Source organism: Salvia hispanica, chromosome 1, assembly GCF_023119035.1.
Source record: "Salvia hispanica cultivar TCC Black 2014 chromosome 1, UniMelb_Shisp_WGS_1.0, whole genome shotgun sequence".
NCBI classification, from domain to species: domain Eukaryota; kingdom Viridiplantae; phylum Streptophyta; class Magnoliopsida; order Lamiales; family Lamiaceae; genus Salvia; species Salvia hispanica.
In genome coordinates, this window is record NC_062965.1 from 51,189,668 (window position 1) to 51,261,756 (window position 72,089).

The following is a 72,089-nucleotide window of genomic DNA, read 5'->3' on the forward strand; positions in this document are numbered from 1 at the left end:
AAGAACTCGAATATGTATTAAAAACTCAAAATTTAATCAAACGAGTCTTAACTTGGATATGGACCGATTTCAACTCGAAGAAGCACCACAAAATGTCTTAATATTTGTTAGTCTTAACAAGTTTGACTTTTCAAACTTTCAACGCAAAAACCCTAAATTCGACTCGGTCATAATTTCATTCCTCCATTAAATTCACGTTTCCTAAGTCATAAATTAAGGAATTAAATTTTTGGCTCTAAAATTAGGGTTCGAAAAATCGGGTGTTACAATTACGATGCATTCTTGCTCAAGTGGATCACGACCAAATTCTTACCCAAGGAGACGAAGACAACGATAAGAAATTGGTTGGACTATTGGAAGAGAAGTCGAAGGATAGGAAATGTTTAATTGTGTTGGATGATGTATGGAAATAAGATGCGCGAGTTATGGATAACTTGCCCAAGATAATGTCCAAATCTTGCTAACAAGCAGGCAAATTTTAGAAGAATATTACGAAACTGGGTATACACTACCCCGTTGAATGATGAAGAAAGTAAGAAATTACTTGGCGAAAAGGTGTTCGGTGAAGAGGGTTTCCTTCTCACCTTGATGAACTAGGAGAGAAGATTGCCAAAAAATGTGAAGGTCTTCTAATAGTCACAATTGCGAGCTCCTATATAATGAAGAAACAACCACAAAAAATTGGACTGAGGTAGCTTGAAAACAACATAATTTGGTATTCGTGGATGCATATAATCAAATAGAGGTACTTTTCCCAAGCTATGACTACTTACCTCAATTTTTGCGGATGTTATTTCTGTATATGGGAGCTTACCCTCCATATACTGATTTTCAACCACCTATCATTTTAAACCTGTTGAAAACTGAGGGGTTTCTTGAGCCTTTTGGTAAAAAAGCGTGGGATGATTTTATGGATATGAAAACTTTGGATGATGTTTTGATCAAATGCATGGCAAACCTTGCTGACCCGTACCACCTTGTTCTACTTGATATCAGAGTAGATTCTTGGTTTTCAAAGCAAATGTTTCGTGTGCATTCTTGCTGGCAGCACTTTTATAAGAAAGAAGCAACTAGGATTAAGTTTTTGCATGTTTTACAAAGCTACGATGATGATGTGAAAGATCAATGTCGGTTGTGTGCCCATTCCAACTCCTTATTTTCCATCAAAGATTTGTGTGAAAAACTAAAAAAATGATTGTGCATCCAATGTACGTTCTCTCCTTTGTCTTGGTCCTTACCACAAATATGCGATGCCAATACACGCAATGGATTTCAAGTTGCTCAAGGTGGTGGATGTTGGAAGTGTCCGATTTTATCATTTCCCACTTGAAATTTTCAAACAAATTTGTCTAAAGTACCTTTCCCTAACCTACAACAAAGAGATCCCTGTTTTTATCTACAAACTTTTTCACCTTCAATACTTGATTATCAATCAACATTTGAACATTAAGAAACTTGGAGCTTTGTCATGTATGCCGGTGGAAGTGTGGGACATGCAAGAACTGCAACATATTGAGATGTGGGGAAAAGACCTACCGACCCCTGAATCTGATGTTGCATTGGATAGACTTTACACTCTTAATGGTGTGAGTGATAAGAGTTGCACAAAAGAAATTCTCAAGAGAATCCCAAATTTAAGGAAATTACGAATTGTGGTAGAATTGCATCCTTATGATGAAGATGATAATAGAAACCCATTGTGTAACTTGGGTTTTATATCAGAGGAACTTCAGAATTTGAAAATACTTTCATATATTGTGATGTATCCTGATATTAAGAGTGAGTTCATGGTTCCTCTATCATGTTCCCATCAAGTTTGAGAAGGTTGAATTTGAAAAAACCACGCATTTGTCATTCGTCTTTTCCGAGAGTTCATACACATCCAGTATTACTCATACCTAATTAACAACGTATTGGACACCGATTATTTCATCGAAGCTCTATTGTCGGAAAAATATTGAAAAATCTCACAAGTTCGGGGGACTCTAAAAACTCAAAAAATCGAGGGATCGGAAAAACAAATATCGTGAAAGATTGTGTATTTACCAACAAATTGTCTTGTTTTAGCGAAAATGATGTCGTTTTAAAGATTGTTGTTTTGCCTCATTGACACCTCCGACGATTACGTGAGCCTTAATTGGAGAAGAATGAGTTTTGAAGGAGCTATCATGAACAATAAAAATTAATGTATTTTTGTTTAAAAAGAAAATTTAAATAAAAATAAAATGCTAAAGTTATCCTCTAATATAATAAAACGGACACTAATGTTGAAAATATCTTTAAAAGAACCATATAACAAATATTCTCCGTGATACATTTTGTTCTTTCAATTAAAAATTATTATATCCGACAATGCTGACTGTCTACTTTAATAATTGAGCAGGTATGGTTATATTTAAATTATACTGGCAGACAATGGAAGTATTTCTCTTTACCTTTCTCGTAATGCCATTAACAGCTGGCTAATATTAGTTGTTAATTAACAATGCTGATCGTCGTCTTCAATAATTGAGCAGGTTGGTTATATTTAAATTATACGGAACACTAATAGCCAATATTCTTCCAGTCCAAAGAAGATGATCTCTTCCTTAAGTCGAGAAAGAATAAAGTAAACCTAAAGGTGTTATAATTTTTAGTAATGAATCATCTTAGTTGACAAACCGAAATGAAAAATGGATCATATTCAATAATACGAAAGGGAATAGCTTCTAGACAAAGGGAATAGCTCCTAGACAAATGATACTCCATTTCTTTTACATTTCTCATATTGTCATTAAATATGTAGGGATGTTCATTATTTTAATAATGTAACAATTCTACTATTTACATTTTAGGAATGTGATCAAATGAAAATTCTAAATATTGTACAAAGTCAATGATTGATGTTGTGTTGATATAGTGTTGAATCTGTGTTGACATTAAAATTTTGAAATTTTATCTTGTGTTGATATTGTATTAAAAGCGTGTTGAGGAGTTTGAGTTTGTACAATATATAATAAGTTTGCATTTTATCACTACCCTTTACTTTTATTATAAAATTAAGAGGTATTACTCGGTAAAATAAAAAACTTCGGCGAAATTCGATAGTATTTACTTAGGTTTTGTTTGAATTTCACACAAAATTAGATATTTTTTTCCAAGTCATGGGAAATTCACTACAAGCGATAAATTCATTATTTCTGATACCAACCTTTAAGTTCATGTAAAAATAACAAAATTATAGACCAGATATTATGGAACAATAATAGGCTTCTCACACAAATATTTTTTGTAAACAGTATTTATTTCATATACTTTCTCAATCCATAAAAAAAATTATTTGTGGATGACACAAATTTTATAGATGCAACTATTTTTTTTGAATATACAAAATGACAAATGACACCGAGGGAGTTTAATTTTCTTCGTTATGTTAAATCTGAGTATACAAATATTTTATATGGGCGTGGTATCGTTAATCGATACACTACACGTGATTACCATTTTCACTCTTACATGCAATTACCAAAATCCCACCACCACCTTCCGCCGTTGCCTACTCCTTTCCTTCGGCTTCGCAAACTTCAAATATTTCAATTGGGTGATGGCGGCTTACGGTGCTGCGATTTCTCTCAGGGATACCATTCAGACTATTCTACAATCGTCTCGCATCACGCTGGCTCCTCCTCTCCACAAATCTTACAACCCGCCTACGATGCCATGGTTGACTTGCAGAAAGCTCTGCTAAAATTGGACGAGACGAGCTGCAGCAAGATCAGGACGAAGGTGAATGCTTTGGACGAACGAATCAAAGAGGCCGTGTGGGAATTCGAGGATTTACTCGAATCTCATGTGTATCAACAGATTCTTCCACAACTCGAAGGTCACTATTCATTCTCAGTAGATCTGCTGAGTCTCCGACAGAGTGTTGATTGCTTCATCCAGAGGGTGGCTGTGATGGAGGCGGAGTTCGATACGGAACTGCTCAATATGCCTGAAGAAGAAGGTGAACCTCTTTCCTCAAGAATTGATTTTCATGGAATCGACTCAAACATGGTTGGATTATCCCAAGAATTTGAGAACTTAAGGGATTATCTTCTTCATAAAATGGAAGGAAGTACTTTGAAATAACGGGGATGGCAGGGTTGGAAAGACAACATTTGCTAAGAAATTATTTGACGATCCATCACTTAAGAGTCATTTCGAGCTTCGAGTATGGGTTAAAGTGGGCAGAAAATGTGAATGTAATGAAATATTACGATGCATTCTAGCTCAAGTGGATCGCGACCAAAAGCTTACCCAAGGAGACGAAGACGGCGATAAGAAATTAGTTGGACTCTTGGAAGAGAGGTTGAAGGATAAGAAATGTTTCATTGTGTTGGATGATGTATGGAAATGGGACGCGCAAGTTATGGATAACTTGTCACAAGATAATGTCCGAATCTTGATAACAAGCAGGAAAATTTAGAAGAATGCCAAATCGGGTGTACACTACGCTTGTTGAACGAAGAAGAAAGTAAGAAATTACTTGGCAAGAAGGTGTTCGGTGAAGATGGTTTTCCTCCTCACCTTGATGAATTAGGAGAGAAGATTGCCAAAAAGTGTGAAGGTCTTCCACTTATGATAGTCATAGTTGCAGAGTTCCTATCTAAAGAAGAAACAACCAAAGAATATTGGACTGAGGTAACTGAAAGACAACATAATTCAGTATTCGTGGATGCATATGATAATATCGCAGAGGTACTTTTCCCAAGCTATGACTACTTACCTCAAAAATTGAAGATGTTATTTCTGTATTTGGGAGCTTACCCTGCATATACTAATATTCACCCGCACATCATCTTAAACCAGTTGAGTACTGAGGGGTTTCTTGAATCTTTTGGTAAACAAATTTTGGGTGATATTTTGGATGGAGAAACTTTTGATTATCTTTGCGCGAATGTCTGGCACACCTTGCTTCCGGTACCACCTCATTTTACTCAATCTCACTTTACATTCTTGGTTTTCAAAGCAAATGTGTCGTGTGCATTCTTGTTGGCAGCACTTTTGTAAGAAAGAAGCAACTCGGATTAAGTTTTTGCATGTTTTACAAAGCTATGATGATGTTGTGAAAGATCAACGTCGGTTGTGTGCCCATTGCATCTCTTTATTTTCCTTCGAAGAAGTGTGGAAAATATAAAAAATGATTGTGCATCCAATGTGCGTTCTCTCCTTTGTGTTGGTCCTTACCACGAATATGCTATGCCAATACATGTAATGGATTTCAAGTTGCTCAAGGTACTAGAAACTGGAAGTGTCCGATTTTATCATTTCCCTTGAAATATTCAAACTAATTTGTCTAAAGTACCTTTGCCTAACCTGCAACAAAGATATCCCGGTTTCTATATCCAACCTTTTTCACCTTCAATTCTTGATTATCTATCCACATATGAAAATTAAAAAACATGGAGCTCTGTCATGTATGCCAGTGGAAGTATGGGACATGCAAGAACTACGATATGTTAACGTGTGGGAAAAGACCTACGGCCCTGATTCTTCTATTGCTGCATTGGATAGACTTTTCGGTCTTTATGGTGTGAGTGCAAAGAGTTGCACAAGAGAAATTCTCAAGAGAATCCCTTATTTAAAGACTTTAGAGATTGTGGTAGAATTGCATCCTTCTGACGAAGATGATGATAGAAACACATTGAGTAACTTGGGTTATATATCAGAGGAACTCAGGTATCTGGAAATGATTCATTATATTGTGACATATCCTGATATTAAGCGTGAGTTTATGGTTCCTCTTTCAATGTTCCCATCAAGTCTGAGAAGGTTGGATTTGAGAGGCTTGGGGTGTCCATGGAAGCACATGAATGACATTGGTTCGATGCTACCAAATCTTGTGCATCTCGCTTTAAATGGCTATGCCTTTCGAGGCCCGAGTGGAATATAGAATCAGGGAGTTTTTGAAACTTGAGGGAGTTGAAATTGAGGACACTGATTTGGTGCGATGGAGAGCTCAGCGAGGAAGTCTCCTAAGCCTTAACCTCCTAAGCATTCGTCATTGCTACAAATTACAACAACTCAATTGGACGCGTGATCCCTCAATGGTTGCCACTGCAATTGAGTTAGTTGAGTGCAATCCCTTAGCCGTCGCTTCTGCCATGCAATTAAAGCCTGAATATATGTTTCAAATTCGTTCTCACTCTTCTTTTTGATATCAAGGTTAATAGGTTAGTCTTCCTATTCCCTTTAATTTTCACAAAACCACATGAATTCACTTATTTCATAACTTAAAATGCTTGTGCTTGTAAGTGTTCTGGTTATATTGTATTGCAGATGTGTGTTTTAGGTTGTTGGTTGCTTTTGTTCTTACTAGTTCATCTATTAATGAGATTCTGATCTCTCAAATGGGAGAGGTTTAAATTCACGTAACATGTTTTGAATATTTATAACGATCACATGTTATATTAATTTAGTAGTATCATTTTTTAGGAAATGTGAGGGCAAAAGTTGCCAGATAGCAAGGTATGATTTATTTCAATTGTATTAGTATCAGCATGTTTTTTCTTAAGATAAGCATATTGATTTGTTGGATTTTGTTGAGGTTTATAAAACCCAAATAAAATTACTGTAACCGACACTTCTGTGAGTTAATTTGTGTGAAAAATACTAAAGACAACCGTGGTAAAGTTTCATAGAAATTAGGAAACAATATGTGATAAATAAGTAGGAAAATATATTTGATTATGTTTTAGCATGTTGGTTTGCATGTTGTAGAAAACTCACTACAAGAGCAATGTTACTCCCTGCGACCACAATTATGTGTCTCACATTTCCTTTTTTCGTCCGTCTACAATTAAGTGTCTCATTTACTTTTTACTACTTTTGGTAATGGACCACACATTTCATTAACTCGTCTCACTCACATTTCATTATAAAACTAGCTTAAGTGTTCACATTAATTATGTAGGAGTTTATTCACTTCTAATTCAAAAAATGGTTGACATACTAGAGAAAGAGTGATAAGCTTATTTGTGTCACCTATTTTCGATCAAATTCAATAGATAAAATGGAACTTATCCGCATGTAAAGATGCTTTTGTTGCAGGGCCTAAGTTAAACAATGAAGGGATTTCCAATTGTGATTGAGACAAAGTTACTTATCTTAGAGCGCGTTACCTGCTCACATGTGCCGCGCGCGTGGTTACTGTTCTGCGGTTGGGAGGAAGTATTTAATAAGAAACTGTATCACAAACAAAGATATTCGAAAGGAGGACCGATGACAATGCCCAACTAACCGTAGATGTCAGGATAACATTAAGCTTTGCCTTGTTATACTTATTTAGGATTGTTGGTTGTTAGTACTGATCAAATGTGTGTGCTAATCAATTCTGCCTATTTGTTGGCTTATTTGTATTGCAATTTGCTTCCTTATCTATGCTATACTTTTTTGCTTTTTCCTCATAATAATAGTATAAAGCTCAAGAAATTTAAGTGGAATGTTATATAATGAGACTTGATGCTAAAATCTAGAGTCTTTGCCTCATCTCAATGAACATCAATAACAAATAAAGATGAAATGTGATCAACACCCAATGATGGTACTGATGTCTGGGAAATCAATCCTCAACTTCTGAAATTCAAGTCCAAAGCAGCTACATGATTATATGATGATTTGTAAGTTTTATTAATGCCATTTTTAAAGCTCAGAGGCTTGCATTTGAGCGTTCAATTCACTCTAGAAGCTCTATGTTCAGATACTGTGGTACTTACCGTAGTCTGGAATGTCACAATAATCCTTTTTTTTCTAGGCAATTGATTAATAGATATTTCCTAAAAAATAAGTAAATAGCAACTGGTTTTCACTTATACACTTTTTATTCCTAGGCAATTAATGGAATATTAATTAGTGAAATCTCAATGTTTTATTGATTTACGTACTGACGTGTATATTTAAATGGGTCAAGTAATAATACCCAATCACATTAATTAATAAAAACAAAATAGTAAAAAGTATTTTGAAATTAGTTTAAGTTATAACCAATCACCCACAATTACACAAAATTAAACTGAGATTGTAAATGGTAAAAAAAAAGTTAAAGTTTGTTTTTACAATGATAGAAGTGATCTTCCAAATTCCAAAGTAAGATTTATGTAATAATTCGATCTAATGTGTAGATTTTGGTACTTCTGTCAAGATATATTTCATTTATAAATACTTATCAAGTGAAGCTAGCATATCTCATCCAATTAATAATGCCTAGTCTTCCTCAATATATTCGATCTCATCTTTCCTTTTCAACTTTGGCATATATATTTAGGTATAATTCTTCGACATGTAGTGTATCTTGTGGAAAGTACAAGAATAGAGCTCTAGACATCATTATAAATGTACTCATATGTATATATACAAGAACTAAAAAGTACTACTACAAAAAATAAAAGTACTCCTTTGTACTCCTTCTGTTCCATAGTAATAGAAGCGTTTCTTTTGGGCACGGAGATTAAGAAAAATTATGTTAGGTGAGTTAAGTAAAGAGGGAATAAAGTGGAAAATGAAAAAGGTAGAGAGACGAAGAGAGAAAAAAGTAAGAGAAAGTAAAGTAGGTGTTGTATCTCATGGAAAGTACAGAAATAGAACACTAGACATCTTATATATGTGAGAACTACAAAAAATAAAAGTAATACTATGTATATGTGATAACTAATTGGCCCATAATTTAGGCCCAAGTATAAAAGCCCAATACGCACAAACCGGCCCAGCTGCCCCATCGGGTTTGACCCGCCCTCCAAACCCAGTCTTTACATTTTGCTAGTTCCTCAAATCTCATAAGAATAATTCTATTGTGATAATGGCAAATATATCCAAATTTCTTCCTTTTTCAACTGATTATTTAAGTTGAAGACTTTTCCAGAATTTGACCAAGAGTTAAACTAATTTTTACCTGGCAAATGCCTTTATTAAAATACTATTACTATCTATTTGATCTATTGATCATAACCTCAAAATATGGGCACCCAATTTGATCGGTTTGAAAAAATAGTATTTCAGCGGAGTATATGGCGTGCATTCTGGCATTGTTAGTTGATACATGTGATCCCACTTTTATATACTCTATTGTCCCATAAAAATAAAAGACATTTTTAATTTTAGAATATTTCATAAAAATATCCCTATTCATTTCGGGTAACTTTCTTCTCTCTAATAAAGTGGAGTCTAGGGGTGTGCATTCGGGTTTCGGTTCGGTTTTTCGCCCAAACCGAACCGAACCTGAAAAACCGAATTTAGGCTAAAATTGAAATTGAACCGAACCGAAAAACGAAAAATCGAAAATCGAAAAACCGAAATCCGAACTTAAAAAACCGAACCGAACCGAAAAACTGAAAAATCGAAAACTGAAAAACCAAATCCGAACTTAAAAACCGATCCAAACTCAAAACTCCAAATTTCAAAACAAAACCGGAAAAACCGAAAAAAATAGTATATTTTAATATATCTAATTTATTTTATTTTATATATACTAATAGAATATAAATATATATAATATAAAATTAATACAATATATATAATATTTATTATATAAAAATATATTAGAAGAATATATATTATATGTATGATATAATATACTAAATTAATAGGATAAAAATATATAATAATATATTTAAAATATAATTCGGTTTTTCGGTTTTTTTTTTTCGCCCAAACCGAACCGAACCGAAAAACCGAAATTTTTGTATTTTTAAAACCGAACCGAACCGAAAAACCAAAAAAATCGAACCGAATTTCAAAATTTCGGTTTGGTTCGGTTCGGATATTCGGTTTTCGGTTATTTTGCTCACCCCTAGTGGAGTCCATAGTCTATCATTATTCTTTCCTTTTATCTCTTGTATTTTATCTATTATGCATTAATTCTAGCATTGTTCTAAATTCCACATTTTTATGAGAAAAGGGAATAGTAGTTTTATGCCAATAAAATATGAGTATAATAAATTAATTGATCACGAGATTCCCTATAAAAGTAACAAGCGTGCCAATTATTTATAAGCCAAAAAAAAAAGAAATTGGTGCAATCAATCATGAATGAAGAAAGCAAATTATATTTATTTTGGTCCATTGTTTAAAACTAAAAATTTCTATTTTAAAAAATATTTTTCTCTATAAAAACTCGAGATTCTTTCTTCGAGGGATGTAATCAATTGCTAACTAATTACCAATCCCAAATTGAGACCAATTTTCACTATTAGATTAGAAGATCTTGCGGTTAATATAATGCCAAGTATAATATATTTTAAATTTAAATAATTATTAATTAAATTAAAAGTGTATTAATGTCAAATCTTATATGTAGTAATTATAACTAACTACTTTCTCTCTCCTCAAAATCATCTCAAATCTTTAAATTTACGTAACTCTCTCAATTTAAATTATTTTTTCAAGTAAAAAATATATCAAATTAAAGATAATTTAATAAGAATTCCAACGAGATCTCAATTGCATATGTTCCGACGATGTTCAAGTGATGAAATTTGATAAATTATATTTCAATTTTCGTACATGTTGAATAAGCAGCCTTTTATCAACAAATTGCAACAAAATCTCAATATATCAGAAAGAAAATCTCAATATTATGCGTACGTACAATTTCAATAAAAAATGCTGTTGATATTTTCTTGTCTCTTTCAGATTGATATTCTAATATCATATCGGCTTGATATTCGTAATACACAATCGCCGATATAAAAACACCCACTCTCAAAATTATCATATGATAACATAATGACAGATATTACCCTTTTGTTGATATTTTGCCTACTATTTATTGAGATTTGTGAGCTTTAATCTCATCCACTCATTTTAAAAAATCCAAGGGTGGAGATTTAGTCTTGATTTTTGGATTAGGGATCCTATAAGCATTAGAATAGAACCCCATTCTTCAATAATAAAACTTCAAAAACTTTTCTTTTCTCTTTCTATCTTCCACTTGCACATTATTAAAAAAAATTAATTTCCAAGATTCTGATAGATTTTTCAAAGATCTGATAGTTAGAATTCCACGTACTCCCTCCGTCCCACATAATTTTACACACTTTGACCCGACACGAGTTTTAAGAAATGTAATGGAAAGTGAGTTGAAATAGTTGGTGGGATGTGGTCCTAATTTTAAAGTATTAGTTTTATAATAAAATGTGAGTATGAATAAGTTAGTGGAATATGAGGTTCACTATCAAAAATGATAAAAGTAAAATGGGTAAAATTATGTGGGATGACCCAAAATGAAATACTGGGTAAAATTATATGGGACGGATGGAGTAATTTATTATTCAGTTGACTATCTATCTTCCACTTGTATTAACCAATGCACGTGATTAGCAATTTTTCTTCAGAAAACATTTATGAAAACCCCTCCACCACCTACGCCCACTGCAACTCCTTTCCTTCGGCTTCGCAACCACAACTCTACAATCAAGTCATGGCGGCTTATGGTGCCGCGATTTCTCTCAAGAATACCATTCGGTGTCTTCTACAATCGTCTCGCATTTCACTAGCTCCTCCGTCTCCACAAATCTTACAACCCGTTTACGAGGCCATGGTTGACTTGCAGAAAGCTCTGCTAAAATTGGAGGAGACCGGCTACAGCAAGATCCGGACGAAGGTGAATGCTTTGGACGAACGAATCAAAGAGGCCATATGGGAATTCGAAGATTTACTCGAATCTCATGTGTATCAACAGATTCTTCCACAAGTCGAAGGTCACTTGTCTTTCTCGGTAGATCTGCATAGTCTCCGACAGAGTGTTGATTGCTTCATCCAGAGGGTGACAGTGATGGAGGCGGAGTTCGATATTGAACTACTCAATATGCCTGAAGAAGAAGGCCAACCTATTTCCTCAAGAATTGATTTTCACGGAATCGACTCAAACATGGTTGGGTTATCCCAAGAATTTGAAAGCACAAGGGATTATCTTCTTGGAGAAAATAAAGAGAGCTACTATGCAATTACGGGGATGGCAGGAGTTGGAAAGACAACATTTGCTAAAAAATTATTTGACGATCCATCACTTAAGAGTCATTTCGAGCTTCGAGTATGGGTTAAAGTGGGCAGAAAATGTGAATCTAATGAAACATTACGATGCATAGTAACTCAAGTGGATCGCGACCAAATGCTTACCCAAGGAGACGAAGACAACGACGAGAAATTAGTTAGACTCTTGAAAGAGAGATTGAAGGATAAGAAATGTTTCATTGTGTTGGATGATGTATGGAAATGGAATGCGCGAGTTATGGATAAATTGCCACGAGAAAATGTCCGAATCTTGCTAACGAGCAGGCAAAATTTAGAAGAATGCCGAATTGGGCGTAAACTACGCTTGTTGAATGATGAAGAAAGTAAGAAATTACTTGGCAAGAAGGTGTTCGGTGAAGATGGTTTTCCTCCTCACCTTGATGAACTAGGAGAAAAGATTGTCAAAAAATGTGAAGGTCTTCCACTTGTGATAGTCAAAGTTGAGCTCCTATCCAAAGAAGAAATAACCCCACAATACTGGGCCGAGGTAGTCACAAAACAACATAATTCGATCTTCACAAATGCATATAATCAAATATTAGAGGTACTTTTTCCAAGCTATAACTACTTACCTCAAAATTTGAAGATGTTATTTCTGTATTTCGGAGCTTACCCTCCGTATATTGATATTGAACCACACGTCATCTTAAATCGGTTGAGTACTGAGGGGTTTGTTGAATCTTTTGGTAGACAATTTTTGGGTGATTTTATGGATGGAGACGCTTCTAATTTTCATTTGCACGAATGGGTGGCAGTCCTCGCTACCGGTACAACCTCATTCTATTCAATTTCACTCTCGATTCTTGGTTTTCAAAGAAAATGTTTCGTGTGCATTCTTGCTGGCAGCACTTTTGTAAGAAAGAGGGAACTAGGATTCAGTTTTTGCATGTTTTACAAAGCTATGATGATGTTGTGAAAGATCAACGTCGGTTGTGTGCTCATTGCATCTCTTTATTTTCCTTCAAAGAAGTGTATGAAAAGATAAAAAATGATTGTGCATCGAATGTACGTTCTCTCCTTTGTGTTGGTCCTCGCCACAAATATGCGATGCCAATACATGCAATGGATTTCAAGTTGCTCAAGGTATTGGATACTGGAAGTGTCCGATTTTATCATTTTCCAGAAATTTTCAAGCTAATTTGTCTAAAGTACCTTTCCCTAACTTGCAATAAAGAAATCCCAGTATCTATATCCAACCTTTTTCACCTTCAGTTCTTGATTATCTATCAATATATGAATATTAAAAAACTTGGAGTTTTGTCATGTATGCCAGTGGAAGTATGGGACATGCAAGAACTACAACATATCGAGGTATGGGGAAAAGACCTACCTACCCCTGATTCTTCTACTGCTGCATTGGATAGACTTGACACTCTTAATGGTGTGAGTGAAAAGAGTTGCACAAGAGAAAAACTCAAGAGAATCCCAAATTTAAAGAGATTAGGAATTGTGGTAGAATTGCAGCCTTATGATGAAGATGATGATAGAAACCCATTGAGTAACTTGGGTTTTATATCAGAGGAACTCCAGTATTTGAACACACTTGCATATACTGTGATGTATCCAGATATTAAGCGTGAGTTTATGGTTCCTCTATCGATGTTCCCATCAAGTTTGACAACTTTGAATTTGAGTGGCTTAGGGTGTCCATGGGAGAACATGAATGTCATAGGTTCGATGCTACCAAATCTCATGTTCCTCACGTTAAAAGGCTATGCCTTTCGAAGCGCCGAGTGGAATATAGAAGCACTTGATACAGTTATAATTAAGGACACCGATTTGGTGCGATTGATAGCTCAACATGGAAGTCTACCAAGGCTCAAACTCCTAAGCATACGCCATTGCTACAAATTACAACAATTCAATTGGTCGCGTGATCCCTCAATGGTCACCATTGCAATTGAGTTAGTTGAGTGCAACCCCTTAGCCGTCGTTTCTGCCAAGCAATTAAAGCCTGAATCTGTCTTTAAAATTCGTTCTCACTCTTCTTTTTGATACAAGAAGTCCTAGCTCATTTCTCAACTTGGTTAAGAGGTTATTCTTCATACTCCCTTTAATTTGCGCAAAACCACATGAATTCACTTCTTTCTTAACTAAAATGCTTGTGCTTGTAATTGTTTTTTTGTTATATTGTATGGTTGTTGGCTGCTTTTTCTTCTATGAATGGGAGTTTGATATCTAAAATGGGGGAGGTTTAAATCACGTAGCATGTTTTGAAAATATTTATCGCTCACATGTTATATTAATTAACTCTAATTTATCAGGAAATGAGAGGGCAAAAGGGGTCTGATGGCAAGGTATTCAGTTGTATTAGTATTACCATGTTGTTTCATAGATATAAGCATATATAGTGATTTTTTGGATTTGTTGATGTTTTATGAAAAATACTAAAGACAACAGAGATATGTTTGATTATGTTTTCATATGTTGGTTTGCATGTTGTATAAAGCTCACTGATAACTGTCTCATTAGCTTTTTACTACTCATGGTAATGGACTCCACATTCCATTTACTCGTCTCACTCACATTCCATTTACTCATCTCATTTTATTAGTTATATGTAGGAGTTTATTCACTTCTAATTCACAAGCTAGTCTACATATTAGAGATAGAGTGATAAGCTGATTTGTGTCACGTATTTTTTTTATCATGTTGTATGGATAAAATGGAACTTATCTGCATGTAAAGATGCTTTTGTGGCAGGCATATTTGGTGACTTTGGATAGGCACGAGTGGGAGCGCATGGAGTTGTGAAGATTAGCCAATCTGTGGTATTTCCAGTTGTGACTAAGAGAAAGTTACTTATCTTAGAACGTGCTACCTGCTCACATGTGCCGTGCGTGTGGTTACTGTTCTGCGGTTGAGAGGAAGTATTTAATAAGAAAATGTATCACAAACAAAGATATCTGAATTTTTAGTTTTAGTTAAACTTAAAACTCCGTAGCTTAGTTTAACAACTCTTGTATTTCCATTTCTAGTTAACTGCTACTTTTGCTTTTATGGTAATTATGATGATCTGTTGATTCTGTATGGTGTGTGCATTTATGTGTATGCAAATGATTTGTTGTTAGTGAACAAAGAATTCTGTAGCATTTACTCTTCTTAGTTCAAGTATGGTTCATTAATTTCTTGTGAAATTGTACGTCTAGTTGGTTGTTTTTGTTGTTCTTAACTTAGTTTCTGCATATTTTAGTTCGTTCGTATTTCATCGCCGTGTTTGAACTTGTTGTTTCATTAAGGTCGAAAGGAGGACCGATGGCAATGCAAAACTAACCGTAGATGTCAAAGTTAGAGTGGGATACACATGATCCTTCAAAAATGTTCATTCTACTTATCAGGAGCTTGATCAACTTTGGACCACACTTGAAATATTTTTTTTAAAGACTGTGGTAAGATTCTTCAAAGCTCTGCCTTGTTATACTTATTCAGGATTGTTGGTTGTTGATACTGATCAAATGTGTGCTATGCTGTAACGCCCCACTTTTTCAAACCCTAATTTTCGGGTTATAAAATTTTTGCATTAAATGCTTTAAATGCTATGATATGTGGATTATTTGATGAGTGATTAATTGCATAGTGTCTTTGTGACCTAATTGCGTATGAGAATGGAGATTGAGTTGAATAGTCAACTTGTTGAAATGTTGACGTGGCTATTGAATAGTCAAAGATGTGGAAAAATGATGTGGCCGTTGAAAGGTCAATACGATGAGAAAAATGGAGTAGAAGTGAAGAGATGATTGATTTGAATATGTGAATACTTGATGCGGAGAAATATAATTGTGGGAGAATTATTATTTATTTCCGAAGGGATGAGTGAGAAAAATAATAGGAGCATTTCTTAAAGCATGTGAAATTTTCGGCCAATATATATATTGGAGAAGAAATAATTTTATTCTTGGATTTAATTATTTGTTTGGGATAATTATCCAAATTAAATCCAAAGTCCAAAATACTCTATAATTCCTACATGGAATTTTCGAACTCCACCTTTGATTATTCCCATGAGATTTTCGAAAATCTCATATTTTGGAGAAGAGGGAATTATTTATTTATTTGATTCCTTATTTATTCTACTCCATGAATAAATATAAATATGCTAGAATATCCTACCATATCTTGCCAAATCCAAGAAGATATTGCATATCCTAATTAAATTAGGATTTGAAATTCAAATCTCTTGGAGGAGTTGAAAAAGTCACGCCTATTTCCTTTTAATTGGGGAGGAATATTATTATTTTCTTGCTCCGTGATATATTATTCTACTCCGTAAAATATCTGAATTTAAATTATAGGCTAATTAAAAGCCTATAATTTTCGAAATCCTCCTTCTTCTCAACCAATTCAACGCCACTTCCCCAATATCTCTCCCAAATCTTTACTTATTTAAATATTTGGATATTATTATTTGTGACTCTATAAATAGGAGAGAAACCCTAACCCTAGAGATCACAAAACCGGCGCCCCACTCCTCTATAATTTTCGAAAATTACTCCCCCTCTCTCTCCAAGTTTTCTTCAAGTTTTCTTCAAGATTTCTTCATCAATTGAGAAGAATTCAAGTGAAATTCAAGAGATTATTGAAGAATCAAGACTAATTCCTTGTTTCTACCGTTCGTTCTTTTGGAAAAGGTACTTTATTTATTGATCTCCTCTTCTTCTACCGATTAATCGGTATTCTTGTTTCCACATGCATATAGATTGAGTGAAGGGGAATTAATCGGTGAATTTTGGGATATGTGTGCAAGTGTGTGTGTGTGTGTGTGTGTGCACGCCTCGGTCGGCGTGCACAAGTGTGATGATCGTGTGCGTATGTTGTGTGTGTGGAACACTCATGCGTGACACGATTTAATGGTGAATTTGGAGTTGTTGTTTGAATAAAAATGATATGCTAATCATACATTGATTTTGATTGATGATTTGAAAATAATCGATGGGAAAAAAGGAAATATGAGAGACATGCATGATTTGAAATCAATGATTGAATCTGATTTGTGATATGCCTAATTTAAAGGTGATACTTCGCGCTCTCAGCGTGATAAACGAGGAGAAAAGAATACTATCGAGCTAAACTTACGAGGTGGGCTTTCTTTTAAAATAAGGACATTGTCCTAAACTGATATTGATGAGAATGAAAGATGTGTTATCATGCCTTGATTTGTTTTGTCGTGCCTATCCCTCGTGGCTATGCCACTATTGATTTAATCGAATTCGGATCCTTGTAGAGCCGCAAACTCTACTTGGGTTAGTGTACACCAATGTTAGACCGAGTGCTGGCGTACGGGTCGGCCGGTCTAGTGACCTGGATTGCGGCCGCATTCCTTGTCATGTAGAATGAGGATATGGTAAACGTCTATGAGAAAAATGGTTGCGCGTACCGTGATAATTGAGAAAAAGATATTTTGGTGCCTCGGGTCTTTCTAAAGTTAAAACCCCGATGGACACTTGAAAGTGGCATGATAATAACTATATTTGTGATAAAACTGTTTTCGGCAATGAGCCCATTGAGTATGATTATCGTACTCAGCCCTGCATGTGTTTTCCTTATGTGCAGGTTGAGCGGTGGCGAGCGGGCGGCGGTGTTGAGTAGAGAATAATAAAATGATCTGTTGGTACTATAAGTGTCGTTGTGTCTCCATACATAGCCTCACTTCTTTCTTGGTCGCTTCCGCTATATTATAAAAAATTGTTATCTTTTGGTTGGGATGAATACTTTTATTTCTTGGGAATATTTTGGGTATGAAACAGTTGGAAATTATTTTGGAAACTCTGATGAGCATTTATTGCGATAGCCTTTTATTGGATTTCTTGCTAAGGCATTATTCTTTTCCTATTAAATTGTTCATTAAATGCTTTGGTGAAAATCTCTTTTCAAATGGAACCCTAGCCTATGATCTTTGATGCATTTAAGTCCGTTTAGTTAACGATCGCCGCATTTATTATACCCTAGATGGGCGGGTCGTTACAGTTGGTATCAGAGCGATCGTTCTTTCCGCTCTGGACCCAAGAGTCTTGTTGAATTGAAATCTGAAATTTGTGTAAATTGATTAATTGATAATCGTCGAAGGCTCAACACCGCAACTCGTCTCCGCTCAACCACGATGAACGAGGTAACGAGTATCTCTTGAATTTTGATTTGAATTATGAAATGTTGAAAGTTGAAGCGAATGGGAGATTGTTGTGATATTTAGAAAATTGTGATGATTATGCTTGCATGTGAACTTGCAAAATGTGATTTATGCAAAATAAATGTTGTTATGCAAGTGATTATATGTTGAGACTGTTATGAGTTGAACAATAAAACTCTATGAAAAATCCTATATGAATTGTGATATACTTGATATGTGATGAACGACATCTATGAGAATGAACTTGAGCATGCTGCTATACATAGTTGTAAGTCGTGCCGTGAATGAAAATTTGGTGATGATATCGAACTTGGAGGCACCAAACGTCGAATACGAGACGATCGACTTATGAGAACGAATCGCGAAGCGTTGAAACGCGAAAATATATATATACATATGCACACCTTTTGGCACGGAAAGAAAATTCCGTTATTTCTTGATATGATATTATCTTCACACCTCCGTCGTTCGACGCATACACATATATATATATCTATCGTACTCTCAGCATCAGTTGAAATCTTATATACTATTGATAATTTCTTCGATCCTTGTTCTGATGCTGAGATTTCTTTTGTAGATGCTTAATCATTATTACGCACTGATGCGCGATCGTTACGCGAAGAACAATGAGATATATGAGTATGAAAATATATTTGATTATGTTTTAATATGCTGGTTTGCATGATGTAGAAAGCTCACTACAAGAGCAATGTACTCCTTATGTCCATAATTAAGTGCCTCACGTTTCCTTTTTCGTCCATCCATAATTAAGTGTCTCATTTGTCTTTTAGTCCTACTTTTGGTAATGGATTCTACATTCCATTAACTCGTTTCACTTATATTTTATTCGAAAACTAGGTCATACATTGCACTAACTTTTCTACCTACTTTTTATTATATTTCTTAAAACCCGAGCAAGTCAACTTATATCACTTAATCGTGGATGGACGGGGCATGAATATAGGTGAAGATCTTAAATTTGCTCAAACTTGATGCTTCACGTTGGAAAGCTCTCTGCAAATGTAAATTTGCTTTTGTATTTACATTAGTTATATGTAGGAGTTTATTCACTTCTGATTCACAAACTGGTCAACATATTAGACAAAGAGTGATAGGCTGATTTGTGTCACTTGTTTACGATCGAGTTTTATGGATAAAATGAAACTTATCTGCATGAAAAGATGCTTTTGCAAGGATATTTGGTGATTTTGGATAGGCACGAGGGAGAGCGCATGGACTAGAGAAGATTGGCCAATCGGTGGGCCTAAGCTAAACAATGAAGGGATTTCCAGTTGCGAAAGTGGGAGGTTTACTTCTCGAAGAGCTGCGCGCGTGGGTATTGTTCGGCGATTGGGAGGAAGTATGTAAGAAGTAAATATATCCCAAACAAAGAATTTGAGTTTTTTAGTTCTATTTCTACTTAGAACTCTCTAGCTTAGTTTTACAACTCTCGCATTTCCAATCCTAGTTAATTGTTACCTTTGCTATATGAATGATATCCCTTAGTTGAAGTTCATCAATCAATATGTGGATTGTTGAATTTCTTGAGCCAAGCATGGTTCGATATATTTGTTCTGCCTTAACAAGATTGCTAGGATGAATTGCAACTAAATTGATAAGACTTACATTCAAGTCATCAAACAAAATAATGAAAATGGGCATCATTAACCCAAATATTATACATTGCCATTTCCAATATCGTAAGCAAAATAAACATAATATAAGTTTGATCATCATATATTAATGAATCATTGCCCAAGTCAAGTTCAAATCAAAGCAGGTGATTTACATGGAATTTTTTAAGTTTAAGGTTGTATCTTATATTGCCCCCTTGTTCATAAATACTTTATTTTTAATATAATGAATCATTAAAAAAATAATACGGATGCAATTAAATTATTTATATGTAGTCAACTTTGAATTACATTAACCTAATTCATCATCTAAATATTGATGGTAAACGTCTTCATCTTACTGATTTGGTATCAAATACATGTGATGGTGAATATAATTTCAAAATAATAATGTAGCGGATTATAGCATGCATGATAATGATATAGTGTTCGAGTCATCAAACAAAATAGAAATGGGCATATCATTGATCCAAATATATATTATGTGGTCGTTTCCAATATCGTAAGCAAAATAATCCAAATGTTGATTTGATAATCATATATTAATGAATCGTTGCCCAAGTCAAGTTCAAATCCAAGCAGGTGATTTACATGGAATTTTTTATGTTTAAGGTTGTATCTTATATTGTCCCCTTGTTCATAAATACTTTATTTTTAATATGATCAATCATTAAGAATTAATATGAATGCAATTAAATTTTCAATAGTCAACTTTGAATTATATTAACCTAATTCATCATCAAAATATTGTTGGTAAAAGTCTTCACCTTAATATTAGTCAATTGACTAATTTGGTATCAAAATACATTTGATGATGAATATAATTTCAAAATAATATAGCGTATTATATGACATGCATGATGATATAGTGCTGACTTTGTAGAGATTAGGCACAAAACAACAATTTTCATTTTAACAACTGCAGTCCACAAATTTTAAACACTTGATTTGCATACCACCGGCGTTTCCTACACAGCCGCGTCACCACCACCTCCGCCACCACTTCCCGTTGTCTCTTGACATTTCATATCGAGTCATGGCGGCTTATGCTGCATCGTCTTCTCTTAAGAATACAATTAAGCATATTCAACAATCGTATCGTATTTCGCTGGCTTCCCCTTCTTCAGAAATCCTACAACCAGCCTACGAGGCCATGTCTCGTTTGCAAAAAGTTCTTGTCCAAATCTTGGTTACAAGCAGACTTAGAATTAAAGTATATCCAATTCAAGTAGTACGCTTATTGAATGAAGAAGAGAGTAAGAAATTACTTGGTGAGAAGGTATTCGGTGAACGGGGTTTCCCTTTTAGCCTTGAAAAATTGGGAGAGAAGATTGCCAAAAAATGTGAAGGTCTTCCACTAATGATAGTCACAGTTGCACAACTCCTTTCTGAAGAAGACAAGACCACGGAATACTGGACTGAGGTAGCTGACATACAACATAGTTCAGTGTTCGTGGATGCATATAATCAAATATCTGAGGTACTTTTTCCAAGTTATGACTACTTACCTCAATATTTAAAAATGGTTTTTCTCTATTTGGGAGCTTTCCCTCCATATAGTGATATTGAAATACACAACCTCTTCCACCGGTTGTGTGCTGAAGGGTTTCTTGAACCGATTGAAATACAAACTTCCGAAGACTTTATGGATAGTTTGGGGGATTTTATGGATGGAGAACAAACTTTGGAGGACTTTATGGCCCAATGCTCGGCAAAGCTTGCATATTGGTATCATCTTATTTTACTTGAATCAAATCCAGAATCTTGGTTTTCAAAAAAAGAGTTTCGCGTGCATTCTTGTTGGCAACACTTGTGTAAGAAAGAAGCTAGTGAGATAAAGTTTTTGCATGTTTTAGAAAGTTGTGATGATGTTTTGAGAGATCAGCGTCGGTTGTGTGCTCATTCAAACACTTTATTTGCCTTCAAAGAAGTGTGTGATTCAATAACAAGCGATTGTGCATCCACTGTTCGTTCTCTACTTTGTTTAGGTGCTTACCACCAATATCCAGTGTTAATACATGACATGGATTTCAAGTTGTTAAGGGTACTAGATGCTCTTAAGGTTCGATTTTACAATGTCCCACATGAACTTTTGAAACTAGTTTGTCTAAAGTACCTTGCCCTAACTTGCAACAAAGAGCTCCCTATTTCCATATCCAACCTTTTTCACCTTCAATTCTTGATTGTCCATCCACATATGCACATTAAAAAGCGTGGATTTCTATCATATATGCCGATGGAAATTTGGGATATGCAAGAATTACAACATGTTGAGGTTTTGGGAACAGACCTACCAACCCCTAACTTTGATGCTACTTTGGGCAATGTCTCCAGTGTTATTGGTGTGAGTGCAAAGAGTTGCACTAGAGAAATTCTTAAAAGAATTCCTAATTTAAAAGAATTAGGAATTCTATTAGAGTTGAAGCCTTATGAAGATGATGACGATGGTAGCAATTCATTGATTGACTTTGATTATATATCAGAGGAACTCTGCAATTTGCACATACTTTCTTATTTTGTATTGAACCCTAACATGAAGTACGAGTTTGTGGTTCCTCTTTCTATGTTCCCATCAAGTTTGACAAGGTTGGAGTTGAAAGGTTTAGGATTTGCATGGAGGGATATGAATCACATTGGTTCGCTAGTACCAAATCTTAAGGATCTCAGGTTAGAACACTATGCCTTTCGAGGCCCAAAGTGGGATATAGAATCCGGTTGTTTTTTAAATCTTGAGACACTTGTAATTGAAGACACTGATTTGGTGTGCTGGAGTCCTTAACTTGGAACTCTCCCAAGCCTTGGCCTTCTAAGTCTACGGCATTGCTACAAATTAAAAGAGCTCAATTGGTCTCCTGCAATGGTCACATTGCGTACAATTGAATTAGTTGAGTGCAATCCGCTAGTTGTTGCTTCAGCCAGGCAATTAAGACCAGAATCTCTCTTTGTAATTCGTTGCTACTCTTCTTTTTGATATGTGAAATTCTAGTTATACTCTCAACTTGGTGAACAAGTTAGTCTTCCAACTTCTTTCAGGTTGTATAAACAATCTCTATCCATTTCTTCCTAAAGTAAAATGCGTGTGATTGTGATTTAAGCTTTAGGCATTTCTCTTATATTTTACTCCTTCCGTCCCACCAAAGATGACCCATTTTTTTTTTTAATTTGTCTCAACCAAGATGATGCAAAATAAAGTTGCATAAACTCATATACCGTCCAAGAAAGGGGTCATATTTCTTGGGATTAAGGGAGTAGTAGAATGTGTATTAAGTTATTGACTGCTCTTTTCCTTAACAGTTAGTCTATGAATGAGAATTTGACATCTAAAATGAGTGTCCGATACAAGAAATCTTGTGCTGCATTGATTGTATAAGCTAATCGTTGTGAGGTTTATAAACCAAATGAGCTTTTAATGATAGGCCAGATTTTAGGATGAGTTCCCGTGCTTGGTATATACGAAGTTGATGCTTTCATTTGGAGCCTAACAACTTGGAGTAATATCTAGGTATTTACAAAAAATCCATGCTTTAGTTGCTTGTATTGTAAAAGCAATATTTTTATAATATATTAATAATAATATTCAACGTTAAATCTAACTGGTGTCAGAATATTTAATGATACAGTGTTTCTAGTGTAGAATACTTTGGTGAAAAATATATCTAGTATTTCAAAATCATATCCTCAGAAAAATGAATCCCTTAATGGCCCACGAAGTGGTGGCATAGGAAAGGAGCTGATCGTGGCCAGCAGATATGATAATATACACATTTAAGTACTGGGTCATGGACTCATATTTAATACTCCCTGTCCTAAAAAAAAAAAAAAGACTAATGTCATCCTCAAAACTAAACTAAGTCTAAAAGCATCTACAATGGTAAATAGGTCAGCCATAGGCTAGCCTATTTCTCCTCCTTCCACATCATCCAGCACTAAAATTCCTCCTGCCACATCATCAGGATAAGCAACTGGACAAGCAATAGGCTAGCCACATCATCAGCACTATTAAATAAAACAATTAAATTTATGGAATTAAATTTACGACACATATACGGGAAAATTCGTTAATTTTATTTAAATAAAAAAAAGTACATTAACTAAAAATAAAAAAAATTACATAATAAAAAAAAATTCCGGCTTCCACACACGAGCCCCCGCTCCACTCTACTCCTCGTCGCCATCGCCGTCATACTCGCCGCCACCAGCTGCACCCCCGGCATCTGATCCCCCCAACTGTGCCGCGAAGATATCCAAATCGACCCGCATACTCTCAAGCATTGAGTGAAGAAACCTCTTCCCCACGGGTCAGTTGCCTCCCTCCATTCAGCCAAGATCTTGTGCATCTGTTTAAGCGTTGATTGACGCGCGTAGAAGGCAAGCTCGGCTGGCGACTTGCCAGCAGGGGGGATGCCAACTGGACCTCCTGGGACCTCTGGGCGACTCCCATCGCTGCCCGTTGCGCCCTCCTCTGACCAATCGCGCGAGTGCGGCGAGCGAAGGATGAAGGGGATGACTCTTCTTGAACTTCCTCGGGTAGGTCGTGGGAATCGCCGCTGCTGCCGCTGTAATCACCGACATAGTTCAGTCGCTGCTTCTTCGGCCAGCCAGCATCGACACCCGCCCGGAACTTCTCGGAATCCATCAGCACCAGATAGCAGTTCCAATAGGTGATTTCCTTATACAGCCCCAACACGAGGAAGGCTTTCTCCGCTATCCTCCTGCAGCCCTCATCAGTCTGGCCCACTGGTCTTCATGCAGAGGGCGTTGGTGTACAAGCCCGCAAATCGGGAGTCAGCAGCCCTGATTCGCTCCCACCCCTTCCGGCACTCCTCCGGTGTATGCCTTCCCATGCGGGAAATTCCTCTTGTAGGTTGCTGCAATTTTAGCCCACATGCTGTCGATCCTCTGATTGTTCGAAACGAGGAGATCATCACAAACAGACACCCAAGCCTTGGACAGCGCGACGTTCTCATCATCCGTCCACTTCCTCCGTACACTGTCGTCATCAGCCGGCTGCGACGACTCGCCTACCACCCTTTTGCCCTTCTTCTTCTTCTTCGGTGCGCCCCGACCCTGCCCCGCCCCTGACCTATTCCCTCTGTATGAATGGGTGTGTCTTCGTATCGAACGCCCGGTACCAATAACTCCTCTATGGAGAAAGTGTCATCTCCAGTGAATTGAGTTTCCACTGGGGTCGATGTGTGGGAAGATGTAGTCATAAAATCAATAGTGGGGCGATAGACATTGTCCCCCACCCCTGGCGTCACGGTTTGCACGGGCTGCAGCCCCGCCTGCCACCCCGGCATCATCTGCATCCTGGCTCCCCAACCGGGCATCATCTGCATACCGGGTTGCATGCCCAGTACCCCCTGCCCGCCGCCCTGCGGCATCATCTGCTGCCAAGGGTACATGTTGTAGTACTCGCCGCCCATCTGCCCCCATCCTGCTCCCGCGGATACAATGGGAGTTTGAGTCCCGCTCGTCGCTGGAGTAGACTCGTTGTTGTTATCCATTTCGCGTTGTTGCTCTTGTACAGAAATTAAGAGAGAGAGAAAACTCGTTAAAACAAGTGGTGCGAATGAAAATGACGTGAAAATCGCTTATATATAGTATTTCAAAAATTTAATTAAAAAATAATTTGCGCTGGCCGATCGCTCGTCGGTCGCCAGCCTACAATGGCAGCGAGCGGATCGACAAGCGTCCGAGAATCGGCGAGCGCTCGCCGAATTTCTCGCCGATTCCACGCTCGCCGATTGCAATGGTTCGGCGAGCGGACCGACTAGCATCGGGAATCGGCTAGCTGGTCGCTCGTCGACCATTGTGGATGCTCTAAATGTAGAAATTTTTTAAGGGTTTAGCAATATAAGAATATTAACTAATAAATAACTCTACATTTTACTAACACTACTTCTACTACCTTTTTCAGTTTTTTTACTTTTTTTATCTATCTTTCTTATTTTATCAATTACATTTTAAAACTCTTGCTATTTATAAGTTTGTCTACTTTTTTTTAGGATGGAGGATGAAGTATTCTGCAATATCACATCGTCACAACTCATATCTTAACAAGCAAAATGGACAGACAAATGGGTCACATCACCTATTTATATATCACAACTACCCACCGAACTATAATTGATCAAGTTTTTATGTACTCCTATCACCTATTTATATATCACAACTACCCACCAAACTAATAATTGATTTAAGTTTTAAACATAAAAACTTGCACCTCAATATATCCAAAAATAAGTAACTTTATACTCCTATGCTCCAATAAAACAAACTTTTATATTAGTACATCCATCTAAATATATATTTCTCCTTGGCAAAATAAAGTTCAAAATTTCAAATATAGTGTAGTATCAAACACCTGCTTGTTCAAATTGACACTGAGACCACCCTATATCTTCAACAAACAAATATTCCTTTATTCCAATTGAAGATTAGTACTTCCTTTCTTCGTGATAACATATCTCACTTTGACTCTGAACAAGTTTTTAAAAATACAGAAAAGTGACGGAAAAATGTGTAGAATTAATATGAGTCATATTCCAAGATAGTAGTATTGTATTCATTTTCGACACGTTCTAGGATAGTTGAATCATTTATTTTTTTAATTAAAGTGAGACTTTAAATAGTGTACTATGTGGGACTAGTTATTATATTATAAAATCACGAACAATTTAAATTCTTGTAACTAGATTTAAAAAGAAAATTTAAATAAAAATAAAATACTAATGTTATCCTATAGTGTAATGTTGAAAACATCTTCAACAGATGACCATATGAAAACATTATTTGTGAAACATTTTTTTTTTAATTAAAAATTATTATCTCCGACAATTCTGACTGTCAACTTCAATAGTTGAGCAGCTATGGTTATATTTTTACTATACTACTAGTAGAGTAAAATGTAAAATGAGAAACTAAAAAACATAAATGGATATAGATTGTATGGAGTAATAAATTGCTCAACCACCTACCGCCATAGCCAACTCCTCTCCTTCGGCTTCGCAACAACAACCTATACTTCATATTTCATTCAAGTCATGGCGGCTTTCGGTGCTGCGATTTCTCTCAAGAATACCCTTCAGACTATTCGACAATCGTCTCGCATCTCTCTAGCTCCTCCTCCTTCACAAATCTTACGACCCGCCTACGATGCCATGGTTCGCTTGCAGAAAGCTTTGCTAAAGTTGGAGGAGACCGGATACAGCAAGATCAGGACGGAGGTGAATGCTTTGGACGACCGAATCAAAGAGGCCATATGGGAATTCGAAGATTTACTAGAATCTCATGTGTATCAGCAGATTCTTCCACAAGTTGAAGGTGAGAGAGATCACTTGTCTTTCTCGGTAGATCTGCAGAGTCTGCGACAGAGTGTTGATTGCTTTGTGGAGATGGTGGCGGTGATGGAAGTGGAGTTCGAAACTAAACTGCTGAATATGCCTGAGGAAGAAGGTGAGCCTCTTTCCTCAAGAATTGATTGTCGTGGAATCAACTCAAATATGGTTGGATTATCTAATAAATTTGAGAATGTGCGGGATTATCTTCTTCGGGAAAGTAACTGGAACTGCTGTAAAATTTTGGGGATGGCAGGAGTTGGAAAGACAACATTTGCTAAGAAATTATTTGACGATCCATTACTCAAGAGTCATTTCGAGCTTCGAGTATGGGTTAAAGTGGGCAGAAAATGTGAATCTAATGAAATATTACGATGCATTCTTGCTCAAGTGGATCACGACCAAATTCTTACCCAAGGAGACGAAGACAACGATAAGAAATTGGTTGGACTATTGGAAGAGAAGTCGAAGGATAGGAAATGTTTAATTGTGTTGGATGATGTATGGAAATGGGATGCGCTCGTTATGGATAACTTGCCACAAGATAATGTTCGAATATTGCTAACAAGCAGGCAAAATATAGAAGAAGAAAGTAAGAAACTACTTGGCGAGAAGGTGTTCGGTGAAGAGGGTTTCCCTCCTCACCTTGATGAACTAGGAGAGAAGATTGCCAAAAAATGTGAAGGTCTTCCACTTATGATAGTTACAGTTGCAGAGCTCTTATCTAAAGAAGGAACAACCACGGAAAATTGGACTGAGGTAGCTGAAAAACAACATAATTCAGTATTCGTGGATGCATATGATCAAATAGCAGAGGTACTTTTCCCAAGCTATGACTACTTACCTCAACATTTGAAGATGTTATTTCTGTATTTAGGAGCTTACCCTCCATATATAGATATTCAACTACACATCATTTTAAACCTGTTGAAAACTGAGAGGTTTCTTGAGGCTTTAAGTAAACAAATTCTGGATTATATAAGAGCTTTTAATGATGTTTTGATCCAAGTCATATTAAGATTCTTGGTTTTCAAAGGATATGTTTCGTGTGCATTCTTGCTGGCAGCACTTTTGTAAGAAAGAAGCAACTAGGATTAAGTTTTTGCATGTTTTACACAGCTACGATGATGTTGTGAAAGATCAACGTCGGTTGTGTGCCCATGGAATCTCTTTATTTTGCTTCAAAGAAGTGTGTGAAAAAATAAAAAATGATTGTGCATCCACTGTCCGTTCTCTCCTTTGTCTTGGTCCTTACCACCAATATTCAGTGCCAATACATGCAATGGATTTCAAGTTGCTCAAGGTACTGGATGCTGGAAGGGTCCGATTTTATCATTTCCCACTTGAAATTTTCAATCTAATTTGTCTAAAGTACCTTTGCCTAACTTGCAACAAAGAGATCCCGGTTTCTATATCCAACCTTTTTCACCTTCAATTCTTGACTATCTATCAGCATTTGAACATAAAAAAACGTGGAGCATTGTCATGTATGCCAGTGGAAATATGGGACATGCAAGAATTAAAATATATTGAGGTGAGGGGAAAAGACCTACCGACCCCTGATTCTTCTGCTGCTGCATTGGATAGACTTTTCGGTCTTTGTGGTGTGAGTGAAAAGAGTTGCACAAGAGAAATTCTCAAGAGAATGCCTAATTTAAGCATGTTAGAGATTGTGGTAGAATTGGACGAAGATGATGATAGAAACCCATTGAGTAACTTGGGTTATATATCAAAGGAACTCAGATATTTGAATTCACTTACGTATAATGTGAAGTATCCTGATATTAAGCGTGTGTTTATGGTTCCTCTATCAATGTTCCCATCAAGTTTGAGAAGTTTGAATTTGAGAGGCTTAGGGTGTCCATGGAAGCACATGAATGACATTGGTTCGTTGCTACCAAATCTTATGTACCTCAAGTTACATAACTATGCCTTTCGAGGCCCCGAGTGGAATATAGAATCGGGAAGTTTTTTGAAACTTGAGACAATTGTAATTGAGGACACCGATTTGGTGCGATGGATATCTCAACAGGGAAGTCTCCCAAGGCTTCGCCTCCTAAGCATGTGCCATTGCTACAAATTACAACAATTCGATTGGACGCGTGATCCCTCAATGGTCACCACTACAATTGAGTTAGTTGAGTGCAATCCCTCAGCTGTCGCTTCAGCCAAGCAATTAAGACCTGAATCTGTCTTTAGAATTCGTTCTCACTCTTCTTTTTGATTCGAGAAATCTTGGCTCGACTCTCAACTTGGTTAACAGTTAACAGGTTAGTCTTTATTTAATTTGCACAAAACAACATTAATTCACTTCTTTCTTAACTAAAATGCTTGTGCTAGTAAGTGTTTTGGTTATAGTTTAGTGCAGAGGTGTGTTTTAGGTTGTTGGCTGCTTTTTCTTACTTGTCATTCTATGTATGGGAGTTTGATCACTAGAATGGGGGAGGTTTAAATCACGTAGCATGTTTACATATATATATATATATATATATAGATGTGTTGTCATTTAAAATGACAACACATCTTAGAGTAACACCATACCACCATTCCTAGCCAATCATTTGTACACATGGACGAATAATAAGCTGCCATGTGGCAATCATAAAAATTGCTCAAGGGTAAATTTTCGCGGACTGCAATATCCAATACACTAGCGAAAAATGCAATATTATACACAGAAAAATGCAATATGCATTTGTAAAAGTTATAATTGAATTTCGACAAATTGCATTTTTTATTGTTGAGTTTTGCATTTTCGATATTGACTGTTTAATTTGCATTTTATATATATACGGATTGCATTTATATATGTGAAAATGCAAAACTTAACAATAAAAAATGCAATTTTCCTATAACTAAAATGCAATCTGCGGAAATGCATGAACAACTTCAGAAATGTGTATTGCATTTTTATATATACAATAGAAATGTGTATTGCATTTTTATATATACAATATTGTATATATAAAAATGCAATACACATTTCTGAAGTTGTTCATGCATTTCCGCATATTGTATTTTAGTTATAGGAAAATTGCATTTTTTATTGTTAAGTTTTGCATTTTCACATAAATTGCATTTTATATTGTTAAGTTTTGCATTTTCACATATATAATTGCAATCCGTATAGATATAAAACACAAATTAAACAGTCAATATCGAAAATGCAAAATTCAATAATAAAAAATTCAATCTGCGTATAACAAAAATGCAATCTTTCGAAATTCAATTATAACTTTTACAAATGCATATTGCATTTTTTTGTATATAATATTGCATTTTTCGTGCCACGTGGCAGCACGTGATTGGATGTACGTTAGCACTTTAAAATTAGTTAGCATATTAGTACATCCCTATATATATATATATATATATATATATATATATATATAGGTTTGTGTTAAAATGATAACACCTCTTAAAGTAACACCATACCACCATTCCTAGCCAATCATTTGTACATGTGGACGAATAATAAGCTGCCATGTGGCAAGTTCAAGGGTAAATTTTCGCGGACTGCAATATCCAATACACTAGACGCAATTTTTCTCGATCTGCAATATCCAATACGCTAGACTGCAATGTATAGATTGCAGTCTAGCGTTTATACTATTGCAGTCTAGCATATATAATATTGCAGTCTAGCGTGGTGGCACAGTGTCATTTTAAGAGTATTGTCATTTTAACGCACCCCTATATATATATATATATATCGCTCACATGTTATATTAATTACTTCTAATTTTTCAGGAAATGAGAGGGCAAAAGGGGTCACATAGCAAAGTATGATTCATTTCAATTGTATTAGTAATACCATGTTGTTTCACAAATATAAGCATATATAGTGATTTGTTGGATTTCTTGAGGTTTATGAAACCCAAATACTGGAAATTTTGTAACCGACACTACTGTGATTTAATTTGTGTGAAAAATACTAAAGTCAACAGCGATATGTTTGATTATGTTATAATATGTTGGTTTGCATGTTGTATAAAGCTCACTAATGTACTCCTGATACGAGCACTATTAGTTAGATAAACTAGGATTTGCATATCTTTTCCATATCTTTGTTTTTTTTTTCATTAAGTTAGTTATTAGCATTATAAATAGGAGTTATTGTAATCATTTGAGAAATCAATGAATATATTATTTTCACCAAATTTAACGCGTGCAATAAGAATATTTGCGTGCTCTCTTTGTTGCTGATCAGAAAATGTCCGTGAAACAACAAATCATGACCTTTCCTCCGAGCTTGACGAAGGACCGATCACCTTATCTTTCCGAGAAGTTAGTTAACCGGCCTCGTTACGGAGAACGTCTGTGACAACCGTTGCTTTCATCCCGTACTCATGCACAATCAAGTGTCTCATGTTTCCTTTTTCGTCTATCCACAATTAAGTGTCTCATTTGCTTTTTACTACTTTTGGTAATGAACTTCACATTCCATTAACTCGTCTCACTCACGTTTTATTAGAAAACTAGGTCCTACATTGTACTAACTTTTTCTATCTAGTTTTTATTACATTTCTTAGAACCTGAGCCAAGTCAACTTTATATTACTTAATCGTTGATTGAAGAATCAAGAATATAGGAGAAGGTCTTAAATTTGCTCTAAATGATGCTTCACCTTGGGAAGCTCTCTAAAAATGTAAATTTGCTTTTGTGTTTACATTAGTTATGTATGGATTTTATTCACTTCAAGTTCACAAACTAGTCGACACATTAGAGAAAGAGTGAAAGGCTGATTTGTGTCACGTGTTTTCGATCAAGTTGTATGGATAGAATGGAACTTATATGCATGAAAAGATACTTTTGTGGCAGGGATCTGTGGTGATTTTGGATAAGCTCGAGTGGGAGTGCATGGAGTAGTGAAGATTGGCCAATCTGTTGGCCTCAGTTAAACTATGAAGGGATTAAGAGAAAGTTACTTATTGAAGAGGGTCTACCAGCTCAAATGTGCCGCGCACGTGGGTACTACTGTTCTGTGGTTGGGAGGAAGTATGTAATAAGAAAATTGTAGGTTTAGTTGGATGTTTTTGCATATTTTAGTTCGTTCGTATTTCATCACCATGTTTGAACTTGTTGTTCCATTTAAGGTCGAAAGGAGGACTGATGACAATGCCAAACTAACCGTAGATGTCAAAGTTAGAGTAGGATAACATACTAAGTGTTTATCATATTTGATTGCTTGATGATTTGCGTTCATTTCAGATAATTTATGTTCAAGTTCTTAGCCTATGACCTCTGGTTCATTCTACTTATCAGGAGGTTGATCAACTTGAAAAAGAAGTTTTAAAGACTGAGGTAAGATTCTTCTAAGCTCTGCCTTGTTATACTTATTTAGGATTGTTGGTTGTTGGTACTGATCAAATGTATGTTATGCCATACTTCTTTGCTTATTTGTATTGCAATTTACTTCCTTATCTGCATGCCTGTTATAGTTTTATGCATACTTTTTTGCTTTTTCCTCATAATAGTATAAAGCTCAAGAAATTTAAGTGGACTGTTATATGATGAGACTTGATGCTAAACTCTAGAGTCTTTGCCTCATCTCAATGAACCACAAAAAGAACAAATTCATAAAATTTCTAACGGAAATTGTCCGTCGGTAAAATAATCACAAGAAACAAGATAAGATTTCACTATCCACATCGTAATCCATCTGAGATGTCGTCCCATTCAGTCGGTAAAATTTATTGACAATGAATTTTCATCGATAACACTGTTTACCGATGAAATAGTGAAATTACTAAAGGATCTTTCGGTTGGTAAACTTGTTTTTAAGTAGTGCACCAAGTTCAGGGGAAACTCTAGAAAAATAAAAAAAGTTGAGGGAAAAAACAAAAATCGTGAATGTTTGTGAATTTGCAGGCAAATGATCTTGTTTTAGTAAAAATGACGTTGTTGTAACGATTGATGTTTTGGCCTCATTGACAACTCTCAATTTGGAGAAGAATGAATTTTGAATAAAGAATCAAGAAAGATTAAAGTTCTTTGAATGAAATAAAATACTAAGTTAATGTCTTAATCCTATACAATAAAACGGACAGTAATAATGTTGAAAATGGGTCTCTCCTTAAAACATCATAATCCAAAATTAATACTCCCTCCGTTCCATAGTAGTGGAGACATTTTTTTTCGGCACGGAGATTAAGAAAAAAGTTGTGTTGGGTGAGTTAAGTAAATGAAGAATAAAGTAGGAAATGAAAAAGGTAGAGAGATGTAGAGAGAATAAAGTAAGAGAAAGTAAAGTAGGTGGGAAGAAATGTGTTGACTTTTACCAAAAAAGGAAATAACTCTACTACTATGGAACGTACCAAAATGACAAAATGACTCTACTACTATGAAACGGAGGGAGTACTAAATATGCATTCTTAGATTTTGAAATGAGTGAATGAAATTAAAGCTCACAAATTTCAGTAGACAAAATATCAACAAAAGGATAATATCGTCATTATATCATCATATGATAATTTTCGTGGGTGTTTTTTTATATCAACATAGTGTATTACAAATATCAACAATATGACATGAGAATATCAACACAAGTATCGTTATTATATCATCATATGATAATTTTCGTGGGTGTTTTTTTTAATATCAACATAATGTATTATAAATATCAACATTATGACATGAGAATATCAACACAAGTATCGTCATTATATCATCATATGATAATTTTGGTGGGTGTTTTATCTATATCAACATAGTGTATTACAAATACCAATATTATGACATGAGAATATCAACACAAGTATAAGAAAATATCAACACAGTTTTATTGATATTTTACCTACATTATATTTTGATTTTGTATACACTATATTAAGATTTTTTTTTTGCATTTGTTGATAATATCTGCTTATCAACATGTAAGAAAATTGAAATATAATTTATCAAATTTCATCATCTGAATATCATCCGAAACATATGCAATTGAAATCTCGTTGGAATCCTCATAAAATTATCTTTAATTGGATATATTTTTTGCGAAAAAATAATTTAAATTGAGAGAGTTACGTAAATTTAAAGTTTTAAGATGATTTTGATTAGAGAGAATTAACGTTAATACCCTTTAAGTTTATTTAATAATTTTTTAATTTAAAATATAATGCGTGGCATTATTTCAACCGCTAAATCTTCTAATCTAATAGCTAAAATTTAGTCGATCGCTAATTAGTTAGCAATTGATCGCTTCGTGTTGAAAATATCTTAAACAGAGGACCATAAAACAAACATTACCAATAAAAGACATATTACAAACATTATCTGTGAAACATTTTGTTCTTTCAATTTAAAATTTTTATTTCCGCAACTGCTTAAATTAGTTTTCTATTAATGCTGATGTCGACTTTAATAATTTATCAGGTATGATAATTTAATATTTAAATTGCACTATTAGACAATTGATCCACCAAATGTCTCATTTGCTATTGTATTAATGTTGGTAATATATCTAATATTTTCACTATCTTTATTTCATTTATATTATATTATAAAATTAGGACTTATTTTACACTCCCTTCGTCCCGCTTTAGCAGTCCCATTGACTTTTCTGCACTCGTTTTGTAAAAATGATAATAAATAGTTAAAGTGGAGAAATAATAAAATAAAAAAGAGAATAATGTAGATAAGACGTTTCTCTATATTATTCTCTTTTTTACTTTAGTATTTCTCCACTTTAACTATTTATTATCATTTTTACAAAACGAGTGCAGAAAAGTCAATGGGACTGCTAAAGCGGGACGGAGGGAGTATTAATCTTTTTTCATCCACTTTTTATTATACTCCTAATTTTTAAAATTTGTCAATCCAATCAAATTTAGCCTGTATTGATTGATGGAGGGAGTTTTATACTTCTTACTGTGTCATTGATAGCCGGCAAAAATTAGTCCTATGTCCAATTTCACCTCCACTTAATGACAAAGAATTCCGGCACAAATTGTTAAAATTTCAAGAAAGTTCAAATATTGAATTCACTTTTACATAAATCCTACCGCCGTTGCCAACTCCTCCATTCCTTCGGTACTCAATCAAGTCATGGCGGCTTACGGTGCTGCGATTTCTCTCAAGAATACCATTCGGTGTCTTCTACAATCATCGCGCATTTCACTAGTTCCTCCCTCTCCACAAGTCATACAACCCACCTACGATGCCATGGTTCGCTTGCAGAAAGTTCTGCTAAAATTGGAGGACACCGGCTACACCAAGATCAGGACGAAGGTGAATTATTTGGATGAGCGAATCAAAGAGGTCGTATGGGAATTCGAAGATTTACTAGAATCTCATGTGTACGAACAGATTCTTCCACGAGTCGAAACTGGGAGAGATCACTTTTCTTTCCCGGTTGATCTGCAGAGTCTTAGAAAGAGCGTTGATTGCTTTGTGGAGAAGGTGGCTGTGATGGAGGCGGAGTTCGATATTGAACTACTCTCTATGCCTGAAGAAGAAGGTGAACCTCTTTCCTCCAGAATTGATTTTGGTGGAATCGACTCAAACATGGTTGGATTATCCGGTGAATTTGAAGAAGTAAGGGCTTATCTTTGTGCAGAAGATGACATGAGTTGGTGGTTGCCGGTTATTGGGATGGCAGGAGTTGGAAAAACAACATTTGCTAAGAAATTATTTGACGATCCATTAGTTAAGAGTCATTTTGAGCTTCGAGCATGGGTCAAAGTGGGAAGAAAATGTGAATTCCATGAAATGGTGCAATGCATTCTAGCTCAAGTGGATCCCAACGCTCACATCCAAATGCTTACCCAAGGAGACGATGGCGACGATGAGAAATTAGTTGGACTCTTGCAAGAGAGTTTGAAGGATAAGAAATGTCTAATTGTGTTGGATGATGTATGGAAATGGGACACACGAGTAATGGATACCTTGCTAGAAGAGAATGTCCGAATCTTGCTAACAAGCAGGCAAAATATTAAAGAATGTCCAACTAAGGGTACACTACGCTTGTTGACTAATAAAGAAAGTAAGAAATTACTTGGCGAGAAGATGTTTGGTAAAGAGGGTTTCCCTCCTCACCTTGATGAACTTGGAGAGAAGATTGCTAAAAAATGTGAAGGTCTTCCACTTATGATAGTTACAGTTGCGGAGCTCCTATCTAAAGAGGAAACAACCACAGAAAATTGGACTGAGGTAGCTGAAAAACAACATAATTCAGTATTCGTGGATGCATATGATCAAATTGCAGAGGTACTTTACCCAAGCTATAACTACTTACCTCAAAATTTGAAGATGTTATTTCTGTATTTGGGAGCTTTCCCTCCATATACTGATATTCGACCACACATCGTCTTTAACATGTTGAGTTCTGAGGGGTTTCTTGAATCTTTTGGTAGTCAAATTTTGGATGATTTTATGAATGGAGAAACTTCTAATTTTCATTTGTACGAATGGGTGGTACACCTTGCTTTCCGGTACTTCCTCGTTCTCTTCAGTGTCACTCTTGATTATTGGTTTTCTAAGAAAATGTTTCGTGTGCATTCTTGCTGGCAGCACTTTTGTAAGAAAGAAGCAACTAGGATTAAGTTTTTGCATGTTTTACAAAGCTACGATGATGTTGTGAAAGATCAACGCCGGTTGTGTGCCCAACACATGTCTTTATTTTCCTTGAAAGAAGTGTGTGAAAAAATAAAAAATGATTGTGCATCCAATGTACGTTCTCTCCTTTGTCTTGGTCAATACCACGAATATGCGATGCCAATACATGCAATGGATTTCAGGTTGCTCAAAGTACTGGAAGCTGGAAGTGTTCGATTTTATCGTTTTCCACTAGAAATTTTCAAACTAATTTGTCTAAAGTACCTTTGCCTAACCTACAACAAAGAGATCCCAGTTTCTATATCCAACCTTTTTCACCTTCAATTCTTGACTATCTATAAACATATGAACATTATAAAACTTGGAGCTTTGTCATGTATGCCGGTGGAAGTATGGGACATGAAAGAACTACAACATATTGAGGTATGGGGAAAAGACCTACCGACCCCTGATTCTGTTGCTGCATTGGATAGACTTTACGCTCTTATTGGTGTGAGTGAAAAGAGTTGCACAAGAGAAATTCTCCAGAGAATCCCTAATTTAAAGAAATTAGGAATTGTGGTACAATTGCAGCCTTATGATGAAGATGATGATAGAAACCTGTTGAGTAACTTGGGTTTTATATCAGAGGAACTTCAGAAATTGGATACACTTCAATTTACAGTGAAGTATCCCGATATTAAGCGTGAGTGTATGGTTCCTCTATCAATGTTCTCATCAAGTTTGACAATGTTGAATTTGAGTGGCTTAGGGTGTCCATGGAAGTACATGAATGACATTGGTACGTTGCTACCAAATCTTAGTAACCTCAAGTTACAAAACTATGCCTTTCGAGGCCCAGAGTGGGATATAGGATCTGCTTGTTTTTTGAAACTTGAGACAGTTATAATTATGGACACCAATTTGGTGCGATTGAGAACTATGCACGGAAGTCTCCCAAGGCTCAAACTCCTAAGCCTACACCATTGCTACAAATTACAACAACTCGATTGGACTCGTGGTCCCTCAATGTTCACCACTACAATTGAATTAGTTGAGTGCAATCCCTTAGCCATCGCTTCTGCCTATCAATTAAGACCTGAATCTGTCTTTAAGATTCATTGGTACTCGTCTTTCTGAATTCCTACCTCGATCGACTCTCAACTTGGTTATCGGGTTAGTCTTCCTACTCCCTTTAATTTGCATAAAACCACATGAATTCACTTCTTTCTTAACTAAATGCTTGTGCTTGTAAGTGGTATGGTTATATTGTATTGCAGATTTGTGTTTTAGTTTGTTGGCTACTTTTTCTTCTTAATTACTAGTCTTTCTATGAATGGGAGTTTGATCTCTAGAATGGGGGAGGTTTAAATCACGTAACATGTTTTGAACATATTTATGGCTCACATGTTATATTAATTAACTCTAATTTTTTAGGAAATGAGAGGGCAAAAGGGGTCATATAGCAAGGTATGCTTCATTTCAATTGTATTAGTATTACCATGTTGTTTCATAAGTATAAGCATATATAGTGATTTGTTGGATTTGTTGAGGTTTATGAAAGCTATGAGTTAATTTGTGTGAAAAATAATAAAGGCAACAGTGATAAAGCTTCATAGAAATTAGGAAACAATGAATATAGGTGAAGGTCTTAAATTTGCTCCAACATGATGCTTCACCTTGGGAAGCTCTCTACAAATGTAAATTTGCTTTTGTGTTTACATTAGTTATATGTAGGAGTTTATTCACTTCTAGTTCACAAACTAGTTGACATATTAGAGATAGAATGATAGACTGATTTATGTCACGTGTTTACGATTAAGTTGTATTGATTAAATGGAACTTATCTTCACGACAAGATGCTTTTGTGGCAGGGATCTGTGGTGATTTTGGATATGCACGAGTGGGAGTACATTACTTAACGAAGAGCACGCTACCTGCTCACATGTGCCGCGCTCGTGAGTACTGTTCTGCAGTTGGGAGTAAGTGTTTGATAAGAAAATGTATCACAAACAAAGATATCGGAGTTTGCTACTTTTGCTTTTGTTGAACTTGTTTGGTCTTTTCTTTTTCAGTTTTTTTGGAATTTATGATGTTCTGTTGATTGCGTATAGTGTGTGCATTTGTTTGTAACTTAATATCTGCATATTACTTATGATGTTTTTATTTAGTTGATGTGTTTAACATAGTACAATAAAGTTGTGGTGGGCTATCATATTTAATGCTATTGTTGGGCAATCCATATTTACAAATGTTGGGCTCACTTGATCAAACCCAAGGTTGGGAGAGATATAGAAAGTCTCTCTCTTTTATATTTGGGGGCTTAGAAATGTAAAACAAAATTAATTGAAAATGTTAGTAAAATATGAGTCTTATTACTGATATCAAAAACACAAGTCATATTACTAATACAATTAAAAAAAAAAGTATTGGAATTGATTATTTCAGCGAACCTCTATTGTCGGAAAAATATTGAAAAATCTCAGAGGAGAAAATTCTAGAAAAATAAAAACATCAAGGGAAAACAAACATCATGAAACCGAAATATTGTCTTGTTTTAATGATTGTCGTTTTTGCCTCATTGACACCTCCGACGATTACGTGAGCCTCAATTTGGAGAAGAATAAATTTTGAAGGTGAATCATGAACAATTAAAATTCAAGTATTTAGATTTAAAAAGAAATTTAAAATAAAAATAAAATTCTAAAGTTAGCCTATAGTATAATAAAACGGACACTGATAGTTGAAAATATCTTCAACAGATTACCATAAAACAAACATTATCCATGAAAAATTATTATTTCCGACAATTGTGACAGTCGACTTTAATAATTGCGCAGGTACTTTCATTATCAATGCTGACCGCTTTCATCAATAATTGAGCAGCTGTGATTACCAATTTCTGTTTAACAAACCAAAATTCCTCCATCTTATACTTGATACTTCAATCAAGCTAAGTCATGGCGGCTTATGGTGCTGCAATTTCTCTCAAGAATACCATTCAGACTATTCTACAATCATCTCGCATTTCACTAGTTCCTCCCTCTCCACAAATCTTACAACCCGCCTACGATGCCATGGCTCGTTTGCAGAAAGCTCTGCTAAAATTGGAGGAGACTAGCTACAGCAAGATCCGGACGAAGGTGAATGATGTCGACGACCGAATCAAAGAGGCCGTGTGGGAATTCGAAGATTTACTCGAATCTCATGTGTATGAACAAATTCTTCCACGAGTCGAAAGTGAGAGAGATCATTTGTCTTTCTCGGTAGATCTGCAGAGTCTCCGACAGAGCGTTGATTGCTTTGTGGAGAAGGTGGCTGTCATGGAGGCGGAGTTCGATATCGAACTATATAATATGCCTGAAGAAGAAGGTGAACCTCTTTCCTTAAGAATTGATTTTGGTGGAATCGATTCAAACATGGTTGGAAATGGAATATCCGAAGAATTTGTAGCTGTCAGGAATGGTCTTTGTGCACAAGATGGCAGTAGTTGGTTGCTACCAGTTATTGGGATGGCAGGAATTGGAAAAACAGCATTTGCTAAGAAATTATTTGATGATCCATTAATTAAGAGTCATTACGAACTTCGAGCATGGGTCAAAGTGGGCAGAAAATGTGAATCCAATGAAATATTGCGATGCATTTTAGCTCAAGTGGATCCCAGCACTAGTGACCAAATGCTTACCCAAGGAGACAACGATGACCATGAGGAACTAGTTCGATTGTTGGAAGAGAGGTTGAAGGATAAGAAATGTCTCATTGTGTTGGATGATGTGTGGAAATGGGATACACAGTTAGTGGATAAATTGCCAAAAGAGAATGTTGGAATCTTGCTTACAAGCCGACAACAAATTAAAGAATGTAGAATTGAGTGCCGACTGTGCTTGTTGAATGATGAAGAAAGTAAGAAATTACTTGGCGAGAGGGTGTTTGGTCCAAAGGGTTTCCCTCCTAACCTTGATAAACTAGGAGAGAAGATTGCAAAAAAATGTGAAGGTCTTCCACTTATGATAGTCACAATTGCGGAGCTCCTATCTAAAGAGGAAACAACCACAGAAAATTGGACTGAGGTAGCTGAAAAACAACATAATTCAGTATTCGTGGATGCATATGATAAGATCGCAGAGGTACTTTCCCCAAGCTATGACTACTTACCTCAAAAATTGAAAATGTTATTTCTTTATTTGGGAGCTTACCCTCCATATACTGATATTCCACCAAGCGTCATCTTAAACCGGTTGATAACTGAGGGGTTTCTTGAATCTTTTGGTAAACAAATTCTGGATGGAGTAACTTTTGATCATCTTTTGCATGAATGGGTGACACACCTTGCTTCCGGGTACCATGTTGTTCTATTCAATCTCACTCTAAATTCTTGGTTTTCAAAGCTAATTTTTCGTGTGCATTCTTGCTGGCAGCACTTTTGTAAGAAAGAAGCAACTAGGATTAAGTTTTTGCATGTTTTACAAAGCAACGATGATGTTGTGAAAGATCAACGTCGGTTGTGTGCCCATCACATCTCTTTATTTTGCTTCAAAGAAGTGTGTGAAAATATAAAAAAAGATTGTGCATCCAATGTACGTTCTCTCCTTTGTCTTGGTCCTAGCCACGCTTATGCGATGCCAATACATGCAATGGATTTCAAGTTGCTCAAGGTACTGGAAGCTGGAATGGTCCGATTTTATCATTTCCCACTTGAAATTTTCAAATTAATTTGTCTAAAGTACCTTTGCATAACCTGCAACAAAGAGATCCCAGTTTCTATATCCAACCTTTTCCACCTTCAAATCTTGATTATCAATCAACATATGAACATTAAGACACGCGGAGCTTTGTCATGTATGCCGGTGGAAGTATGGGACATGCAAGAACTACAACATATTGAGGTATGGGGAAAAGACCTACCGACTCCTAATTCTTCTGTTGCTGCATTGGATAGACTTTCCAGTCTTAAGGGTGTGAGTGTAAAGAGTTGCACAAGAGAAATTCTCAAGAGAATCCCGAACTTAAAGGGATTAGGAATTGTGGTAGAATTGCGGCCTTATGATGAAGATGATGATAGAAACCCATTGAGTAACCTGGGTAATATATCAGAGGTACTCAAGTATTTGAAAATGCTTACATATACTGTGAAGTATCCTGATATTAAGCGTGAGTGTATGGTTCCTCTATCAATGTTCCCGTCAAGTTTGACAGCGTTATATTTGAGTGGCTTAGGGTGTCTATGGGAGCACATGAATGTCATAGGTTCGATGCTACCAAATCTTGTGTATCTCAATTTAGAAAGCTATGCCTTTCGAAGCCCCGAGTGGAATATAGAAGCAGGGAGTTTTTTGAAACTTGAGACCGTTAAAATTGAGGACACTGATTTGGTGCGATTGATAGCTCAACAAGGAAGTCTCCCAAGGCTCAAACTCCTAAGCATACGCCATTGCTACAAATTAAAACAATTCGATTGGACGCGTGATCCCTCAATGGTCACCACTACAATTGAGTTAGTTGAGTGCCATCCCTTAGCCGCCGATTCTGCCATGCAATTAAGACCTGAATCTGTCTTTACAATTCGTTGTTACTCTTCTTTTTGAATTCCTAGCTCGATCGACTCTCAACTTGGTTAACGGGTTAGTCTTCCTTCTCCCTTTAATTTGCACAAAACCACATGAATTCACTTATTTCTTAACTAAAATGCTTGTGCTTGTAAGTGGTTTGGTTATATTGCATTGCAGATTTGTGTTTTAGGTTGTTGGCTGCTTTTTCTTCTTACTAGTTATTCTTGAATGAAAGTTTGATCTCTAAGATGGGGGGTGGTTTAAAGAACGTAACATATTTTGAATATTTATAACGCTCACATGTTATATTTATTTACTAGAGTATCACTTTTCAGGAAATGAGAGGGCAAAAGGGGTCAGATTGCAAGGTATGATTTATTTCAATTGTATTAGTTAGCATTATAAGCATATTGATTTGTTGGGTTTTGTTGAGGTTTATAAAACACAAATAAAATTACTGTAACCGAACACTGCTGTGGGTTAATTTGTGTGAAAAATACTAAAGAAAACCGTGATAAACCTTCATAGAAATTAGGAAACAATTTGATAAATGTGTAGGAAAATATATTTATGTTTTAATACGTTGGTTTGCATGTTGTAGAAAGCTCATTACAAGGGCAATGTACTCCCTGCGTCCACAATTATGTGTCTCACGTTCCTTTTTTCGTCCATCTACAAATAAGCGTCTCATCTGCTTTATACTACTACTTTTGGTAATAGACCCCACATTTCATTAACTCGTCTCACTCACATTTCATTAACTCGTCTCACTCACATTTCATTAACGCGTCTCATCTGCTAGGTCCTACATTGCACAATATTTTTCTACCAACTTTTTATTACTTTCTTATATCACTTAAAATGGTCGGATGGAGCATGAATATCGGTGAAGTTCTTTAATTTGCTCTAACTTGATGCTTCACGTTGGCATGCTCTATACAAATGAACTTGCTGTTGTGTATGCATTAGTTATATGTAGGAGTATATTCACTTCTAATTCACAAAACTGGTTGATATAGAAGAGAAAGTGTGTGATATGATCCTATCTGCTAATTATTTAGTTATATTTTGATTTACCATATCTTTTCCATATTCGTTTAGATATTTGTTTCTTGTTCAATAAGGTAGGATAGTAGTATTAGAGTATTATAAATAGGATAGATTGTTATCATTTTATTCAATCAATTAATGAAATGATTATCGTTTGCTCACTTGTGGTTGATAAGGCTAATTTCATGCATCGGTTATGTAGTGAAAAACACTTTATTTTACTGGGTCTAACGCAATTTTTAAGTCGGAATCGCTAGATCTAGGAAGAGCTGGAGGCAATGGACTAGCGAAGGAAAACAAAGGGAAGTGAGCAGAGTTGAAGAGAAAAGAAATGGTTGGACGAAGGGAGTCAATAGCTGAGGGAAACAAAGACTATTCATACCTCGCTGGACCCACTTCTACGCCTATAAATAAAGGAGCATGCAGCACACGCCAGAGAGAGGATTTTGCTCTCAGCTCACACACTCACACACACACTAGGGAAAAATGGGAATTCTGGGATAGTTAAGGGTTTCTAGGGGTTTCATCTTCGGAAAAAGCTAGTGGTAACACCGTCCTCACGGAGGGCGAAGAAACAATCAGTTTACACTCAGTTTTTTGCATTTTTATTCCGTCGAACTTTATCGTTTTGGAAGTCGATTTGGTTGCTGGCTACTTATCGGTTATCTATGCATTTAGTTTATGTCATGTTGGTGTTTATCTTGTGTTGATTTACGTTGATTCATTATTTTTGAGGTTTAATTTCGGAAGTTGAATGTTATTCTCTGTTTTGGATAATTATGTGCTTGATCTGGGAAAGAGGTTGTGGATCTGTGTTGTTGTTGTTGATCGGTGGTTGTTTGGCGAATCTGTAGCTATGGATATACTTTTGGTTGGAGTTTGTTTCGGATGCTTGGATCCGAAGTGGATTTAGCATCCGAGGTTGGATCTGAACAGGGGAATCAAGTTGTGCATGGATTTCGAACACTTTTGCTCTCTTCTCATTTTACTTCGTCTAGTAGTCGCAGATCTGCTGTAGTTTTAATTGTTCTTCGTTTAATTGCTTTAAATTTCACTCTGCTTCGTTTTCGATCCACTTTCCATCTATGTTTCTACTAAAATTTTATGCAAATTATTGGAGAAGATGATATCGATGTTAGTTAGTACTTTAGTTAGTTGTGTTCCAGCTTTTCATCCGTACTTTACCTTTTCAGCAAATGGTCCACACCGTCAGTTCATTTCCCAAGTCTAGGTAATTTAGGAAATAGTTTCTTAGATCTAGTGATTGTCTCGTTTTCCAGTTATATGCATGATTTCTGTTCTGCCTAGATCTAGTTGTTAGCGTAGCAGATTTCACTCCAAGTTTAGTTTAATTTCCTCAACCCAAAAATGCGTGGCAGCAGCCAACCCAAAAAATAGTCCTGAATCCTTGAGCATGTTTAATTGCGCATTCATCTACGTGGGATCGATCCCTACTTTCCTGTGCTAATTTTAGTATACGTGGTTGAGGGTTTTGAAGCGATATTCTATGTGTCCGACGACCGAGATCTTCCAACGATCCGTGAGTTCCTAGACCCTGTGATCTAGTGGATTCGTTGGACCTAGGGGGCTTGTTATTCCTTTCTAAGCACGCAGTCTAAATACAAAAGCAGTTAGTAGCAGATTCAGCTTCAGTGGTGTATCAAGAAATTTAATTTATCGCTACAGACGAGATCGCATCTTGCGCTCAGCTCTATCACCAGAGATCACCGCCGCCACCCAAGCACCGGATTAATCGACACGCTTAGGTGGCGGCGGTGATAGAGCTGAGCGCGAGATGCGATCTCGTCTACAGTGATGAATAATTAAAATTTCTTGATACACCACAAGTGGGCAAACAATAATCATTTCATTAATTGATTGAATAAAATGATAACAATCTCTCCTATTTATAATATTCTAATACTACTGCCCTAATTTATTGAACAAGAAACAAATATCTAAACAAATATTGAAAAGATATGGTAAATCAAAAGATAACTAAATAATTTGGAGATAGGATCGTATCAGAGTGATAAGCTTATTTGTGTCACGTGTTTTCGATCAAATTCAGTAGATAAAATGGAACTTATCTACATGAAAAGATGCTTTTGTGGCAGGGATTTCCAGTTGTGTGATTGAGAGAAAGTTACTTATCTTAGAGCGCGCTACCTGCTCACATGAGCCGCGCGCGTGGTTACTGTCTGCGTTTGGGAGGAAGGATTTAATAAGAAAATGTATCACAAACAAAAGACACTACAACAAATATACTATATAACGACACAAAATCAAGGACGCAATACTTGCGTTTGGGATTTTTCTAAAATAGTCAAAAACTAAGGACGCTTATAAAAGCGTCTTAAATTAAGCTTAAGTTGGGGACGCATAAGTATTGCGTCTCTAGGTATATCTTTAATCTCTATTAATACTTCCTCCGTCCCTAAAAATTTGTCACCTTTCACTTTCTCCATTTTTGGTAGTGGACCTCATATTCCACTAACTCATTCACACTCACATTTTATGATAAAATTAATATATAAAAGTAGAACTCACATGACACCAACTTCTTCAACCCACTTTCTATTACATTTCTTAAAACCCGTGTCGGGTCAAATTGTGACAAATTATGAGGAACGAAGGGAGTATAATAGTATATCTTTATTGAAACAAAAAAAAGTAAATTTACAAATCTCCGCCTCTCTCTCTTTTACATTCTGATCGCTGCTCCGATTTCCTGCCGCGGAGATCGTCGTCTCCCCTATCGTCGGTCTCATTGGAGTATCTCCGGTCGAAGAAATCCAATTGAATCACCGCAGTTCAATTTCTTCACTCATTGTTTCACCGTTCTCATCAGAGACATTCCAGTCAAAAAAATTCAATCAATTCATTGAGGTTTGATTTCTTCACTCATTGTTTCTCCATGTGGATTGAGTTTAGAGGTCTAGGGATTCACAATTTAGGATATTTATATTACAATCAGAGCTAGAAATTGCAAATCGTAGGAATTGTGCTCTGCTTGTTCTTCCTTTTATTTTTAATTAAGTGCATGTCTGCTAGTTGAAGAGTTGTGCATTTTTAAAATCATGTAGTAATTCTCAATTTTACATCTGCAATTATGACTGGAAAACCAAGCGGAAATACTTGAATTGTCTTCTCTATATGCCTGGATTGATAAACATAGATTAAGAAGCTTATCTGGAATTCAAACTCGATCTGTAATCTATTCGACTGCTGCTTATGCTTGGTTTGATCAATGTTTAAGATTGACTCCTAAATTATCTAGAATTTGAGTATTTTTTTTTATGATATGAGTTTTCTCTCTGATTGTTAGGTTTCATTTTGGACTCAATAAACTGTTGCAGTGGCAGCTTGGTTGTAAGTTAAATAGGCATTATATCATATTAAATGCATGAAACTATTACCACTATACATATATCCAAAGTAGATAATCTTGTGGCAATCATTTGATTTTAGGATTAAGAGTAGTCTTGGATGGTCTAGTATGACACCTGAGTTGAGTTTTCCTATCCAAATTGCACTGAAAAGGTGGTTCAAAACTTCATATATCAGATGCAGATGTTATTTCTGAATTAGTGGTTCAAAACTTCATATAATAGATGCAGATGTTATTTCTGAATTAGTTTAAGATGGTCTGGAATCTTGTCAGTATGTTGTTTAGGTAACTCTGTTTTCAATGCATACAACTCACCACCATTGTATATTACTCTTGTCAGTAAGATGCTTTTCACTTGAAATTTGAATTACGATTGCTCACCTCAGTTAGATTTCAGGTGGAAGGCTGATAAGGCTGAAATCATGCATCGGTATGCGCAAAAAAATGTTATAATTTGTTGGGTCTAACACGTTTCCTAAGCCAGGTGTGTGAAGAAAAGCGCTAGATCAAGGAAGTAAGGGAGGAGACGGTCTAGCGAGAGAAAGGAGTAAAAATGAGCAGAATTTACAAGAAAAGTGGCGTGACAGAGGAGTCTACGGCTGAGGGCGACAAAGTCATTATCTATACCTCGCTGGGCCCACCTAAAACGCCTATATATAGAGAAGAGCATGCAACGCAGAACATATAGTTTTTTTCCACTCTTCTTAGCTCATACATTTTCACACACACTTGGGAATGGTTCTGGGGTAATCGTGATAGGGGGGGTATTTTCTAAGATTTCGTGCTTGGCAACACCGTCCTAGTGAGGGCGACGATACAATTACTTTTAATTTCAGCTGTTTTTGCTAGTTTCCACCGTCGAACTTCACTTTTGGGAGTCGACTTTGATGTTGAATATGTTTAACTGCTTATCGCTCATGGATCTTGTTTATCTGTTTAATTTCAAGTTATTTTGCTTAGATCTCTCTGCTGTTAGCGTAATTCTTAAATTGCTATGTCAATCTCTGTTTATTTCGTTATTGAGGTGTTTGATGTGGAGTTTGGTGATAGATCTGTGGTTGATTGAGTATTCGGAGTTTTAATCTGTAAAATCTGACGTGATGGGGAATTTCTTCTGTTTGGAGTTTGTGTCGGACGCTTGGATACGGAGTGGATTTAGCGTCTGAAGTTGTTTGGCGTGTGAAAGAAACAGTAGTTGATAGAATTGTTTTATTTCTTCTTGGTTTCTATTTCACTTCGTCTAGGTATGCAGATCTGTTAAGTTCTTCGTTATTTATGCATAGATTTGATTTCAAGTTAGTAGCCCCTGTTTTTGATTTGCTTATGTGTTTTCTTAAGAAGTTTTATGCGAATTTGGTTGTAGAAGACGATGTCACTGTCAGTTAGTACGAGAGTTAGTTATTCTGCCACTTTTCAGTCGTACCTTGCTTTTTTTTAGACATGGTCCCCACCGTAGAAATATCTCCTAGGTCTAGCTGTTAGGTTAAGTTTCTTTCTAAGGTTCCCAAGTCAAGTTAATTTTAATTTTCCTCAACCCAAGAAAATGTGTGGCAGCAGCCAACACCAAAAATACTCCCAAATCCTTGATTACGAGTCTTACGCATCTTTCTCTGTGGGATCGATCCCTACTTCCCTATACTAGGTTTAGTAAAGTGGTTGAGGGTTTTTTTTTTTGAAGAAGGGGTAGTACTTGTGTGTCCGACGACCGGGATTCCGCATGACCACGAGTTCCTAGACCAAGTGATCTTGAGGACTTGCTGGATCTAGGGAACCTGCTATTTCCTTGTTTGAATATTACAACACACACTACACTTGTACCATACCTGCAGCTTCAAAGGCCACTTGATATCGTGGAGTATTGGGAAGTTGAGAATGATCCAGAGTATTGGGAAATTATGTCGTCTTCTTTAAGCATTGGCTGGCTAGACATTGTTGTGAGTTTATATAAATCGAACAAGTCCCTTCCATGTAAAAGTTGAATACTTTATAGGTGCGTGCTGCTTCTCATGCTAAACATTTGCAGGTAAAAATGTTGCGGTTGCATGGATCTTACCAGTTGGACCAGCTTGGAACTCGAGAGGTAAGTCTGACTAAAATCTCTATTCTGTATAAGAAACTAATCTGGAAATTCAAAGTAATAAGTTTTGCGCAGATGTGTTGATTTATTCACCAACCTTATACACGAATAACATCTGGATCTTTTGCGCAATGCTGAAACAAATTGAAAGTGGACTCGTTGAAGCAGTTGTTGTTCTTATATCACAGATGCCACAATTGTGTCCTCATATATCAGATGAAAAATTAGGAGAATGCTACAACACCAAACCTGAGTTTATGAAAGTAATATATATACTTGAGAATTAGTACCTGAACATCAAATTGTACTATTCTTTATACATCTCATTTGTCAGGCATGGGAGAAGTGGAGAACTCAAATCACTAAACTGGACTGCCATCCTTACTGGCTTCAGTGTGATCATAAACAGACCAGAGATGGACTTAAAAACATGATTCAGATAATGCTGGGAAATGCTAATGTTATCTCCAACGCAACATTTCACTGGATAGAGCTTTACATTTCTCACCTTTTGTACATTAGGCCTTTCACTGTTGTAAGTTTGATGAGCTTAATGTTTCTTATTTGCTCGGTGTAGTTGCCTATCTAGATTGTGGAAAATGAAGTTGAAGTGTAATTTTGATCTCCATTAATCCATTTAACATCCGTATTATAAATAATTGTTCTGTTGCAGGGTGTAGAAAGTATGGATACCCTAGCCCAGAAATGCATGCATTTAAAACCAATTACCAATCGACATAAGTTGATGGGACTCTGACATAAGTTGATGGGACTCGTAATTAGGATTCTTGAAGAAAATACAGAGGTAATGTCTTAATTTTTGGTCCTAGAATAGCCTATATTTTTTTGCCTCATTCAGCCAGCCTTTGAGTGATCATTGATGTTTCAGGTTGTTCTCACCGAATGCTCAAGATCATTTGGCCCCTGGTAAGAGATGCTGTTCTATTCTTCATTTCTTGGTTTGTGCACAGAGCTGTAGTTCAGCTATTTTTATGTGATACTGATACCCCCAAGTCTTCCGAGGCAAGAACTTGGAGTATCGAGGGATGTTGAGGATTTGTAAAATTGCGAGAGAACTTAAGCGAAAGAAGAAGAATTCAATTATTCCAATTATTTCTTATTGCATAATGAATGAAGTAGGACTATTTATAGGACTAAGCGGTCCTACTCAAAAGGAAAGAAAATATCTCAAAAGGAATTAAATAATGTAAGCTAATAAACTAAACTTGGAAACAATAATTAAAGAAAATTTCCATATCTCTTGGGCGGTCCACAATTCCTTGTCCGTCTTCCTTCGATCGCCGCTGGCTGGTGAAGCTGAGGCAGAGCCTCCGCTTCTTGGGCTGATGGTTGTTCTTCGCACTGCTTTGACTCCGTATCAACTCCCCCCTGTTAGCAGCAGCCTTGTCCTCAAGGCGGACGTCAGGAAAATGTTGTTGAACATGATCCCTCGGCTCCCACGTCCCTTCATCGTTTTCATCATTTGTCCAACGTAGTTTCCATTGTTCTTGCGGAGTGTTGTTGACCAGAACAGTGCGACTTTCGGTCGCTGTAACAGGTATCACCACTTTCGATTCCCCATTGCGTCTCGCGGCAACGTCGCACTCGTAGGTGGGGAGGTTCCTGCGACAAACGGCCTAAGGAGGCTCACATGGAACACATTGTGAATCCGAGTGTCAGGCGGCAGGTCGAGCATATACGCGACTTTTCCTATCTTTTTGGCAACGCGGAACGGACCATAGTATCTTTGAGCTAATTTCGCCGACGTTGGACGTGCTATTGAGTGTTGGCGATATGGTTGAAGTTAGAGTAACACCATATCGCCTTCCTGAAACTCCACGTCGCGTCGATGCTTGTTTGCCTGAGAGCTCATTCGTCGCTGCATCTTCAGAAGATTTTCCTTTAGTTCCTGTAAGACAGCTGCTCTTTCCTCCAACGTAGCTATTACATCCGGATGCTTGGCTTGGACCGAAAGGGTGGGAAACAACAAAGGTGGTTCCCGACCGTATAAAGCCTGAAAAGGGGAAACTCGGAGCCCCTCATGTACACTGCAATTAATGGCTAATTCAGCCCAAGGGAGGAGTGTCGCCCACCGATTAGGCCGGTCAAATGTAAAGGAGTGCAGGTATTGCTCCAATGTTCGGTTCATCACTTCAGTTTGCCCGTCCGTCTGCGGGTGATAGGTTGTTGTATGTTGAAGAGTAGTACCACTTAGGTGCATAAAGTCGATCCAGAATTGGCTCATAAAGATCGGATCCCGATCAGTGAGTAGAAACTTCGGGAACCCATGGTGTTTGGCCACAATTTCCGTGAATAACTTGGCTGCACGCATAGCATCAAATCCGGTGGGTAGCGGTCCAAAGTGGGCATATTTTGATAAACGGTCAACCACAACCATAATGACGGTGATCCCTTGGGACTGCGGCAAACCCGTAATGAAGTCTAACGTGCGGCATCCCATACTTGGCTCGGTAAGGGCAGTAGTTGGATCAAGCCACCCGGTTTCTGGGTTGAGTACTTTGTTACTTGACATGCAAGACAGGCACCCACAAAGGCGCGTACATCTCGTCGCATATTTGGCCAGTAAAAAACTGCAACAAGCTTATGAAATGTACGATCAATGCCTTGATGTCCTGCCAGTGGGGAACCGTGAAATTCCTCCAATAATCTAGCACGGAGCGGAGAAATCGGGCTGATGTATATTCTCCGTTTATAGTATAGGAGGCCATCATGTACTGAAATATGGCACGAATCCTGTTTTGACTGCGGAGTGCAGAAGACGGAGGTGATCATCTTCCCTATTTTCCGTCTGAATATCGGCCAAGATGTTCGCAATTGGCTGAGAAACGACGGTGAACAGAGTCGCCAATATTGCTCCTGGTTCCGCCTCCCTCCGTGACAATGCATCTGCGGCTTTATTTGACGCTCCCGTTTTATATTCGATGCAAAATTTGTAACCCATCAATTTCCGAATGTAGAATTGTTGGTCCGGGGTTTGAATGACTTGGAGCAAGAGCTCCTTGAGGGCTGCGTTGATCAGTTTTTATTACAAATTCACGGCCAAGTAAATATTGCCTCCACTTTTGAACTGCCTCCACGATTGCATAGAGTTCCTTGTGGTATGTTGACGCGATGCGAAGCCGGGATCGAGTTTCTTACTAAAGAAGGCTATTGGGTGCCCCTCTTGTAACAAGATTGCTCCGATACCTAAGTCGGAGGCGTCTGTTTCCACGATGAATTCTTTGTTGAAGTTTGGAAGGCGAAGGACCGGTGCAGAAGTCATTGCTTTCTTCAAAGCCTCAAAGCTTGCGGAAGCGGACTCGCCCCAGATGAAACTGTCTTTCTTGAGCAGGTCGGTGAGTGGGGCTGCAATCATTGCATATTGACTTACAAACCGACGGTAGTACCCGGTGAGGCCTAGAAATCCTCGCAATTGTTTAACCGTTGTGGGCACTGGCCAGTCGGTCATGGCTTGGATTTTAGCGTCGTCCGCTTGTAAATTCCCATCGCCGATGATGTGGCCAAGGTACTATGGTCGGTTTGCAGAACGAACATTTTCCCAATTTCACGAAGAACGAATGCGAGGAAAGTATAGTGAGTACTTCATTCAAGTGTTGAACATGCTCGACGATAGTGTTACTATAGACTAATATATCAAAGAACACAATTACGAAATTTTGGAGGAATGGTCGAAAAATTGCATTCATTGCAGCTGGAAAGGTGGATGGAGCATTCGTCAATCCAAATGGCATCATCAAGAACTCGTAGTGTCCTGAGTGCGTGCGGAACGCGGTTTTGAAAATGTCTTCCTCGTGCATTCATATTTGGTGGTACCCCGACCGGAGATCCAGCTTTGAAAAGCATCGCGCTGCACCTAGTTCTTCGAACAGCTCGTCAGCCGTCGGAATTGGAAAATGGCCAGGCTCTTTGGCCGCATTTAATGCCCTATAGTCAATGCAGAAGCGGAAAGTGCCATCCTTTTTGCGAACGAGCAAAACAGGGGATGAGAAAGGGCTGACACTTGGTCGAATTATTCCTTGGTTCGGCATTTCTTGAATCTGTTTTTCGATTTCAGTTTTCTGGAAATATGGATATCGATACGGGCGTACATTGATAGGCTTTGTTGACTGTGGAAGCCTGATCCTATGATCCCATGGGCGAGACAGGGCCAGAGCCTCCGGCAGTCGAAACACCTGTGTGTGCGCGTGCAGCACTTCTTGAATTGAAGGGGGAAGATCCATTGGGAGTTCGGCGATCAAGTTATTGTCGGGGATCGGGTCCTTATACTGCACGAGCTCGAATAATTCAACGTCGTTATCTTCTGCTATTAGCGCCGTCAAGGCGTTGAACGAAATTGGTCGCGGACGTGCATCCGCGGCTGTGAGTCGGACCAACTGATCTCTCCAATAAAATGTGACAGTAAGATTTGCATAATCATGAGTCACTTCACCCAAGGTTTGCAGCCACTGAACGCCGAGGACAATATCTGGGCCGTGGATGGCTAAAACATATAGATCGATCTCGAAGTTATGGCCTTGGAGTACTATTGGTGTCTTCGGGCAGAAGGCCGTGTAGGTGAGGGAATCACCGTTTCCGACATAAACACGGAACGGGTTGACCATTGTTAAAGGTAAGCATAGCTTCTCCACAATAGATGGGTGAATAAAGTTATGAGTACTCCCTCCGTCAAGTAAGACCTGGAACGGAGTGTCACCGATAAGCCCCACTATCCGAAGCGAGCGCGGGTTCTGCGTGCCGGACAAGGAGTGTATGCTAGATACGTCCGTGGTGATGACCGTAGGTTCCATTGTAGTAGCCTCGATCAAGTCTGGTGGCAGCGGTAGCATTGGAATCTCCGGGCAGGCTATACCGTCGTCATCACCCATAAAGGCAAGGAATGTGCGGCTGCACCCTGGGATCCACTTTTCCTCACAGAAATAAAACAGACCCCATCGCTGGCGATCCGCTTTCTCAGCTGGTGATACGCAAACAACTGGTATTGTATGCGGCGATGGAAAAGTAGTCGCCCGATTGACTGGTGTTGCGGCTGGAATGACCGGCTTATTACCTGACATTGTGTAGTTGTTTTCCCATTGTCTTCTAGATTGGTGTGAAACTGACGGAGCAGCTGCTTGGTGACACGCCTCCAGTTCCCGAGCTAGAGCGAAGACTGCCGAGAGAGTAGTTGGGCGGCGAATATTCAACTCGCGCTGAACCGGTTGCTTGAGCCCCGCGATGAATAGCGAGATCAAAGTCGACTCCGCCGTTCCAGAAATCTTCTCTAAGTTGCCTTCAAACGCAGCTTGATAGTCTTGCACAGAGGTTGTTTGCTTGAGGTTTGAAAGGACACCCACATAATCCACATAGTAATCCGGGTCGAAACGATGGCGGATCGCTTGAAGGAAGTCCTCCCACGATGAGTCGCAATTGTTCGCACGGTAATAGCGAAACCAAGCTGAAGCCGGAGGGTCCATGAGCATTCTGTTGGCTAACAATCAAATAAAACTATGGATTGAGAAAGGAATTCACGAAGAAAAATGTAGAACTTTTATTGAAATCAGATTCTTGATGAACAAACACAATCCCTAAATTTTGGGGTTCTCAGCTCGATTCTAAAACTCTCTCTCTCTTTCTGTAAAACAACTAACACCTTTTAAACCAGCTGACTAGTCCAAGTGAATGGACGGTTGGGATTACATCATCTAATTACTCTACATCATACGGCTATTATTAATTCAGCCAAAAGTTGAATTAATATTTCCTGTTTGCTGAATCAGTAGGCACACTTCAACAATCCTCCACCTTGCCTGCTTGATTCACCTCATGTATTCCTTCTGCATAAGCCCACAAGTCTGCAGCAGAGGTCGAACTTCTCCTTAGGCAATGCCTTCGTTAGCATATCTGCAGGGTTCACTGCAGTATCAACTTTGAACACAATTACCTTCCCTTTCTCCACCTCTTCTCTCACAAAATGAAGCCGCACATCGATGTGCTTGCTTCTCTCATGAAATACCTGGTGTTTAGCTAGATGAATGGCGCTGTTATTATCACATCCAATGGGTACAGCCTCCTGCATAACACCAAAATCAGCCACCATACCTCTCTACCAAAAACTTTCCTTAACCGCAGCTGTTAGAGCCATATACTCGCCTCGGTTGTGGACAAAGCTACCACATCTTGCAGACTCGATTTCCAACTGACTGCTGCTCCATACATTGTGAATACGTATCCAGATTGTGACCTTCTACTATCCACATTTCCAGCATAGTCACTATCACAAAAACCCATCAATGCTTCCCCACTGCATTCCTTGCCTCCATCAAACAATATGCCATAATCTCCACTTCCCTTTAGGTACCTGAGAATCCATTTCAATGCTGCCCAGTGTTCCTTGCCAAAGTCTGTCATGAATCGGCTTGTTGCACTCATGGCCTGAGCCACATCTGGCCTTGTACTAATCATTGAGTACATTATGCTCCCCACAATGTTTGCATAAGGTATTGACTGCATTTCCATCCTTTCTGCCTCAGTGCTAGGCCTTTGTGTTACAGAAAGTTTAAAGTGTTGGGCTAGAGGGGTTGATGTCACCTTTGAGTCCTGCATCTTAAACCTCTTAATAACTCTGGAGATGTAATCAGTTTGGTTCAACCATATCTGCTTCCTTTCTCTATTCCTGACTATATTCATCCCCAATATTCTTGTTGCTCTTCCCAAATCCTTCATGTCAAAAACTGATCTCAAATCATCCTTGACTATCTGTACTTCCCTCTTGCAAGCTACTGCCAACAAAATATCATCGACATATAGCAGTAAGTAGGCAACAGTAGCTCCATTTCTCCTCTTTATATACACACATTCATCATATTTCGACCTTTTGAACCCACTGCTCAATATGTGATCATCAAATTTCTTATGCCATTGCCTGCTTGCTTGCTTGAGTCCATACAAACTCTTTTTCAGTAAACACACTTTGCCTTCCTGCCCAACCTTGACAAAACCTTCGGGCTGTTGCATATATATCGTTTCCTCCAAGTCTCCATGTAAGAAAGCGGTTTTTACATCTAGTTGATCCAGCTCCCAATCCATTCTAGCAACCACTGCTAACAGTATTCTTATTGAAGTATGTTTGACCACTGGGGAAAAAACTTCATTGAAATCCACTCCCTGTTCTTGAGTGAACCCCCTTGCCACCAACCTAGCTTTATATCTTATTTTCTCTCCATCTGCAGATTCTATCTTTCTCTTGAACAACCATTTACAACTGATCACTTTTCTGCCTTCAACTTTGTCAACCAAAATCCAAGTTCCATTCTTGATGAGGGACTCAATCTCATCAATCATGGCCTTCATCCAGTAATCTCTTTCACTACACTCCATTGCTGCTTTATATGAACTAGGCTCAGTGTAGAAAATTTGCTCAGCCACACACAGAGCAAAATACAACATTTCTGAATCCATGTACCTGGCTGGGGTCTGACATCTTTCCTTCTGACTCTATCCCGAGCCAGCTTGTAATCTCTGAGATCATTGTGGTTGTTAGTATCACCTCCAGGGGTATCACTACTCTCAGCTCCACCTTGAACTTCATCATTACTGATCAAGTCATCATCAGTTTCAGCACCATCCCCACTCTGGATTTCTGGTCCCAGCTCCACCTCAACTTCTGGACCAGAGTTGCCACCAGCATTGAAGCTTGTATCCAGCTCCTTTTCAGATTTCTTAAAAGGCATCTCATTCTCAATGAACACAACATCTCGGGTTAACATCACCTTTTGTCTCCCTTGCTCTATACACCAGAGCCTATACCCTTTAACACCTGATTGATAGCCTAACATCACACATCTCACAGCTCTAGCATCAAGCTTGCTTTGCTTCAAATGAGCAAAAGCTTTACATCCAAAGGTTCTTAAATGAGAATAATCCCCATATCTGCCATACCACCTGTAGTTTGGAGTATCCCCATTTATGCTAGAAGATGGACACATATTGATCAACTTCACAGCAGTTGCAGCAGCTTCTGCCCAGAATTTTTTCTCCATTCCAGAGGCCAACAACATGCACCTAACTCTTTCAAGTATAGTTCTATTTGCTTGCTACCCCATTTTGCTGTGGGTTGAGGGAAACTGTCCTATGCCTTTTTATGCCTCTCTCCGCACAAAAATTTTCAAATTCCTTGGACAAGAACTCAAGTCCATTGTCTGTTGTTCTCAGACACTTTAACACACATCCCTTCTCCATTTCAGTCAACTTACACCATTCTCTAAATTTAGCAAATGCTTCAGACTTTTCCCTCAAAACATACAACCAAATCTTTCTAGAAAAATCATCTATAATAGTCATGTAGTATCTCCCACCCCCAACAGAGTTCACTGGGGCAGGACCCCATAAGTCACTATGTGCGTAATCTAAAGGGGCTGTGGATGTGTGTTTACCTCGTGGATAAGGCAATTTCTTTGATTTTGCCAATATGCACTCTTCACATGGCTCAAGACTTCCATCCTCTGACTTTGGAATTACTTCCTTTCTGATTAATTCTTTCACACTGCCATCTGCTGGGTGTGCCAGCCTCATATGCCATACTCTGAGGGAATTATCTCTGACATTATGTAGTTCACCTTTGCTTCTTAGAACCGAAGCACGTAGGTAGTACAAACTGCCCTTCCTCTCTGCTGTCAACATCACATTCGCACCCCTTCTCACCTTCATACTTCCCCCAGATGATTCGAACGAGCACCCTTTCTGTTCTAGCAGACCCAGTGATATAAGGTTCCTCTTCACTTCAGGAATAAGCCTCACATCATTAAGGACTTTTACTACCCATCAGATAAACGCAGCCTCACACTTCCAATTCCTTGAATATTGCAGACCTTGTTGTTTCCAAGAACCACGGACCCTGCTGACTCGGTTAAGGATTCAAACCATTCCACATTCGGACACATGTGGAAGCTACATCCCGAGTCTAGAATCCAGGAAACTGACTCGATTACTTCCATCACATTCAAAGCTTCAGCAACCTCATTTTCTTGCACACAATCTGAGTTGTTCTTTCCCTGTGCAGCACCTTCAGCTTGCTTCCTTTTCCAAGCGAAGCAGTCCCGTTTCAAATGACCGGGCTTCTTGCACCAATGGCACGATCGAGTCTCCTTCTGATCGGTTGTTGAATTCTTTGAATAATCAGCCTTCTTGAAATTCTTCTTTCCTTTGAATTTCTTGATATTCAAGCTCTCGGGCGCTTGATCTTGGACCTTAATCACACCCTTCTGCAACTCTTTCGCCCTAAGAGCTGACTGCACCTCCAGCAGTGTGATTGTGCCCTCTCTGCCATAGATAATCGCATCCTTCAGATGATCATAAGATCTTGGTAAAGCATTCAAAAGAAGTATGGCTTTATCTTCGTCCTCCATTGTGACGTCGATGTTTTCGAGATCATCGACCACCTTATTGAAGTCCTCAAGTTGTTCAATGATCCCCTTTTCTTCCAAGAACCTGTACGAATCTGCTTCATCCACAGCCTATTTGCAAGCGATTTGGCCATATACAGACCTTCAAGTTTTTCAAGAATCCCCGCTGCCGTTGTTTCCTTCGCTACCTCTCTGAGTACCTTATCTCCAAGGCATAGAACAACAACGCTGTGCACTTTAGCCATAACGTCGGCCTTCTTTGCTGCAGCCTTCTCATCAAGAGCTTCTTTCTGAGTTTCATCCTTCTTCCCAGTAGTTAGCGCGTCCGCCAACCCCTGTTGAATCAGCATCGCACGAATCTTCATGCGCCAAAGTCCGAAATCGTTCTTACCTGTGAATTTCTCCGCCTCTAACCTGGCCGCCATAGATCTGCCCTGAATCAGCTCCTCGATTGCTCCCAACGATTGACAAATTGATTCCCACGCGACGGCGCCACTTGTTGGCTAACAATCAAATAAAACTATGGATTGAGAAAGGAATTCACGAAGAAAAATGTAGAACTTTTATTGAAATCAGATTCTTGATGAACAAACACAATCCCTAAATTTTGGGGTTCTCAGCTCGATTCTAAAACTCTCTCTCTCTTTCTGTAAAACAACTAACACCTTTTAAACCAGCTGACTAGTCCAAGTCAATGGACGGTTGGGATTACATCATCTAATTACTCTACATCATACGGCTATTATTAATTCAGCCAAAAGTTGAATTAATATTTCCTGTTTGCTGAATCAGTAGGCACACTTCAACACATTCTAACCAAAAAAAGGCGTTTTGTAGTGGTGTCTCGTTGTAATCGAAATATGTCTCGACATGGTCGATCCAATCCTCCGTATTAGCACCATTGAAGCGTGGAGGATCGAGGCGAATTCTCGGGCCGGCATCTGGTGGCTTGTCCTGACGGTTCCGGTTGCGGAAATTGTTGTTGCCGTTGTTATGATTGTTGTTATTGTTGTTGTTGTTGTTGTTGTTGTTCCCGGCAGTCCCGGTGAAGTCACGGACAGCCGCACGGAGGTTCACCTGATCAGCTCGTGTGTCGGCGAGGACCTTGTTAGTTGTACCCAGCTCCGATGTCAAGTGCGTGATGGCTTCAAAGAGCTCGTCCAGACGGCTGGCGATGCCGTCCCCTGAGGACGTTGATGGTTCCATGATCGCAGGTATGGCGGTGGTGGTCAGGGTACAATGATAGAGAGTTCGGGATGAAAGCACCAATTGATACCCCCAAGTCTTCCAAGGCAAGAACTTGGAGTATCGAGGGATGATGAGGATTTGTAAAATTGCGAGAGAACTTAAGCGAAAGAAGAAGAATTCAATTATTCCAATTCTTTCTTATTGCATAATGAATGAAGTAGGACTATTTATAGGACTAAGCGGTCCTACTCAAAAGGAAAGAAAATATCTCAAAAGGAATTAAATAATGTAAGCTAATAAACTAAACTTGGAAACAATAATTAAAGAAAATTTCCATATCTCTTGGGCGGTCCACAATTCCTTTTCCGTCTTCCTTCGATCGCCGCTGGCTGGTGAAGCTGAGGCAGAGCCTCCGCTTCTTGGGCTGATGGTTGTTCTTCGCACTGCTTTGACTCCGTATCTGATACAGTTGTAAAATTGTGCAAATAATTGTTGGTGCTCTTTGATAACTGTTCACAATTGACAAAGCAGTAGTGTTTTTCCATTAAAACATGCTGGTGGTTTATCTCTATCTTTGAACAGGATGATAACCCATGCTGCAGAGCTGCTGACAGCTGGAAGTGCTCAAGCAGAAATGCTTTTGCATGAGGAGCAGTCTAAGATTGGAGGAATCTGCATAGAAGAGCTTCATCGACTGATTTATGCTCAAGTTCTATCATCTCATGCCTTGACATGGAATGTAAGTAGTGAACCAGCAGTTGTTTTTTGGCATTGCTCTTGATGCCTCCTATCCTTTTGACATTGAGGACCTCACATATTTGATATAGGTTCAGTTTTTTACTTGTAAAATTCTTCCACTACTCCCTATTTCTGATATAATTTTTATTCTGGTCCTTTAGATCGCTCCTATATATTTGACTTCACGCATGAAGCAAGGTTTGGGTTTATTGGAGAATTTACTGTACAAGCAGCCCGTACAGCATGATCAAGTGTTATCGGAGGTGCTTAAGGACTGCAACATTCTATTGCCTGTTTCTGTCAAAATCCCTGAATTCACATTAACATTCACCATCGATTACTGGAGTTCTTAGACAGTGTACCTTTTCTCTTTATGCAGAGCATAGAGATCTGTCGTCTCAATGGAATAGATTATGTTAGTCGCCATATGATGAAGGTATGTTTCAAGCAATGATTACCCATCTTACCACAAGGATCTCATCCCTTACTGATGAAACTATTTTTTATGTGCTTCTCATTTTGAATACATGCCTGTGAAGTTTACTTATACCAATATGTCGTCTATGAAAACAGATAGCTGGAGTTCATTACTGGAAGCATGGAGAGAAAGGTTCCGCTGTGCACTGGCTGCAGCAAGCTCAGGATGAAGTTCGTTTAAACCGAATTGCGAAGCATTTATTTGATTTTGTTGGAAAATCAGTTTCTGATGAAAGTTTCAAGGTAATGTTACTCAGAAATTGTATTTTACCTCAGGAAATTTAACAATGATTAGTTTTGGCAGGTACCAAAAGCTTAATGATTTCTGATTTCTAATATTGGCATGTTTTTGTATTGTCTGTTTGTAGAGACAATATTTATAAACTTGATTTGTGGATATAACGTCTCTGATCTCATTGAAAGTATGCTGATTATTTACATATCCCACTGCAGTGAATTCTATACCTGCTCAACTAAGAGCAGAAGCTATAGTGGTGCTTAAAGATATTCTTGTGCATGGCAAGCTGAATACAACTTGCATTCAGTAAATTTTCACATTAGTTTTTGGTGAGATAGAGGTGGATAAAAAATTCCCCGAGGAAAGTTGTTATTACCATGTAATAATGATCCCACATAGCTGCATAAACTGTTAATTATGGAGCCTAATCTCCAACCATATTTAGGATTTGTTTCCTAGAAGTATATTTCCTTGTGATAGATTTATTCCATAGAAGATATTTCCTTATGGAATATGTTTCCTAGTTGACTAGAATTAGGGCTCTCTATTTTGCTTATAAATAGAGGTGTCCCCTCATTGTAAAATCATCCTGAAATTATATAGTGAAATCCCTGGCTTGGCATCGCCCCCAGACGTAGATACACTTTGTATCGAACTGGGTAAACAATTCGTTGTGTTCATTCTCCTTTTATATTCGTGATTGCTTGTGTTTATTTCCCAACAACTGGTATCTAGAGCCTAGGGTTTAAGAGGAAGAAATCACGATGGGGATCGACGGGAAGATTGCTGTAGAGAAGTTCGACGGATCTGATTTCGGATTTTGGAAGATGCAGATTGAGGATTACCTGTACGGTAAAGATCTGTGGAAACCTTTAAAAGCCAAACCCGAAAAGATGGAACCGGAGGAGTGGGAGCTGCTGGACAGAAAAGCGATGAGCGCGATTAGGCTATCGTTGTCCAAGGAGGTGGCTTATCACACGACTGCAGCAAAGTCGACGAAGGAGATGATGAAGATCTTGGAGGATATGTATCAGAAACCATCAACGGCAAACAAGGTACATCTGATTAGACGATTGTTTAATTTTAGAATGCAAGAGGGAAAGGAGGTGCAACAACATCTCAACGAGTTCAACATGATTACTTCGCAACTGAACTCTGTTGATATTAAATTCGCTGATGAAATTCGTGCCCTAATTTTGCTATCGTCCCTGCCTGAGAGTTGGGCTGGCACAGTGACAGCAGTTACTGCTGCAGAGACAAACCTGACAGTTGACAGAGTAAGAGATCTGATGATTGGTGAGGAAGTTCGCCGGAAAGAATCAGGATCTTCTACTTCTGGTTCAGTATTGAGTACAGAACAGAGAGGCAGATCGAAGGGAAGGCAAAATCGTGGAAGATCAAAATCCAGAGGAAGGAGCCAATCCAAGAAGGATTTGGATCGAGTTAAATGCTGGAATTGTGATGAGTTTGGGCACTTTAGAAATCAGTGTGAGGCACCGAAGAAATATAAGAATAAGGATCAGAAAGAGAAGAATACAACAAACGCTACCATGTCAGATGACGATGGCGAGGCGTTGGTCCTAAGTGTGAGTAGTCCGATGGAATCGTGGGTATTGGATTCTGGAGCTTCGTTCCATTCATGCAGCAATGTGGAGGTAATGGAAAACTACGTTCCTGGCGATTTAGGGAAAGTATATCTGGCTGATGACGAGCCCTTAGATATCGCGGGAAAGGGAAACGTGAAGGTAGTGACATCCAATGGATCCGTAATAAAACTGAATGGAGTCAGACACATTCCTGGATTACAGAGAAACTTGATTTCGATTGGGCAGCTTGATGCAGAAGGGTACACGGTAACATTTGGCTGCAGCAATTGGAAGATTACCAAGGGAGCTATGATAGTAGCTCGAGGTAAGAAGGAGGGTACGTTGTATACCACAACTAACTCCAAAGAATGCATTGATCTTGCAAGTGAAGCAAATAATGCAGATTTGTGGCATTGTCGTCTTGGCCACATGAGCGAGAAAGGGATGAAGATAATGTGCTCAAAAGGTTTACTGCCGGGCCTGAAAACAGTTGAAGTTGGCCTATGCGAGGATTGCGTGTTTGGGAAACAGAAAAGGGTGAGTTTCTCAAGAGGAGGCAGAAAATTGAAGACGCAGAAGTTGGAGTTGGTCCATAGCGATCTATGGGGACCAGCACCTGTGAAGTCCCTAGGAGGCTCTGAATATTATATGACATTCATCGACGACTCCACTCGAAAGGTATGGGTTTATTTTCTGAAGAGTAAATCTGATGCGTTTGATACTTTCAGGAAGTGGAAAGCCCTTGTTGAAACTGAAACCGGGCTGAAGGTGAAGTGTCTAAGATCCGATAATGGAGGAGAATATGAACTTGCAGAGTTCAAGGAGTTTTGCGCAGAGAATGGAATTCGCATGGAGAAGACTGTGAAAGGAACTCCACAGCAGAATGGAATCGCGGAGCGCATGAACAGAACATTGAATGAGCGAGCAAGATGCATGAGGTTGAAAAGTGGATTGCCAAAGAATTTTTGGGCAGATGCAGTCAACACAGCTGCGTTCCTAATCAACAGAGGTCCATCAGTTCCGTTGGAGTTTCGGATACCCGAGGAGGTTTGGACAGGAAAAGAGGTGAATCTATCTTACCTACGTATCTTTGGTTGTGTTGCTTATGCTCATGTTAGTTCTGTTGAGAGAAGTAAGTTGGATGCAAAATCTATTAAGTGTACGTTCATTGGTTATGGAGGCGATGAGTTCGGTTATAGACTCTGGGATGAGCAGAACCGTAAGGTTATTCGCAGTAGAGATGTCGTTTTCAATGAACAGGTATTATACAAGGATAGATTGGAGGCATCGAGTTCCAGCAGTTCTGAGCCCCAAGTAGTCGAGCTAGACATCTCAAACTCGAGTGGGAGCAAGGAGAGTCAGAATGCTGAAGAGGTGCTTGAAGAAGAACCAAGCACTCCACCACCGATTATTCCGCTGCCTAAACAGACTAGAGAGCGACGTGCACCTGATAGGTACTCGCCCTCTAATTTCTATTTGTTACTTACTGATGGTGGTGAACCTGAGTGTTATGCAGAGGCAGGAGAAGGCCCTGATAAACGAAGGTGGAAAATTGCCATGGATGACGAGTTTGCCTCTCTTCTCCTGAATGGCACATGGGAGCTTGTGGAACTTCCAAAAGGGAAAAAGGCATTGCATTGCAAGTGGGTCTATCGAATCAAAGGTGAAGCTGATGGTAGCAAGCGCTACAAGGCTAGGCTGGTTGTCAAGGGATTTGAGCAACGATACGGTATTGATTATACAGATGTCTTCACTCCTGTTGTGAAACTGACTACTATTCGTTTAGTGTTGAGTATGGTAGTTGCAGAAAATCTATTGTTACATCAGATGGATGTAAAGACGGCATTCCTTCATGGTGATTTGGAGGATGAGTTGTACATGACACAGCCTGAGGGATTCGTAGTAAAAGGAAAGGAAAATCTTGTGTGCAAGTTGAAGAAGAGCTTGTATGGCTTAAAGCAAGCTCCCAAGCAGTGGTACAAGAAGTTTGATGGATTCATGATGGAGATTGGCTATAAAAGATGCTACGCTGACCATTGTTGTTACTACAAGAGGTTTGACAAGAGCTATCTTATCCTGTTATTATATGTTGATGATATGTTGATCGCAGGAGGTGATCCAAAGGAGATGGATAAGTTGAAAAGGCAATTGTCTGAACGATTCTCCATGAAAGATCTTGGAGAGGCTAATCAAATTTTGGGCATGAGAATCGAACGTGACAAGGCGGCAGGAAAATTGTATCTTTCGCAAGCTGCTTACATTGGTAAGGTTTTGGAAAGATTCAACATGGATAATTCGAAGACAGTAAGTGTGCCTTTGGGCAGTCACTTCAAGCTGTCGAAGAATGAGTCGCCGAGTACAAAAGAAGAACGTGCTGAAATGAAGAAAGTTCCTTATGCTTCAGCAATTGGCAAGTGTGCCTTTGGGCAGTCACTTCAAGCTGTCGAAGAAGGAGTCGCCGAGTACAAAAGAAGAACGTGCTGAAATGAAGAAACTTCCTTATGCTTCAGCAATTGGCAGTATTATGTATGCAATGGTGTGTACGAGGCCTGATATTGCACAAGTAGTGGGAGTAGTGAGTCGGTTCATGGGTGATCCGGGCAAGCAACATTGGAAAGCGGTTAAATGGATCCTTAGATACTTGAGAGGTACTACAGAAAGAGTCTTATGTTTCAATGGCAAGAATGTCGAGCTGGCAGGTTATGTGGATGCAGACTTGGCGTCCAATGATCTTGATGGGAGAAGAAGCACAACCGGGTATGTATTTACTTATGGTGGTACTGCTATTTCATGGACTTCTAAGTTGCAGAAGACCGTTGCTTTGTCTACTACGGAGGCTGAATATGTAGCCGCAACGGAGGCAAGCAAGGAGATGGTGTGGTTGCAGAGTTTCTTAGATGAACTTGGGAAGGAGAACAAGAGTAGCAGACTCTACAGTGATAGTCAGAGTGCTATTTTCTTGGCAAAGAATCCAGCGTTTCATTCTAGGACAAAGCATATGGAGTTGAAGTATCATTACATTCGACACCTAGTGGAGATGAAAATCTTGCAACTTGAGAAGATACTTGGAAGTGAGAATCCAGCAGACATGTTTACTAAGGTGGTGACCTTAGAGAAATTGAAGCTATGCATAGCTTCAATTGGCCTTGAAACTTGAAGAGAAGGTTAGGCGATGCTAAGCGGATGCAGGGATGAGATCACGAGGATATGGTGGCGTAGGAGTTGTTAGTCTCCAAGTGGGAGATTGTTAATTATGGAGCCTAATCTCCTACCATATTTAGGATTTGTTTCCTAGAAGTATATTTCCTTGTGATAGATTTATTCCATAGAAGATATTTCCTTATGGAATATGTTTCCTAGTTGACTAGAATTAGGGCTCTCTATTTTGCTTATAAATAGAGGTGTCCCCTCATTGTAAAATCATCCTGAAATTATATAGTGAAATCCCTGGCTTGGCATCGCCCCCAGACGTAGATACACTTTGTATCGAACTGGGTAAACAATTCGTTGTGTTCATTCTCCTTTTATATTCGTGATTGCTTATGTTTATTTCCCAACATAAACATCTATTGGAATCAATCAAGCTTCTAATCGATTGCTTTGTACATTTTCATTAGCTATTTAACTGTATTCGTGCAAATGTTGTGTATTGTTTCAGGCTAAATTGCCTATGTCAGAGATAGTTACCACAATCAATGAGTAACGCCACCTCTCAGAGTTTACAAAGGTATGCAAAGTCCAGAAATGTATATTTTATACATCTCGTCACTTAGATCTTGTAAACATGGCACAACCCTTCTCCCCATGCAGCTCTCAAAAACCAGTGGAAGCTCTCTTGGGTACGGATTTTCTAAGACTATGAGCAAACCTAAACTCCAGGCAGATGCTCCAAATGAAAACCAACTGGCCAAAGGATCACTGGCGATATGAAAAATTAGGTACGTTAAATAGGAAGAAAGAGTAGAAAGAAGAGGTTTTTGTTCTCCCATAGAATACAAAGAAAGAGGTCTAGTTTCTAATATTGGCATGTTTTTATGTTGCCATTATAGTTGGGATGCTGGACACTTGTTTTCTTCCACAGCATGTTTCACAACTTGAGGTCCTTTGGACTATCTTCATATTTTACAGGCTAGAATTTTGGCTGTAAATGCATCCTATTTTCTAAAAGCTGGAGGCCATTTTGTAATATCAATCAAGGTTCGTATAATTGATTCCTTTTAGTACCTTTTAGGTTACAGTTTATAATCACTTAAGCTCTCCATGGTTACCTGTGTTCATCACTTACATTTAACTGCATAGATTCGACAGTCCCTGTTGAGGTTTAGGGTTTAGGCTGTCTTTGCCCAAGAAATAAAGAAATTACAGGCTGAACAAGTTACTCTTGACCCATTTGAACGGGATCATGCTTGTGTGGTCCTAGTTTCTAATTTCTAATTTTGTGGTATCCTAGTTTCAGTAGGCTATTCAACACCTATCAAACTTGTTATGTGAGAGTGTACATGGTTTGCTTAAATTTGGTCCTTATGATCTTTGGTCAGTTTTGGTAAGAAATGAGTAAAATTCGGTTGGAGTAAATTTGATATTTTCGCAATCCAATTTTACCGGTACTCTTCTACTCTTATTGATTTTCAAGCTAAGTTTGGTTTTCAGTTTAAGCTTTTAAATATTAAAACGTCAAAAATATAATCTGAACAGTATAATTTTATCTTATTTGTCCCAAATGTATTTGGAGACGCTATTTTAAAGCGTCCCAAATGTATTTATATGCGCTATTTTAAAAGTGCCCCCAATAAATTGGAGACGCTATTTAAAAGCGTCCCAAATGTATTTGGAGACGCTATTTTAAAAGCGTCCCAAATAAATTGGAGACGCAATTTTAGTAGCATCCCTAATGAATTAACTTCCTTGATTATATTTGGCACACTCCCACTAAGGACATTTTTTAAAGCGTCGGTAAATTATTTAGAAACACAAAAAAACGTCCTTAATTGAATTAAAAAGTTTCCTTAGAATTTTTTTTTTTTAAAGTGAGATATCTGAATTTTAAGTTTTATTTGAACTTAAAACTCTGTAGCTTAGTTTAACAATTATTGTATTTCCATTTCTAGTTAATTGCTACTTTTGCTTTTATGGTATTTATGATGTTCGGTATGGTGTGTGCATTTATGGGCATGCAAATGATTTGTTGTTAGAGCAACTCCAAGGGGAGAAGGTAAATGAAAAGGGTATATCATATTTATACCTTATCAAAAAATGCAATATACCTTTCTAAATATCAATCAACTCCAAGGATAAAAGTTATATAGAAAGGTATATCATTTAAAAAAAAATAGTAAAAAAGCATTAAAAAAACCTAAAGTGTAATACCTTCTCAAATACCTTCCCCTTTGGAGAATGATTTTTTATGAAAAGAAGGTAAATATGGTGCTTATATGATTATACCTCTCCATTGATGAAGAGGTAAAGATACCTCTTCAAAATGGGAAAAAGTATAATACCTTCTCAAATTTCTTTGTTAAATTGTAGATGTAATTGGTTGTTTTTGTTGTTTGTAACTTAATTTCTGCTTGTTTTAGTTTATTGTTATTTCATCATCATGTTTGAACTTGTTGTACAAGGTGTGTGTATCAATTATTAATTTGTTTATGTGTTTAACATTGGAGTATAATAAAGTTGTGGGTTATCATGCATATTTAATATTAATGGGCAATTTATTTTTAAAACTGTTGGGCTCACTTTAAACCAAGGTTGGGAGAGATATAAAAAGCCTCTCACACATACATTAAGCTAGACTAGAGATCTGTTATGATATTGAAGAAATTCCCCTTGGTTGGTATGTATGTATGCGTATCTACTATAGTGAGATTCGAGCCAAGGGGTGTAATAATTTATAAATTGCCTAGCGCTAAAAATTGGCTGAATCATTTATTCGATTAAGGGTGTTTATTTGAATTTCTAAATACTACTCCCTTCGTCTCATGTTACTTGCACTTTTTACTTTGACCGTGTAAATTTGAACATGAGTAATTAGTGTAATTAAATTTGAATTTTAAGTGAAATAGGACAACACTTAATAGAAAACACACTAACTAACTCTTATATCTTAATTAGATACCATAATTTTATATTAGAATAAAATTAGTGCAAATAGTTTGAGACGGTCCGAAACTGAAAAATTCAAGTGACATGGGACGGAGAGAGTATAACAAAAAGTGTCCACATTCTTTATGTCTCTGCTAAAATTAAAGGATACAGATGAAAATATTCCACAAAAATAGTAGGTAAACGATTATGGATATAGTGTGCAATTGTATCCTCAATTTAAAGACATTTTTCTTTATGTTCTAAATTTTGGCCATTTTCAAAATTTTCTAACACTTAATATTTACTCCTTAAATTCCGTCTGCTTATTAGATGGATTTGTTGTGGGCTCTCATTAAATATTTGACAAAATTTGGTAGAGAAAAAGTTATGGACTCTCATTAAATATTGTTGGAAGTGATTAGACTTAGTTACATAATTTAATGAGCCCAATTGCAGCCTAAGGTAGGGAGAAATATACAAAGGCCATGTTTAGTTGTTAGGATCTTGTCTGGGAAAGTAAATAGATTCCTTAAATTTTAAATTCATGTATTTGTTTCAGTTTTAAATTAAATTGGGAAAATAATAAGAATTCGAGAATAAGGAAAGTTAGTACACTTTTCCAGGATTCTGAATCCTAGTTTTTTCTTAGTTATTCTTTTTCCCAGTTTTAGGATTCTTATATATATAATGCAATATAGTATATTATTATTATTATTATTATTATTATTATTATTATTTAGAATGTTTTAAAAATAATTTAAAAATATAAATCATACTACTTAATTTCAGAAAATAAATAACTATGATTAAAATTATCATAATTATAACTTATTTTATAATAATTCATAATAATAATAATAATTAATAATTTATTAAATAATTAAAATTTAATTATATAATATAAATCGTATGATAAATAATTATTATTATTTTTATAAATTAATAATTAATCAATAAAGTTATAGTGTAATTTTCATTTATTAAATATTATAATTATAACACAATTATTATTATTATTATTATTATTATTATTATAATAAATGAGTATAATATTTCAAACTATAATTATATGTATTATTTTATATTATGATCGATAATCCATATTTAAACTACCCATTGTAATAATAAATATAATAAATTAATTATTATTATTTGTAAATAATAGTTCATTAAAAAAAATTTTATATTATTATTCTTTTTTATAAATAAAAATAATAAGTATATTTTTAGTTTGGTGTTTAAATTAAATATAAATTTAAAATCTTGATATCTTTCAAACATAGGAAAGTAAAGTTACTAGGAATTATATTCCTGGGATTCATTTTCCCAGGAATCATTTTTCTTGCCAACTTTACTTTCTCGTCAACCAAACGTGGCCAAAGTGTATTTTCTCTCTCTTTCAGTTTTTTTCCTCCACCACGGCAACCACCCCTGCCGCCACCGTCATGCCATCCGACGCCCTTTTTTAATGTTTAGGGGATTTTCCATTTCAATCTCCAAACTTTGAGCTCCAATCAACGTTATCACATATATTAAGGTAGAGCTCTCACCCCATTTTATCATTTAGCTTGAAACTGAAAAAAATCCTATCTTGATATGTATGTATTAATGTATGTATTGACTATGGTGAGTCTTGAGGCTATAAGTGTAATTATTTAATCGCTTCCAATAATTAATAGGAATGGTAGTAGCTTGAAGACTGGAAAGTTAGGTGTTCTTCTTTAGATGCTTGAATTTAGCTCATATTGGTGAAATTGGATACATTTAAAAATGATTTGAACAGGAAACTGAAATGAATTTGAATCCTAGGTGAAGAACTTAGAAGGGTCGAAGACTTGACCGATTTTGATTTTGATTTTAATTATATTGTTTGGCTATGAAATCGAGTTCTAGAACATGGATAAAGTATGGATCGAATTAATTGGATTTTTACGAACATAAGTGTAAGAGTTGAGTTCGATTAGTTAGGCCGGATTCTCGAAAAGTATGGTTGATGTAAGAAAGGTTATTTTGTAACAGAATCATAATGTGTTTCGATATGTATCTTTTATATGTAATGGTGTTGCATTATGTCGATGAATCTTGATCGTATAAGGTAAAGAAGTTTTGAAGGTAGCAACAAAGAATGGATAAAAGGGGCCGAGAATGAAAAGAATGTCAATTTGAGATGTTAAAATAAAAAGCTCTTATTCTAGTAGTATTTTCTCATCTTATTTTCTCATTACTGGGTGAATGTGCAGGCTGACTTTACTAAGTGGAGGCACAAAACAACCATTTTCAGTTGAATAATTGCAGCCCGCAATTTTATACACTTGATTTGCAACACCTTTAGAATCCAGCGTTGCCAACTCCTCACGTTTCACCACCACTACCTAACCCCAGTCTTACACCTTATATCACCTATTCTGCTTTCATAATTCATATTTCAACTCAGTTATGGCAGCATATGGTGCAGCCACTTCTCTTAAGAGTACAATTCAATGTATTCTACAATCGTCTCGCATTTCTTTGCTTCCCTTTTTACAATTGACTTTGTAAACTTTGATTTGTTTTTATAATATTATATAGTAATACTTTGTCTGTTTTAGGCTGTTGAGTGATCTTTTTGTTACTAGTTAGTCTATAAATGAGATTTTGATATGTAACATGAGGTAGCTTCACATGTTTGGTGGTATATAAGCTTATGTGTGATAAATGTTTATATAATTATGTACGATTCATTAAATATTCATGTGCGCGCATATCCTATATTCTATTTATGTTATGTTGAATCAGTTGATGGTTTCACACTTTCACTAGATTGTAAATATATATGAAAGAGATCCCTTAGTGAAAGTTCATCAATATGTTGATTGTTGAATTTCTTGAGCTAGGATGAACATTTTCTTTTCTTGTGCCAAGTAGCTGTTTTTTCTGATCCAACCACCATGAACTATTGCAGTTGTGGCTATAGGAAGACGTTTGCAGCGATGTTATTCAAAAGTTGTGCAACTGAAGTTTTCTACAGTTTCCGAAGTTAAGACTTAGCAGAACAAAGATGCAGATTTTTGCCTTTATGACACTGATTTGGTGCACTGGAGTCCTCAACTTGGAACTCTCCCAAGCCTTGGCCTTCTAAGTCTACGGCATTGCTACAAATTAAAGGAGCTCAATTGGTCACCTGCAATGGTCACATTGTGTACAATTGAATTAGTTGAGTGCAATCCGCTAGCTGTTGCTTCTTCCAGGCAATTAAGACCAGAATCTCTCTTTGTAATTCGTTGCTACTCTTCTTTTTAAGATGGGAAATTCAAGTCATACTCTCAATTGGTGAACAGGTTAGTCTTCCTACTTCTTCCAATTTGTACAAACCATCTCAATTCATTTTTTTCTTAAGTAAAATGGGTGTGATTAAGATTTAAGCTGTAGGTGTTTCTCTTATACTTTGGAGAATATCTTTAGTCTTATTGTAGAATGTGTTTTTATGTGTCTGACTACTCTTTTGCTTAGTAATTAGTCTATTAATCAGAATTTTGCAGGTTTTGTTGAGTATTTCTAAGACTTGGAATCGAACACAAGGCCAAAGATCTAAGTCATATGATTATATGTGATAGTTGCACTTGTTTGAAGATTGTGAAACCTTAATCCTATACTCATTTATCGTTTCCAAGG

At 37.3% G+C, this 72,089-nt stretch overlaps 5 protein-coding genes, 1 long non-coding RNA gene and 1 pseudogene across 14 annotated transcripts; all 7 read left to right on the top strand.

Moving 5' to 3' along the window:
• The first annotated feature begins 5,931 nt into the window (after positions 1-5,931).
• Positions 5,932-7,427, top strand: LOC125212663. Its single transcript, XR_007174764.1, has 2 exons — positions 5,932-6,194; positions 6,457-7,427. It is a non-coding gene; the product is annotated as an uncharacterized LOC125212663 (long non-coding RNA).
• Positions 7,428-11,434: 4,007 nt separating this feature from the next.
• LOC125200289 (disease resistance protein RPP13-like) lies at positions 11,435-14,022 on the top strand. The gene is made up of 3 exons (XM_048097967.1): positions 11,435-12,514; positions 12,614-12,794; positions 13,301-14,022. The coding sequence occupies exons 1-3, from the start codon at positions 11,435-11,437 to the stop codon at positions 14,020-14,022; spliced, it is 1,983 nt and encodes a 660-aa protein (XP_047953924.1).
• Positions 14,023-20,824: 6,802 nt separating this feature from the next.
• Positions 20,825-22,567, top strand: LOC125200300 (putative late blight resistance protein homolog R1A-10). Its single transcript, XM_048097978.1, has one exon. It carries the CDS (start codon positions 20,825-20,827, stop codon positions 22,565-22,567), a length of 1,743 nt encoding a protein of 580 aa, XP_047953935.1.
• A 4,213-nt stretch (positions 22,568-26,780) lies between these two features.
• Positions 26,781-32,258, top strand: LOC125216164 (putative late blight resistance protein homolog R1A-3). 6 transcript variants are annotated; one of them, XR_007175372.1, is made up of 3 exons: positions 26,781-27,246; positions 27,385-29,398; positions 30,879-31,080. XR_007175372.1 is itself a non-coding variant. In XM_048117821.1 (2 exons), exons 1-2 carry the CDS (start codon positions 26,835-26,837, stop codon positions 31,995-31,997), a joined length of 1,158 nt encoding a protein of 385 aa, XP_047973778.1. In that variant the 5' UTR covers positions 26,781-26,834; the 3' UTR covers positions 31,998-32,258. The 6 variants fall into 6 exon arrangements, 2 of the variants coding, with proteins under 2 accessions (XP_047973778.1, XP_047973789.1); XR_007175365.1 differs by lacking the exon at positions 30,879-31,080 and adding an exon at positions 31,950-32,258 and having other exon boundaries at positions 26,781-29,398; XR_007175368.1 differs by lacking the exon at positions 30,879-31,080 and adding an exon at positions 31,339-31,505 and having other exon boundaries at positions 26,781-29,398.
• Positions 32,259-35,171: 2,913 nt separating this feature from the next.
• Positions 35,172-37,799, top strand: LOC125200311 (putative late blight resistance protein homolog R1B-12). The gene has a single exon (XM_048097984.1). It carries the CDS (start codon positions 35,172-35,174, stop codon positions 37,797-37,799), a length of 2,628 nt encoding a protein of 875 aa, XP_047953941.1.
• A 1,788-nt stretch (positions 37,800-39,587) lies between these two features.
• Positions 39,588-45,426, top strand: LOC125211866 (disease resistance protein RPP13-like). Of its 4 annotated transcripts, none has more exons than XR_007174578.1 (3): positions 39,588-42,280; positions 42,544-42,576; positions 45,376-45,426. XR_007174578.1 is itself a non-coding variant. In XM_048111828.1 (3 exons), the coding sequence occupies exons 1-3, from the start codon at positions 39,620-39,622 to the stop codon at positions 43,519-43,521; spliced, it is 1,206 nt and encodes a 401-aa protein (XP_047967785.1). In that variant the 5' UTR covers positions 39,588-39,619; the 3' UTR covers positions 43,522-43,912. The 4 variants fall into 4 exon arrangements, 1 of the variants encoding a protein (XP_047967785.1); XR_007174577.1 differs by lacking the exon at positions 45,376-45,426 and adding an exon at positions 43,461-43,912; XR_007174576.1 differs by lacking the exon at positions 45,376-45,426 and adding an exon at positions 43,516-43,912.
• A 1,776-nt stretch (positions 45,427-47,202) lies between these two features.
• Positions 47,203-61,104, top strand: LOC125200322 (annotated as a pseudogene).
• Positions 61,105-72,089: the final 10,985 nt, after the last annotated feature.

Bases quoted from the DNA above. Each gene is read 5' to 3' on its own strand.
- LOC125200300 (XM_048097978.1), top strand. From the start codon at position 20,825: ATGGCGGCTTATGCTGCATCGTCTTCTCTTAAGAATACAATTAAGCAT.
- LOC125211866 (XM_048111828.1), top strand. From the start codon at position 39,620: ATGGCGGCTTATGGTGCTGCAATTTCTCTCAAGAATACCATTCAGACT. The intron at 40,787-42,543 runs GTACTTTCCCCA...ATCACTTTTCAG, and splicing joins CATATGATAAGATCGCAGAG to GAAATGAGAGGGCAAAAGGG.
- LOC125216164 (XM_048117821.1), top strand. From the start codon at position 26,835: ATGGCGGCTTTCGGTGCTGCGATTTCTCTCAAGAATACCCTTCAGACT. The intron at 27,945-31,949 runs GTACTTTTCCCA...CTTTTGTGGCAG, and splicing joins CATATGATCAAATAGCAGAG to GGATCTGTGGTGATTTTGGA.
- LOC125200311 (XM_048097984.1), top strand. From the start codon at position 35,172: ATGGCGGCTTACGGTGCTGCGATTTCTCTCAAGAATACCATTCGGTGT.
- LOC125200289 (XM_048097967.1), top strand. From the start codon at position 11,435: ATGGCGGCTTATGGTGCCGCGATTTCTCTCAAGAATACCATTCGGTGT. The intron at 12,515-12,613 runs GTAGTCACAAAA...CAAAATTTGAAG, and splicing joins CCCCACAATACTGGGCCGAG to ATGTTATTTCTGTATTTCGG. The intron at 12,795-13,300 runs GTACAACCTCAT...CATGTATGCCAG, and splicing joins GGTGGCAGTCCTCGCTACCG to TGGAAGTATGGGACATGCAA.